At 34.8% G+C, this 72,089-nt stretch overlaps 2 protein-coding genes, 1 long non-coding RNA gene and 1 pseudogene across 3 annotated transcripts; all 4 read left to right on the forward strand.

Moving 5' to 3' along the window:
• Positions 1 to 2,515: 2,515 nt before the first annotated feature.
• LOC131604892 (uncharacterized) lies at positions 2,516 to 4,999 on the forward strand (annotated as a pseudogene).
• Positions 5,000 to 13,901: 8,902 nt separating this feature from the next.
• LOC131606784 (uncharacterized) lies at positions 13,902 to 14,851 on the forward strand. The gene is made up of 2 exons (XR_009285041.1): positions 13,902 to 14,114; positions 14,288 to 14,851. It is a non-coding gene; the product is annotated as an uncharacterized LOC131606784 (long non-coding RNA).
• A 16,435-nt stretch (positions 14,852 to 31,286) lies between these two features.
• On the forward strand, positions 31,287 to 37,925 carry LOC131601781 (outer envelope protein 61). Its single transcript, XM_058873675.1, has 11 exons — positions 31,287 to 31,675; positions 31,869 to 32,099; positions 32,799 to 32,855; positions 32,981 to 33,109; positions 33,348 to 33,425; positions 33,519 to 33,589; positions 33,666 to 33,715; positions 33,840 to 34,038; positions 34,148 to 34,706; positions 35,372 to 35,515; positions 37,386 to 37,925. Exons 1-11 carry the CDS (start codon positions 31,580 to 31,582, stop codon positions 37,530 to 37,532), a joined length of 1,761 nt encoding a protein of 586 aa, XP_058729658.1. The 5' UTR covers positions 31,287 to 31,579; the 3' UTR covers positions 37,533 to 37,925.
• A 5,713-nt stretch (positions 37,926 to 43,638) lies between these two features.
• On the forward strand, positions 43,639 to 44,566 carry LOC131606785 (uncharacterized). The gene has a single exon (XM_058878912.1). The coding sequence runs from the start codon at positions 43,823 to 43,825 to the stop codon at positions 44,258 to 44,260; it is 438 nt and encodes a 145-aa protein (XP_058734895.1). The 5' UTR covers positions 43,639 to 43,822; the 3' UTR covers positions 44,261 to 44,566.
• Positions 44,567 to 72,089: the final 27,523 nt, after the last annotated feature.

Raw genomic sequence — 72,089 nt, forward strand, 5'->3', positions numbered from 1 at the left:
AAGCACCAATTGATAAAAAGCTAATCCTACCAAGACTATCAATTTAGGGTTCAACAATAAAAAGAGGAAGACATTAAAAATAAACTAAAGAAATAGAGATAAAATAAACTTTGATTTCTTTTATACCCTTAATTGTGTCAAAGACACTACATATATAGTACTTATAGTGACACTAAACTAGAAGGCCCAAATGAAAAGTCCAATTCAACAAAACATTTAAATCAAATAACAACTAACATGATTATATTACTAATTAAAATATCTAATTGCACCTCCTATCATGATACTATTTAAGTAATTAAATATTGACATAGTTTATATCCAGTTTGTGCATTTCAACGCCACTATTCCCATAATTTTCTTTTCTCGCTATTGTATTCATTCTCAGGGAGAAATCATTTCCAAATTGTTCTCTCAAACTATAATTGGGTCTCTATAATATACCAATATATCAATTCCAAACACAATCAATTATCACAATTCAAAGATTATTCATCAAAACCTAACAATTTAAAAACCATAAAAATTAGGGTTTTCAACCTAAACATGTTTCTACCCATTGACCCAATTATACTAACCCATAATAATAAGAATTCTCCCCCTTACCTCTTCAATGTGCTTCAAACCCTAACTTTCTCCCTTGTTGTTCTTCCCCTAGCTTTTTCTCCTTTCTCCTCTCTTAGTCTCCTTTCTCCTCTTCTTTTGCAAATGAACAAAGTTATGATACCTCTACTCTTCCAACCCTTACTATAGTATTCATATTGGGCTTAACCCATATAATTCCACTTCCTAACTAATTAGGCCCAATTGATGAAATAGAGTAGTTCAAATAAATAATTATGCTCCAACAAATAATATTATTACCCTTAATATTATTTTCCAATTAATCCAATTAAATCCGACTTTATCTCAATTAAATAAAAATCCAAAAATAATATTATTTCTAATATTATTTCTCTACATATTCCACTTTATTAATTCTTCGATTAACCGAATAAATTCCAACTTCACTTAATAATCCCAACATGTTTCTCAATAACACCGACGATCCAATTAATTATCAAACTTAGTCCAAATTAAGTAAATAAATCCTTATTTAATTTAATTAGTCAGTTAATTAAATTTGGGCTGTTACATATGTTTTTGTGTTTCTTCTTCAATTTTACTCGTACTAAATAGCACCACTCACTAAAATTAAATGCGGTTGGTGTAAAATAATTTTATATTGTCATCCAAAAGAATTTTAACATTCGTCCATATCATACAATCAACTTAAAAATTATGGTATGAATTCTCTCTTAATCAAAAAAAGTAAGATGAGTACTTTGGCAAGTTTGCCACTTGGCACTCTCTCATGCTTTCTTCTATTTTGATTTATGCTATATAAGAAAATTTCTTTTAATGTCATATTAATATTTTTATATCATTTTATAATTACTCTAATGTGGAATACAAACAGTCACTTTTTCTTCCCTCAATAAATTATTAATTTTTTCTCTTCCACTTTATATCATGTTATTTGGGATTTGGAAGATACATTATTTTTTATATAAATAATACATTTTTACTTATTAACCCAATTTTTCTATTTCTTTTTACCATAATTAATTATTGGCAAACTTAAATTGCTAAACTTTCCGTTTTTCAAATATTGAACAAATACATTGTCTTAAATTCAAGAGACACTATGAGAGTTGTAAAGTCATTTTGAAACTATTGGGAAAGCAAAACGCAAATGAGAGTTTAACGAATATGCTCTCATTTCACAACCATTTTTTCCTTATTTCCTCCATCTATATCCTCTCTCTCTTTCCTCCAAAAAACCTACATCTCTCATTCTTCCACACCATCGCCATTCAACATCGATCTTGAGTTTTTTTCTTCTGTAAACTGTTACTTGGTTGTCTCTCCCTACTTCAAATATGCCGAACACCAAGGAACTCTTCAATCATAAAGGAAGCATCTAATTCTACCTCTCAATCAAAAACTCTTCTCTATTGGAAACTAATGGTTCAAACCTATGCTCCCTTCCATTCTTATCTTCTGAAATTCAAATCGTTTTTCAAAAGATCTTCGTTATTTAGTGTTTTGTATCTCAGGCTAAGGAAAAGAAGCAAGAGATTCTACGAGAAGATCTGAAAGAATCTCAAGGTTCATCGCTGATTCACTCTCTTATGTTTTGTATCATTATCAATTAATTGCGATGATGTTATAATAAGAGGTAATTATTATGAACTTGAATTTTTCCTGTTTTATAAAAAAAATCCTATTTTTAAGAGTAAAAATTTCTACTTGATGATTTTTTCAACTTATGTTGATGTTCAATATCCGATTATTACTCTTAGTTACATGCATGCTTTGACCATAACTCTTTTGGTAGGATAAATTGAGAAATAGTATATGGGTTTACTATATCTTTATGTCAAAATTTTTATTTTTATATTTTAGTTGGATCTAAATCAGTCTTATTTTCTAGAGATGGTCGATTTTTGTGATTATTTTACAATGTGTTTGATGCATGAAATTTCAGGTTCTTATAAATGGTATTGAAGTGAATCTGCGGAGGAATGCTCTTAGTGTGATTGAACCACCTACTGGTAATGAGGTAGATGATGATCTTGAATTTGAGAATACTCAGTGGCATGGATCAGATATGGGTGGGTTTCAATATGTGAAATTACTGTTCTTTTTTCAATATCTCCAAGTTTATCTTTTTATTCTCGTTTTTTCTATTACATTTTTTGAAATTATTAGTGTATTTGTAAAGGTTTTATGATTCATAGTTGTCTTAATTGTGAACTGATTATGTTACAAGGGTTATGTTTTATAGCTCTTTGTCATAGTTGTTGCTGGTTTTGTTTGTGTTGTGTTTGATTTCTCAGCATCTGATGAAACCAAAAGTCCCACAAATCAAGGCATATAATGCATAGATCATTAGGATAATCTCACAAGAGCATGAGTGGGTCCTTCTCTGTTGATTCACAATCCAAGGGATCCAATTCTATGCCTCATGGGTGGACGGTATATCAGCCGAACCTTTATCCCCTTTCACTAATTGATTTTACTATTTTGTTATATGTTTGAAAAATATTTTATTGATGATTAAACTATTAAAAATATTATGTAGAAGGTTTATTTGAGCAAATTGGAAATGGCTGCATTGTGGAGATATTTGCAACACTTCAATCTGATAAGCAAATTGTTTTACTCATCTTTTTTTACTACTTTAATGTGGGTTAAAAGCTTACATAATATATGGATATGTAGGTGGATGTTGTTCCAAACCCGTCTAAGGAGCAGCTGGTAGATGTTGTTCTAGGCATTTCATGTCGCAGGTGCATTATTTGTTTCTGTTTCGAGTGATTGTTCAATTTCTATAACATTTTTATTTGGTTGAACATGCTTGTTAGAGCGGTAAAGTGGCAGGCAACAAAAGTTTTGGAAATATTTATCCGGGAATTTATCGTGTCCACAAAGATTAGTGATATCAAACTGCCATTCAACAGCTTCCGCAGTTATGAGTTTAGATTAAATGGGTTTTAAGTAAAAGTGGAAAATATAACATATGAACATAAAATAAATACATTCTTGATAGAGAATAACTTATCTGGTTTGAATCTAAACTAATCCTCACAAATTTAGATTTATCACTCCGTTGAACTCAATCTACAATACTCATTAGAATCACCACATACCTCTCACATCAATGTCCATTTCTGCAACACCGACGAGAGTTCAACTATATTTCTCTTTCGACGATGTCTCAACCGATCGAACAACACAGAAGCATTAAACTCCGATATCATGTGGATATTAACCCCAAATCCTATGTCTAACATCTATAACTAACAGGTATTCTCCTAATCAAGATTCACGAAGCATATTTATAATACAACATAAGTCCAAAGCGATTAAGCAAAAAGATCAGAAAAACACCGATTAAGATTTGTAAAGCAAACTTTATACAACTAGTAGAAAGAGTAACAAACATCCACGTGTTTAGAGTAATTTACATACAAACTCAACAAAAGAGAAATACAAAGAAAAGAAAAGAAGAAAACCAAACATCTCACGGTTTATCATCGTCGATTGATGAGAAATCAACTCACGAATCATCCATTTGCAAGTCCCAAATGTTGTTTCCAAGCTAAATCTACCAAAAATGGAAGGTTGATGAGTTGGGGTTCAAAAATACCCAAAATATAACCTAAAAATTGTGTTTTTGGCCCTTAAAACGTGTTTTTGTCAGCACCGCTTCGCCCGGCGACAAAATGGCTTCGCCCGGCGGCTCAACACAACAACTTTTCACATTTTTTGGTCAGTCAGGCTCGCCCGGCGAGCCCAAAATTCGCCCGGCGGAACACATCAGAAACAGCAAAAATTCTGCACTATTTCGGTCATAACTTGAGAACCGTAACTCCGATTTACTCCCGGTTCGAAGCGTTGGAAAGCTTATTCAATGATCTATCTAACTATGAATAAATATCAATGCTTGAATACCTACCAAAATGAGACTAAAACAATTAAACTCAATGATATTTACACAATAACGCAATATATACACTATAACGTAAACTATACCAAATATTGACTAAAGTGGAGGTTTATTGATGTAAAACAAATGGATTAAGCCGATGAGTGCTAATTATTCACACTCAAATTTACAACAATTTAGCACTCATCAATGTTCCAAACGTATTTGGTTTCTTAGCTGTCACAAATCCCATGTATCCACAGAGTAGGCACATCGGTGACCACTTGATTCAAATAAATCAAAATCTACTTGCTTTTTGCATAGTCTGATCTTGATCAAACAATCACTGATCTTGATCAAACTACTTGAATTCATGAGATTATTATCAAACATCTAGATCCAGATAAAAATCATAATCTACTTGCCTCATGATGTTTGATGTAGTTGATGGAATATCAAAGTAAGTACATGTTCAGTGAAACAGCTGAAGTCGGTGAAGATGATGCCATTGCTATGAACCCCTGAAATTTATGCTCATCAGTTTGAGCCTTTGTAATTATTTGAGCAATTGTTATTAATGTAATTTGCAGCAGGTTATTTATTTCATGAACTTCATTTGTATTTGATTTTGAACATCATTGTAGTATCTACAATGCCCATATGAGAGATTGTGATGTAATTTATTTCTAATGGACGGGTAAAAGTCCCTTTCTCCTGTTAGTTTTAATAAGAATAAGAAAATAAATAAGAATACTTAATTATTTACCAAAGGGACTTAAGTTTGGGTTAGGTAACTCAAGTATGCATTTTTAATGTATTTCTTTCTTACCTTCATTGCTACCAAAGGCTAATTCTCTCTCTCTTTTCTTTCTTTATTATGTATGTGGGAAGGGCTTAAAAATTTCTTAGGAAAAGATAGAGCATCCCTCTACTGTGGAAATAACAAAACAACCAAAAGCTTTTTTAGGTCATACAAAAACCTACAATTCTATTGGATTCTTGGAGCTGGCCATTTTGTAAGTCAACATTTAAACAACTTTCATAAGTTTTCACTCATAAGCTTTCATAAGTGGTTGAATGATAGTCTATATCAATGGCATTCATGATGAGATGATACCTTTTATCGGTGGATAGTTGATGACATAATGATGACTATCTCAACCAAATAATGAGCACAAACGACCACTTTTGACTCTTTAAAATACTTTTTTTTAAAACTACTAATTAGTAGTTTTGGGATGATATCATAGATTAAAGTAATTAAACTCTCTATCAAAAACTTATATTATTAAATTCAAATAATACCTCGGTTGAAAATAAAATAAGTACTTTCTCTGGTCTCATATATGAATAAATTGATGTTAGGAGTAAATTAATGGTAAATTCATGTGTTAATAGAAGTGATTTAGTCTCCAAACCAATGCAAAATGTGATGAATCCATAGGTTTTTATGAAGAATTGAACTGAATAAGTTTAGTTCATGTATAAAGCAAATCGAATCACTTGTGGGTGTTATTGTTGCAGGTTTTGAGCTGAATTGGAACTTAAGAAGAACATGAGGAGGATAGAGAGCTTGAAGTCTCAAAGGCAAAGGAAAAAGTTGGTTTTTGCAAAGGTCGCGCCGCGAGAGTTCTTCCTTGCGCCGCGAAAATATCTCTGTTTGAGGGGCGCGCCGCGCCAGCCCGTTGCCGCGCCGCGGCCTCGGCGTTAAAAGCCCAAAAATTATGTTTAAAAGCCCTAGCTTCCAAGAGAAAAGGGTGGTTAGAGAACTTTGTGAAGAGCGAAATTAGGAGAGCAATCTGAAGGTGCAGCCACAATCATCAATTGAAGACCAATTCTCTATCAAGCGAAGACATTCCTTTGATGAAGATGAATTCTTCCATTAATCTTTGTGTGTTCTTCATGTCTATGGAGAGCTAAACCCCTTTTGTTGAATCTAAGGTAGTAGTTAACCTATGAATATACAATACCATTAATTAATTCTTGTGAACAATTATTTGAATTCATTATCAATAAGTAATCTTGTTTTTACTCTTAAATTATCGTTGAATCTTTGATCGAAAGAAAGGATTTAACTTTTGCCCTAGGTTACTATATTGATTCAATACCAATTTGCAGAGATGGAATTGGGATTGAGTTTTCATAATTATCGTTCTTAATTACTATTATCGTTATTGATATTTGGAGAGATCGAATCTCATACCGGTAAGAGTTATCTAATTTGATTTGCAGACATGGAATCTTATTTGAGGATAAGTGAAGATAATGATTCAAAAGATTGTTCAATTGTGAATTAATTGATAATTGTATAGGAATAGGTTGATGAACCCTAAGGTTCAACATCTTTTTCTATAATCGTTAACAACAGTTCATTACTCGCTTTTAATTTATTGTTTACTTTTGATATTATTAGAATCATAAAACAAACCAACTCAATTTTCCTAACTCAAAATAAACAACTATAGAACGGCAGTGATATTAACCAATCCCTGTGGATACGATATATTACCGAAAATATTTACCCAAAAATACTTTCAACAAATTGGCGCCGTTGCCGGGGATTGGTAAGTATTCCCGCCTGTCACGCGGGTGACCCGGGGATTGGTGTAAATATTGCACGCATTGCAATAGTTTTCTATTTTGAGTTATTTCCTTATTTTTAGTTATTTACTTAAATTTAGATTTTTAGTTATTTACTTATTTTTAGATTTTTTTGTTTAGTTCCTTAATTTTAGATTTTTAGTTTAGTTCCTTAATTTTAGATTTTTAGTTTAGTTCCTTTATTTTAGATTTTTAGTTTAGTTCCTTTATTTTAGATTTTTAGTTAATTACATTATTTTAGATTTTGTTATTGCAATAGTCTTTTAATTTTTATTTTTGTATAATTTTTTTATCTTGTTATTTCACTTGTTTGCTAGTTTTATAGATGTTTGTTTGTCAGAATGTTTGACCCGAATACAAATGACGCGATTCATGCTCAAAACGAGATCCTTTTTCAACAAATGGAGTATCTCTTTCAAAGTGTGTCACAGTTCACACCTCAAGTTAGTGAGTTTCATGATATCGGATGGGGCATACCGGAAGATGCGATGGAGTATCAGATGGCTAACCATGAATACCAACAACAAGGGCTTTCACACTATAATCAAGGTTATCAAAGAGGACCCACTGAGTTAGAGGAAACCATGAATCAATTCATGCAATTCTCTTTAGCCATTCAACAAAATCGGGAAACGCAAGATATTCAACTTACCAAATTCTTCACCGAGCAAAACGTAAGTCAAGTCTCAACTTTTCAAAACCCTATGACTTGTGTAGAAACCTGCAATGCTACTTCTATAAGGAGTGTAAAAGTGATTGATGAGGAAGTTGAAAACAATGATGATGACAAGGAAGATGTTGTTGAAAAGGATAATATAGAGCATGTAAACATCAAGAAAAATATAGAAAGTGAGTATGAGTTCTCAATGAAGCTACCTTATCCAAGACCTCCTAAAAAAGTAGATGATGTGTTAGTCGAAGGAACAAAAAAGGAGGATATAATTAAAGAAGTTGTGCATGAGTTAGAAACTTCAAAAGTTGAAACTTTTTCAAAAGAGAATATGGTGGACTTAGAGTTGAAGGAGAGTAGTAATGCAAATGAGCATAAACCCTCATTGGAATTAATTCCTCCACAAGTTCCTAATAAAGAAGGGAAGGAGAGCCATTGCTTTCGACCAATGGAAATGTTTAGCCGTTTGCAAATCACCATCCCATCTTTAGAAGGTTTAGAGTTTAAGTCAAGATGTGCCAAATTCATCAAGGATAGGTTCTCACCGACGAGGAAATTAACGGATAAGGAGGTTATCTCTCTCGAGGAGAGGAAAAAACAAATGAAGGAAGAGAGATTGCGAGTTGAAGTGATAAGAATTAAGGATGAAGAAACCAAACATGCAAACTTTAAATACTTTTGGGGTTTCACATTGGTAAGAAAAGTACCAAGGAAAAGAGACAATGGTTGATGATTCAACCATGAACCGTCGAGCCATGCGACGTTAAACGAAGCGCTTCGTGGGAGGCAAACCACGCTTCTAATGTTTTATTTTGTTTTGTTTATTTTTATTTCAGGAAATAATAAGGGAACCTTTCTGGTGAAAGCTAGGAAGAGGCAATTGATATTGCAATACCCTCTGTGAGTCAACCCTCTCGGGCTTGTTACGAAACATTGAGGTCAATGTTTAGTTCAAGTTTGGGGGTGGATTTACTCTTTTGCATTTTTCAATTTTATGCGTTTATGTTTGTTATTTGCTCCCAGTTAGAGTAAGTAGTCCCATAACAAAACGAGAATCTCAAGCGAAGTATCAACAATGAAGCAACATGTATGAAAGTGGTAGGAAGTGAATGTTCAAAATTTTTCAGTTTCACTCTCTTTTTCAATAAGTAACAAAGCAGGTATGAATTTTCAAACTCAAACTCTTAATGTGTGCAATGAAACTTAAGGTGTTAGTAAATACTGTCAGAAGTTCGTTATGGTACATTGTTTATTGGATCAGCTTAGCCTTAACCATTGTGAGGAAAGCTTTCCATTGTTTACTATATGCAGGAGACCATCAATTATTTTGACTTGTTCGTATCATGCTAAACCGGTTGTTGCATCGTCTGTGGAAATCTGTGGAAGTGATTTAGGCAATTGTTTGAATTTGAGAGTTCTTTGAGCCGACTCCACCGTAAAAATTATTTTCTTCTGTGAGAGTGTGATCCTTTGCTAACCATTCATTGAGCCTGAGGTCAAGGTAAGTATCATAATATGCACCAAGGAAATAGCTGGTGAGTTTTGATCTCAATAAAAAGTTTTGTTTCGAACCATCAATCATAAAATTTGGTGATGTGTTTTCTCTTTGACCCTTTTTAGAAAGTAGGGGAGCATTCATATAATCTGAATACAGGTTGATCTCCAAGTTGGGGAGAGTCACATTCAAAAGAAGAGTAAGTACTTATGGTAATTGGTGAAAGATAAAAGAAGTCGTAGCTTGAAAAAAAAAGAGAAGTAACAACGTTTGAATATAACGATTGTTGGAAAAAAAAAAGTGAAAAAGAAAAACCAAGCTACGAATGGAAAAAAGATGAACGGATGAGAGAATTAAAGTTATAGAGAAGAAGGAATGAGTTATGATTTGGATGCTTCCCTAGATTAGGAACAACCCTTGATTATCTTCTTTTCTTTGAATCTAAACCGCATTACAACCCTAGAAAGACCTTCTGATTCTCAGATTCCACAGTACTTGATGCTAGCAATTTGGTGAACGTATGATATGGATCTTTGTTGATTTAATTTTTTGGATGAGTGTTTAACCCCTCTTTTATTCATCATACTTTTTGATGAGAGTGATTAGTGCTGATTCAATTACAATTGTGTAGTGTTTTGAACTTCTGGAGGTAATTTGCTTTCAACGTTTGTTTCATGTGGATGTTCTGAGTTTGCAGGTAGAAGAGGAGTATTTGACTTAGTTACTGGATTGAACCACTTGAGAAAAACTTTTTGAAAAACTTGTTGCTTGATTGTCGGTAAACTTTGCTGGAGGTAAGTAATTTTGTTTAGGGACAAACAAAACTCTAAGTTGGGGAGAGTTTGTTAGGAGTAAATTAATGGTAAATTCATGTGTTAATAGAAGTGATTTAGTCTCCAAACCAATGCAAAATGTGATGAATCCATAGGTTTTTATGAAGAATTGAACTGAATAAGTTTAGTTCATGTATAAAGCAAATCGAATCACTTGTGGGTGTTATTGTTGCAGGTTTTGAGCTGAATTGGAACTTAAGAAGAACATGAGGAGGATAGAGAGCTTGAAGTCTCAAAGGCAAAGGAAAAAGTTGGTTTTTGCAAAGGTCGCGCCGCGAGAGTTCTTCCTTGCGCCGCGAAAATATCTCTGTTTGAGGGGCGCGCCGCGCCAGCCCGTTGCCGCGCCGCGGCCTCGGCGTTAAAAGCCCAAAAATTCTGTTTAAAAGCCCTAGCTTCCAAGAGAAAAGGGTGGTTAGAGAACTTTGTGAAGAGCGAAATTAGGAGAGCAATCTGAAGGTGCAGCCACAATCATCAATTGAAGACCAATTCTCTATCAAGCGAAGACATTCCTTTGATGAAGATGAGTTCTTCCATTAATCTTTGTGTGTTCTTCATGTCTATGGAGAGCTAAACCCCTTTTGTTGAATCTAAGGTAGTAGTTAACCTATGAATATACAATACCATTAATTAATTCCTGTGAACAATTATTTGAATTCATTATCAATAAGTAATCTTGTTTTTACTCTTAAATTATCGTTGAATCTTTGATCGAAAGAAAGGATTTAACTTTTGCCCTAGGTTACTATATTGATTCAATACCAATTTGCAGAGATGGAATTGGGATTGAGTTTTCATAATTATCGTTCTTAATTACTATTATCGTTATTGATATTTGGAGAGATCGAATCTCATACCGGTAAGAGTTATCTAATTTGATTTGCAGACATGGAATCTTATTTGAGGATAAGTGAAGATAATGATTCAAAAGATTGTTCAATTGTGAATTAATTGATAATTGTATAGGAATAGGTTGATGAACCCTAAGGTTCAACATCTTTTTCTATAATCGTTAACAACAGTTCATTACTCGCTTTTAATTTATTGTTTACTTTTGATATTATTAGAATCATAAAACAAACCAACTCAATTTTCCTAACTCAAAATAAACAACTATAGAACGGCAGTGATATTAACCAATCCCTGTGGATACGATATATTACCGAAAATATTTACCCAAAAATACTTTCAACAATTGACAACAAAGATCACCCTTTAAGAAGAATGTCTCAATACATTTAATTCTTATATTTTTTTCTAATAATACTAAAATATTATCAAAAGAATAAATATTTATCTTTTTAAGATAATTGTGCCTAAATATTTATTTTTAATAGAATATTCAAATTAAAATGAAATGCAAAATAAATATTTATTTTTGAGTTCTCTCTGAGTAGTATGGCTAGTGGTGGTTTGGACTCTTTGGTTGACTAGAAACAGTATTGTTTTTAACAATGACTCTTGGAACGTTTTGGACATAGTTTGGGAGATAAAATATTTGGCTTGGATATGGGCTCACGTAGGAAAAATTAAGCATCCCAATTGTGACTTTTATGAATTTACCAATAATCCGTTGTAGTTTTTTTTCGTAGAGTGCAATCGGTGTGTAATTTTTCTCTCTTGGTTGTAGCCTAACTCTGTTGTATTTGTGTGTTTTGGAGAACTTGGGTTCTCTCTTTAATATATAATAATTGATTACAGAAAAAAAAGAGTAGAGTGAAAAATTAAATTTTTATTGAACGTTGAAATAGATATATTCAGTTTTGCATGGAAGACTTGAATCGGTTATAATTGATACAACAAATAGAAATGTAAGTAACAGATATTTGACTAGGTAACAATAAAAAATATAATAGTTAAATAACAAATTAAAAAATCAAATATAAATTAAAGATGATTATAGTAATATTAATATTAATAGTATTTTTAAAATAGTAAGCACTCTAATTAATTGACAAATGACAAACTTGCTAAAGAACTATTTTTGTTTTATTATATCCAGGGCCGGTCCCGACTTTTTAGAGGCCCCGGGCTAATAATAAAAATGAACACCTAATAAAAAATTTAAGCAAATTAATAATGAATTTTAGTCAACATAATAATTTTTTAAATATTTAATTTTATGAAAATAAATATTATTTAATATTCTTTTAATTAAAGAAATATATATATATATATATATATATATATATATATATATATATATATATATATATATATATATATATATATATATATATATATATATATATATATATATATATATATATATATATATATCTTTTTGATTCCAAAAGTTTATGGTTAAACATTAATTGCTCGGTGGGAGGGAATCTCATCGATATTCATAATGAGCAATTCTTGCATGGACACGGACCTAAATCCATATATTTAGGAACAACCAATAAGAAGAGAGAGAATTTAAATTTATTTAAAATTTAATTTCGTTTTTAATTGGCAACAGGGAGGGTGGTTGTGATAATGGAGGAGAGAGATAATTTTAGTTTTATTATTTAATTAATAAAAAATGTTATTGGTTGTGTGTAAATCCAGGTGGTATAGCTGTGTCCATCTAAGTATTTTCCATTCATAATATCGGGGGTTTGTTTATTCATGTCCAAATATATGCCCAAATATTTTAAACAAATTACTGTTGACGGTTTTTGAAAAAAAAACTAAAAAAAGTTGCCTCTTACAAGTATTGAACTCAAGATTTGGTTGGAAAGAAAACTCATAATATTGCAATGCTGCCGCTGGTACATAGTCACAAGTCTGTATTAACTTTTCAACAAAGAATATATATAAAATGATTTAATTATAATACTTACAAAGCCCACCACCTAAATGTGAGGCCCTATTTTTCTTTAGGCCCTGGGCTATGGGCCTGCTTGCCCTGGCCCAGGGCCGGCCTTGATTATATCATACAATATAATAAAGTAAGATGAATATTTTGAAAAATTTGCTAAGTTTCACATTTTAAAAACTTTTTCAAGATGAGTATTTTGACAAGTTTTAATTGTTAAATTCTACATCTTAAAAAAATATTTTAACTTTATATATATTAACAGTTAAAACTTTTTCATTTTTAATTATAAATAATAAATAAATCTAAAATATTTTTTCTTATAAATTTAAACATGTGCCTTGCACGGGTATACACACTAGTTTTAAGTAACAGTTTTTAAAATTTTGATCTGAATTTATTTTATTTAAGAGTTTAAATGATATGCATTGATTAAAATTTTTTTTTTGGAAATCTTAGTATCCGGTCTTCCGACCGACTAATCCAATATGCACTGATTTTATAGTGTCATCTAATAAGAAACTAACAATTTATCATGTTATTCAAATAATTTAAAATATTCAGATGAGTTGGCTGAATATAAGTTGTTCATTGATTCATAGTATAAAATTATTTTACATTGTTTGTATATGTATAGATTATATTTTTGTAATTAATAATAAATATTATAATAATTTGATATAATAATAGATTTAATATCATAGGATATAATAAAGCAAGATGAGTTCTTTGACAAGTTTGTCATTTGTCAGCATATTAGAGTCCGTGCTATTTTAGTTTTAACTATTATAGGAAATGTTTCCATTAATAACAATATTATTAAATTATTAATTGTTATAATTATTAATTATTATAATATTGTTTAAGTTTCTATAATATTATTTTTTATAATTTATTAATTTAATGGGTCATTCACGTTCAATTTAATGTTGGGCTTTTGTATTAAATTTATTGTTGTGTCGGTTCAACTTCAAAGAAACATGCATCAATGCCGAAAAATGGATAGACGCGCCTTTGCAACCTTTGTTACTAAAGAATTCAATGAGTAAATCCATCCCTTCCACTTCCAACGAACCTCGGTTCCTGAAAAAATAATGCTTTCTCTTTTCTCCTTCATGATTCATCTCATATTCAATGTATTCGGATGCAACTTTTATCGATTCACTTCACATGTCATCAATGATTTCTCTTTTTCCAAACCCGAGTCAGCACATCATCAATTTCATCCATTGGATTTCTAGGTAAATATTTGACTGTGTTGTTTATTTGTTGTTGATTTGTGTTTATTCCTGATGAAATCGTATATATATATATATATATATATATATATCATATTTCATCTCTAATTTCATATCGCTTTCGATTTCCATAGCAGTGTTATATTCACGAATTCTCCTCCAAATTTTTGTGTCAGGTTACAATAATGGCTTTTATAGGACAAAATTTTGTTAAGAAAATCACTTATGCAAAGGAGTCATGGAACATTATCGTTTGAGTTATTCTGTTATGCATTTGTACCATATATGAATCAGAAGCAGAAGTATGGAAATGGTTCTTGTGGATGAGAAGGTTAGTTGTTGCTTCCTTTAATTTTTCTTGGTCTATTGTATTATATGATTTATTCTTCGGTTTTATTGTTTGTAAATTCATAGGGTGACAAAATCCAAGCTTCTGTTAAAAAGGCTCTGCCAACTCGATTTAAAAATAAGATTCATAAGGGAGCTGCTTATAATTTTTAGTCCTTTGGTGTCGCCGCTAATACTGGAGCGTTTAGGACCACAAAACACCAATTCAAATCAAATTTGTAGAATGACACGGTTGTTAAAGAAATTGGAACTCTTTGCTCATGAAATTTGTTTATATTATAAAATCAACATATCATATTCAACAGGAAAATACATGATTTTAATTTTTACATTTGAAAATAATAACTGGTACAATATTGTATAAAGAAATTATTAAGATTCATTCTTTTTAATTAAGGCATAGGCATTACTATATGTAGCCACAACACTTGACAATTCTGCAATGACTATCATATAAACTAATAGAATCATGTTTGATTTAACTGCTATGTAGTATTTATCCCTTGCAGTAAAGATAAATTGCTTGATGATGACTATATATCTCATGTAAAATTAGGAAAATACATTACCACAACACTACCATTGTATCATGTTATCCTTTCATTTAGCTTATGAGACATCATTTACTTTAAGAACTTTATGGAAAATTGGCATAGCAAAAGTATTTATTTTATATTCTCATTCATGTTAGATTTAGTTTCCTTTTTAGACTATGATCAATTTATAAAAATGCCTTTGTTGCAATTGAAATTTTACATCTCAATGACTGCTTCATTGTTCATATATCAGATTTGTCTTATGTGCGGTGAAAAGTTTAGGAAGGATGTGATAAGGACTGTGCGAAATTTAAGAAGTGCAATTATGCCAAGTTTTCTTTTGCTTATTCTGAGTTTAGTGCAATTCAAAGTTATTTCTTAGTACTTTGCTTATGCATAATTGTGTTGGCACAAAAAATTATTGATTGTGAATACTCCAACAAGGGATTGAATCCATTTTGGTAGTTCAAAAAATATTATATCATTAGTGAAGATTCAATTTAAAGCCAAATATTTTTCTCAACTTAAGTGTATCCTGTTAATGACTTGATAGCAATGTGAAAATATGATGCACATGATTAAAATTTGAAAAATAGGATAGATGAAGTGGAAAATAGATATGATTGATGTGTATTTTATGCCTCATTCTATAAGTTTGAAGGATAATTTTCTCATTATACAATTGTATTTTCTTATTGCCAAACAAAAGCAATTTTTTAACATAAGCAAATACATCTCGTGCCACGTACGGGTATGCACACTAGTTAAATAGTAACATATGATGTATTAAAATTTAATATTTTGGGTTAAAGTTTATAAATTATGTTTAAATAAAATAATTTATAAGAAATTAAAATAAATTAAAAAACATATTAAAACTAAAAACCAACTAATAATATATTAATGTAATATAATGTACTAATATAGAATATAAAATATCAAAATATTAAAATATATTTATGCAGTTTGATTTGGTTTTAAAAATTCTATTTAAAATATATTTATATTTTTGGTTCTCATAAATATTGTCAATTTTGTTTTTAGTTTCTTTAAAATTTTCCTTCAAAGAATTATTCTCCGAAAATTTTTCATCCACACAATTGGTCTCTGACGCTAAATGCCTCTAACGAAGTATGATGGAGTTATACATGTGGATTAAATAATTAATTTTCTTTTGTTTAATTGAATGACAGCATGGAAAATATTGAATAAAATACCTTAACAAGTGAATTAGAGGACATTTTCCCCAACCCTAAACTAATTTTGTCTTCTCTCATTCCCTAGTCACGTTTCCTTCATCTTCCCCAATCACATTTTCTTCATTTTTGCCATCCCCATATTTGCTTCCCTTTACTTTGCTTTGTGTTGCTTATGAATCTTATTGTTAGATCCATGGTTTTATGGTTGACATTAATTTTTCTAAAACATGGTTCTTATATGATGTTGAGCAATATGTTGTAACAACTTGACCAACTGTCATTACAAAATCTGCTGTCATGTGTTTTGACAGATGTTCTGCCAAATGTTGTGACATGTTATACTTGAACATCATGACAGTTCAGCTGGTTTAGTTCCTTGAAGATTTAATTGAAAAATATGATATTCTGGAGGATTCCAGTGCTTATACAGGCGTAACCAATCAAGAATATTTTAGGGACAATGCAGATTTGATTTGGTTTCATAAAAAGATCTTTGAGACTTTTTAGAAAACTTGGATTTGATTTTACTTGATTTGTTCCTGTTTTGTGTGAAGAACTTGCAGCTGATTGAAAAGGAGAAGATTTGATTTGATTCAAGAGTTCAAGCTCATACTACAAGAGTCTAAAAATAAGGACTTGCTAAACCTAGAATAGCAAGCATTCACAACAACAAAGAGTAGGTGCAAAATAAGTGTTTAGGTTTTGAGAGGAGTTCGAGTTCTTTGTGTTTTCTTTGTATGTCACTCATGTATCTTTTGATACATTAAGTTCGACTGATTGTTACTTGATTGTATATCAAGTTATTATTTTCACTCATGAGCTTTTAAGCAAGGAGTTAAGTATTGTTCATAGTTAAGGTTTTTAATTGAGTACTGTTTATTGGAAGTGTACTCTTCTATTTGGTTATTTTGTTTAGTTGTTGGGACTGTGACTGTTTTAATCGCTGAGGTGATTGTGGAAAGTGAGAGGGGGTTCTCATATCTATGAGGTTCCTAGGTAGAAATTGCATAGAAGTAGTGATTATGTGATACGTTATAAATTTGGACTGTTTAGGCTTTGAAATAATACTATTATAATGGATTTCCTTCCCGTCTTGGTAGCCTCCAAAGTAGGTGAGTTGTACCAAACTGGGTTAACAATTGATTGTGTTGTTATTTTTCTGTAATTTACTTTCTACATAATCTCCTGTTTTAGAAAGTATTTTTGTCAGCAGATGATGTTATAACATCTGTCCTAGCATTGTGATTTGTGTTAATAAATTTGTCTTGACATCTGTATTGCTAGTGCCAGAATTTCACTTATCAATGTATTCTTTAAAGACAAACCCAATCAAAGGTGTTTCCATGTCTTCTTCTATAAAATCTTGAGCTGGAAATTTCAGTGGGTGTCATGGTCGGATGGGTGTTTCCATGTTTCCATTGCATATATTTCACCAGTTATAGAGATGGGAAGCAATACTTGAGAATGATATATTCTTCGATGTTCTTCAGAGAACAACCGAGGTACATATTGTTGGTTGCTAACCACTTTTGGTCCCAGGATCTTGTGAGCTAAAGGAAATCTAGTAGATTTCCTGCTTTTCTGAGCCTTCTTTGAGGAATCCTTGCTAATAGTGGTGGAAGGCTCCATTGTTGCAAAGATATTAGAAGAAAAAAAGAGGGTTTTTTGAGGCGAAGAAGATGGAGAAAAAGAGGAAGCTTGTATCTATAAGAGTTCTAACAGGGAAAAGTGTTGAAATATGTTGAGATGACTATTTATAGGCTGAGAATGGGAGACAATTCCATATCACGCATTGATGGATGATTTTGTGAGTGGGAGACTATTTATTAAAAAATTTAATTTAAGATATCACATCATGCATTTTTTAGTAGTGTCGTGTTACGAAGGACATAAATCTAGGTATAAATCCCTTTAATTTGGTGAAATAAACTACCAAGTGAAATGCTAAAATGCAATATCGATAATACATTTAATGGTATTATTGTTGACTTTAGAATGTGTTCACGTGATAATGCGCGTTAGTTTCTTTGAGCAAAAATTTCAAACATAAAACATAATTTCACAATATTCGAGGGTGATATATATGGTTTATGTCTTGTTCAAATTGTTAGAATTAAGGTTATAAATGAAATGAATGACATGACTATGTTTGAAAGAAACACTATGATAATGAAGTGTGGTTGAAAGAAGGAAAAAACCATGACAATATGATATATAGAATTTATTAGTTTGTGTGGTTGTACAAGAAAGAGTTTTTTTTTTATGAAGGGGAATGTTTTAAGTCTTAATTTTCAAAAATTAAAATTTCAATTTTTATGAGGCTTAAAAGAAATTAGATCCCCTATTTTGATAGTTTTAATTTTTTAGCCTCTTATTTTAAAACCTTTTTTTTGTTCTCTCTATTTTATAATTGTTGAAAATATTTTAGTCTCCTCCATTTTTAAAAAGAGAATCTCTAATCTCACCCTTTGGGTCTTTCATGCACCATGTGCGTTACTAAAAATGCCTCATACTTTCGTAGATGTACCTCCAGAAGCACTTTTTTTTGTTTCAAAGTTGTTTTCTTCCGTAGGTGCATCTACGGAAGACTTCCATATATGCATCCACAGAAGAATTTTATGTTAAACTGGCGCCAGATTCTTCTCCTCCCTCTTTCTTCACCTTTCTCATTTCCAAACTCCAACTTTCTCTCAACCTCAAAAATCAAATTTTCACTAAAGTTGTTTTTTTTTCTCTCGAGTTCGCTGGTAAACGTGTGCATTATTTTCCCCTCTTAGTGGTAACAATCTTATATCATTATACTTTTCTCAAAGTTGTTCATTATATATTTGTGATAATGTTTGATCCCCGTGTTTTTTTCCAGGGTTAGATATTACAACACTTTCCCATGATCATTGGTTAGGGAGAGGTGTATGGCTACACTGCGGCTACGTCGCGTGCTAGTGCCTTCATCTCCCTTAGAGGGAACTAGGTGCTGGAGCCTTACAGGCACGCTCTTGACCGCATGGCTGCATAGGACATCTGATACGACTGTTATGCTGCTCACCGTGAGAGGGTTGCGTGGGATGATGTTGCCTTATATTCTGGATAGTTGACTTCCAGTTCGACCATCATTGTTCGTTATCTTTTGGAGCGCGTCATGCGACAGTTCGGGTACTGTCAGACGATACCTTGTGACCCTCTTTTCTCCGCTCCTATCTTGATGACCCGTCGGCAGATAGATGATGTATTTGTAGACTGGGAGCATAACATGGTTCCTGACGAAGCTCGGGCGACCAGATCAGAGAGAGACTGGAGTTCGTAGACATGTGCATCACTTTGAAGGATAGAAAAACACTTAGAAAGGGGGGGATTGAATAAGTGTGACTTTAAATCTTGGACGATAAAAATAAATTGCACAATTATTTTTATCCTGGTTCGCTGTTAACGAAGCTACTCCAGTCCACCCCCGCAGAGATGATTTACCTCAACTGAGGATTTAATCCACTAATCGCACGGATTACAATGGTTTTCCACTTAGTCCGCAACTAAGTCTTCCAGAGTCTTCTGATCACACACTGATCACTCCAGGAACAACTGCTTAGATAACTTCTAAGACTTTTCTAGAGTCTACTGATCAACACGATCACTCTAGGCTTAGTTCACTCCTAAGACTTCCCTAGAGTATTCTGATCAACACGATCACTCTAGTTACAAACTGCTCAGCCAACTGCTAAGACTTCCTAGAGTATACTGATCACACGATCACTCTAGTTCCTTACAACTTAATGTAATCTATTCAAGAGTTTACAAATGCTTCTTAAAAGCTATAATCACAAACTGTGATATTTCTCTTACAGTTTAAGCTTAATCTCACTAAGATATTACAACAGCAATGTAGTGAGTTGATGAAGATTCTGAGCTTTGATTGAATAGCGTTTCAGCAAGTTTATTTTCGTTCAGAGTTGTTAAGAATTGGTAACCTTGCTTCTCATCAGAACTTCATATTTATAGGCGTTGAGAAGATGACCGTTGAGTGCATTTAATGCTTTGCGTGTTCCGTACAGCATTGCATTTAATGTTATACGCTTTTGTCAACTACCTCGAGCCTTGTTCACGCTGTGTCTACTGACGTTGCCTTTAGTAGCTTTAACGTTCCTTTTGTCAGTCAGCGTAGTCTGCCACGTGTACTTCCTTCTGATCTGATGTTTGTGAATACGACGTTTGAATATCATCAGAGTCAAAACAGCTTGGTGCATAGCATCTTCTGATCTTCTGATCTTGAAGTGCTTCTGTTGCGTGATACCATCTTCTGATCTTCAGTGCTTCTGATCTCATGTTCTTCTGATGCTTCCATAGACCCATGTTCTGATTCTGCTTCGACCATCTTCTGATGTCTTGCCAGACCATGTTCTGATGTTGCATGCTGAACCATTTGAGACACAACTTCTGAGCGCTGAATTATGCGTACTCTTTATATATTTCCTGAAAGGGAAATTGCATTGGATTAGAGTACCATATTATCTTAAGCAAAATTCATATTATTGTTATCATCAAAACTAAGATAATTGATAAGAACAAATCTTGTTCTAACAATCTCCCCCTTTTTGATGATGACAAAAACATATATAAATGATATGAATTTGCGATCAGAAAGAGTAGACGGCAAAAGACAAATTACACAGCTATAGCATAAGCATATGAATATGTCTCCCCCTGAGATTAACAATCTCCCCCTGAGATAAATAATCTCCCCCTGAAATAAATACTCGAAGAACTTTAATAAAAGACTTCCCTGATTATTTCGGTAGAGACGATCATATAAGCTTCTGCCTTCAGAGAATTCATAGCTTCTGACTTCTGCTTCCATTGGACAGCTTCAGAACTTGAATTTCTTTAGATCCTTAGAACACTCACAGCTTCTGACTTCTGCTTCCATTCAGGACAGCTTCAGAACTTGAATTTCTTTGATCTTCAGAACATTCACAGCTTCTGACTTCTGCTTCCATTCAGGACAGCTTCAGAACTTGACTTTCTTTGATCTTCAGAACATTCACAGCTTCTGATTTCTGCTTCCATTCAGGACAGCTTCAGAACTTGAGTTTTCTGGATCTTTTAGAACATTCACATCTTCTGATTTCTGCTTCCCTCGGATAGCTTCAGAACTTTGAATGTCTACCAATCATCACTTCATGCTAGATTTGTATCAGAACATTGTTGAATGTACCAGAGCATCATCAGAGCATCTCTACATCCTGAAATGTTACAGAACAAAAACTAAACGACAAAAGTCAGCATGAACGAGTTAGAACATAAAATGTATATTCAAATACATGATATGTATCAGAGCCAAATGTATCAGAGCATTTAGGCTAAAAACGTGTATCAGAGCAAATAATGTATCAGAGCCATAACATTATATGTATCAGAGCAAATAGAATTTTGTCAGAACAGGAAAGACAATGATATTCAAATTCTATTATCAGTGCTTCTGATCGTGCTTCTGATTCCTGAAGCTTGACAGCACTCAGCTTGCTTCAGTTTCCAAGAGCTTATTCCTTTTACAGAATAACGCTTCTTATGGTTTTGCTTCTAGTGTTTGCTTCTGAAGATTCACTTCACTTCTCTGTACCTGCAAAACACTTAAACCATATAGAACTTGCAGTTCTTGTTAGTGAATGCAACTGATTAAGTCAAATCATTTATCACAGTATTTCTCCCCCTTTTTGTCATATCATCAAAAAATAGAAAAGATTCAGATGAATAAAACAGAACACATGGAGGAAGAAGATGATTTCATTAAGGTTCAACCAATGGGTACAAAAGTACAGGACGAAAAGATCAGATGCACAGAAACAAAACAGATGCAAAGAAAAGAAAGAAACAACACAGACTCAATCTAAGATGGCCCTAGTCTTGACAAGATCTTGGCCAGCATCTCTTTAACATCGTTGTTGTGTCCTTCTTGCCTTTCAATGAAAGCATCATACTTGTCATTGAGTGAGCTTTGCTCATCCTGTCTCCTCTGAATCGCTTCTAGAGTCCTTGCAAGACGAGAAGGTTCATCAGAAGAAGCTTCACCGCTTTCAACCACAGGAATGGCATGTTGATCTGCAGCTTCCATAGAAGTATCATTTGCTGGGATATCCTCAACAGGGTCTGATTCAGCAACATGATCTTCAGCATCTGCTTCTTGCATAGAAGCATTTCCATACTCTGCAGCAGGAATTTCAGAGTCTCCATTCTCTAGTGCCTGAAGAATGGCAGCAAGATTCCTGGGAGCAGAAGGACCTTCAACTTCTGGTGGGTCAACAACTTCTGGAATGACCAAGTTTGGATCTTTCTTAGAAGGGTTTTCCCTCAGAAAGTCAAATAAGGTCTTGAAGTCTCCAAGCAGAACAGGATACTCAGGAATCCAGAGAACCATGTCCCTGCATGGGTTTGCTTCCATTGCAGCAGCCAGTCTCAACTGTTCCATCTCATCCACAAAGGGCTTCTCTTCCGCAGCAACACAATTTCTGAGAGGATGGTAGTATATACCATTATCTTCCTCCAGAAGGTAACCAGGGTAACCAGGGGCAGCAGCCACTAGTCTTTTCTGAACTCCCATTGCTTCTACTTGAAAATCCTTGCGAAATCTTCTCCAGAGATTCCTTGTAGAAACATCATCCAGACCATTTAGGAATGCATCCTTCAGAAGGTCTAGACTGCTAATCACCTCATGTCTGAAGAGTTCCAGGTATGTAGAAGGTTCAGGTTCAGGCGGATTGAAGGTGAATTTGTAGTCAGGATAGAGAAGACAGTAGGGTTGGGATTTTCTGGTAGGTAATGGATGGGATATAGAAGGTGGAGGTGCGGTGGTTGAGGAGGAGGGGAGATCTGAGAGAATGATTGATGAGGCTGGAGTGTCAGATGGGATGGATTGAGGAGAGGGTGGAGTATTTGTAAAGGGAATTGGTGAGGGGAAATTATCAGAAGGAGTTGGTGGAAGAATGCTCAATGGTGTGGGGTTTAGAATGGGAGAGGAGAAGGATGATGGAGAAGGATTTTGTAAAGTGAAGTTTACTTTTGGTCCAGAAGGAGGTGATTGGGGAGAAGGTTTAGGGACAGAAGGAGGTGGAGTATAAACCTGCCTTGAAGATCTGGTTCTGTGTAGGGAGTCTCTGATCCTCTTATTTCTGTATTCAGAAGATCCCACCTTGTCAGGATCATAGGTGACCCTTAACTTCTTGGCTCTTTCAGCCTCATCTTCTTCAGCCTTTCTTTTTAACCTCGCCTGTCGTTCCTTCTTATCCTTCTTCAGAATATCCTCTTTAGACGGAAGTACTCTGCCACGAATCCAAGCAGGATCAACATCTGATTGCTTCCTCACGCAATCTTCCAAGTAAAACTTGACAACTTGATCAAGTTCTTTATGAAACAGAGAGATGAACCCTTTAACAGCAATTCTTCTAGACAGAATGTCAGGAAAGCTTGTGCACATAACAGGTACATTCTTAATGACTTCCAGTCCGAACAGATCAACACCATTGAAGATGGGACCTTGAGTTACTCCAAGAAAATGCGAGGCATTACAATTTCTGATGGAGTCCACCACTTTGCTTTCAATCAGAATGTCTGAAATCATCCTTCCGAAAGGAATGGTTGTTCTTGGAATATGAGGGTACTTCGCCCTTTCATCTTCTCTTGAATCAAAGATAGAGGTTTTCAGATTCTCAAATAGAATATGAGAGATGTTGATCTCTATCTTTTTGCCAATGCAGAAAAGAGTATACTTGTGAGTCGGACTGATGTAGGAGGAGCAGCGCATCTTTTTTCTATGATGAAGAGAACCCAGAATAATCTCAGCCCATACTTTATAAAAAGGCCTTAAGTTGCCTGTGAAGTGAGAATCAGTTCCAACAACCGTAGAGATTTGTTTTTCAACTAAAGTCCAGTCAACTGTATGGGGTTGAAACTCAGACCAACCTTCTTTATCATCAAGATTGTACAGCTTTCTGATGAGTTTCTCAGTGATAGTCACTTCATGCCCTAGCACGAATGAAATGATGGCAGTTGGGGTAACTGTTGCATGTACCCAAAACTCCTTTACAAGTTCAGGATAAATTGGACCAACCAATCTATCAAGATATTTAGACCATCCTTGCTCAAAGATTCTTGCATCACACTGAAAGCCATTTGCTTTAAGGTTGTTGACGTCCACAGCCGATTCACATAGAACTTCAAGTTCTTTCGTGGGTATTAAGCATGTTTTCAACGGAGCATCATTTTTGCTTAAACGATTCTGTGTGGAAGTGATACTATCTTTAGAGATTGATGAACGAGAAGATGGATTCATTATGATAATGCTTTGAGATCAAATCAAGAACTAGGGTTTGAAGAGAGATGCAACGAGGTGAATGCACAAAAGAGAGAGAAAGAAAGAAAAAGTGGGAATGAAGATGAAGCGGGTTATTTAAAAGATTTAAAAAGAAATCATTATGCATTTAATGAGAAATGACATTAGGAGAGAGAACGCAGTAAATGAAATGATTTAATACAGTTACCTAGGTCGGCGTCTTTTCAACTGCACGCTTTGTACTAACCGTACAGATACGTGTTCATCATCAGATAATAGATGACAGCTGTAAATATCAGAGAGATTTTACGCCTTCAAATTCTGATTACTGCTTCTGAATTGATCTAATTTCTCTTCTGGAAATACTCCTTCTGAAGTGTGCTGATATAAGTCTGAATGATCTTCTGATCCATTACTTCTGATGTACACAGCTTCTGGAGGTTCACTTCTTTGTTCTGCCGCTTCTGATAAGACAAAACTGTATCTGCAGAAATTCTTAAGCTCTTTGTTTCATCAGAAACAAGTTTATCATCAAAACAGATGTTTAATGATTTGTCCACAATCAATGTTTCAATGTTGTATATTCTGTAGCATTTAGAGCATTCAGAATAATCAAGAAAGAAACATCAAAGCCTTAGAGGCAAACATCATAGATGGTTCCAAGACTAATAAGCTTCTTTTCTGAATTCCTACAAACATAGTTTCTTCAACAGATTTAAGAACCAGAACTTGGAAGACAATCTTTCTTCCCTTCAAGTGTTGAGAGTAACTTGAGTCCAGGTGTCATGTCATGTTGAATGTTGTCTTCTTTGTTGTCAAGAGAATCTGCAAAAGAAATAATCTTTTTCTTTGGTACCCACATCTTCTTGGGTCCTTTCTTGTTAGATTTTCTCAAGTTCTGATTGAACTTGGGTTTGACATTATAAGCAATAGGAGGAACAGCATGATAATTTTTAATGTGAGTTTCATGATATTTCCTAGGTTGTGTCACATGCTTCTTGGTGTGTGTTATATGAAAACTTTGTGCATGTGAAGTGTGCCTAATATCATGAGAGTGGCCATACTTGAACTGATCATACAATGGCTTGTATGTGAGTTTCATTTCATCAACAGGTTCAAGTTTGTATGGGGTTTTACCCTCATAACCAATGCCAACTCTTTTGTTTCCAGATACGGCATATATCATAGAAGCTAGCTGACTTCTGCCAATACTTCTAGATAAGAACTTCCTGAAACTTAAATCATATTCTTTCAGAATATGGTTTAGACTAGGAGTGGATTTTTCTGAATTAGAAGGAGATCCAACATCATTGGATAATTTTAAAAGTTTTTCTTTTAATTCAGAATTTTCCAACTCAAGCTTCTTTGTTTCAAATTCAAATTGCTTTTTCAGCTTTTTGTATTTGAGACTAATCTGAGACTTGAGTTCCAGTAGTTCAGTTAGACCGGAAACTAACTCATCTCTAGTAAGTTCAGAAAATACCTCTTCAGAATCTGATTCTGATGTAGATTCTGATCCGTCATCTTCTGTCGCCATCAGCGCACAGTTAGCCTGCTCATCTTCTGAATCATCTTCTGACTCATCCCAGGTTGCCATAAGACCTTTCTTCTTATGAAACTTTTTCTTGGGACTTTCCTTCTGAAGATTTGGACATTCATTCTTGTAGTGTCCAGGCTCATTGCATTCATAGCACATGACCTTCTTCTTGTCAAATCTTCTGTCATCAGAAGATTCTCCTCGTTCAAATCTCTTTGAACTTCTGAAGCCTCTGAACTTCCTTTGCTTGGTCTTCCAGAGTTGATTTAGCCTTCTGGAGATTAAGGACAGTTCATCTTCTTCTTCAGATTCTGATTCTTCAGGATCTTCTTCTCTAGCCTGAAAAGCGTTAGTGCATTTCTTGATATTGGATTTTAATGCAATAGACTTACCTTTCTTTTGAGGCTCATTTGCGTCCAGCTCTATTTCATGACTCCTCAAGGCACTGATAAGCTCTTCCAGAGAAACTTCATTCAGATTCTTTGCAATCTTGAATGCAGTCACCATAGGACCCCATCTTCTGGGTAAGCTTCTGATGATCTTCTTCACATGATCAGCCTTGGTGTATCCTTTGTCAAGAACTCTCAATCCAGCTGTCAGAGTTTGAAATCTCGAAAACATCTTTTCAATGTCTTCATCATCCTCCATCTTGAAGGCTTCATACTTCTGGATTAAAGCAAGAGCTTTTGTCTCCTTGACTTGAGCGTTTCCTTCATGAGTCATTTTCAAGGACTCATATATGTCATAGGCCGTTTCCCTGTTAGATATCTTCTCATACTCAGCATGAGAGATAGCATTCAGCAAAACAGTTCTGCATTTATGATGATTCCTGAAAAGCTTTTTTTGATCATCATCCATTTCTTGCCTAGACAGCTTTACGCCACTAGCATTTACTGGATGTTTGTAACCATCCATCAGAAGATCCCATAGATCACCATCTAGACCCAGAAAGTAACTTTCCAGTTTATCTTTCCAGTATTCAAAGTTTTCACCATCAAATACCGGCGGTCTAGTATAACCATTGTTACCGTTGTATTGCTCAGCAGAGCCAGATGTAGATGCAGGTGTAGGTGTAGACTTCTCACTTTCATCAACCATTTTTTACTGAAGCGTTTTTCTCTTCCTGAATCTTTTCTAAACACGGTTAAGTGCTTGCACCTTAGAACCGGCGCTCTGATGCCAATTGAAGGATAGAAAAACACTTAGAAAGGGGGGGATTGAATAAGTGTGACTTTAAATCTTGGACGATAAAAATAAATTGCACAATTATTTTTATCCTGGTTCGCTGTTAACGAAGCTACTCCAGTCCACCCCCGCAGAGATGATTTACCTCAACTGAGGATTTAATCCACTAATCGCACGGATTACAATGGTTTTCCACTTAGTCCGCAACTAAGTCTTCCAGAGTCTTCTGATCACACACTGATCACTCCAGGAACAACTGCTTAGATAACTTCTAAGACTTTTCTAGAGTCTACTGATCAACACGATCACTCTAGGCTTAGTTCACTCCTAAGACTTCCCTAGAGTATTCTGATCAACACGATCACTCTAGTTACAAACTGCTCAGCCAACTGCTAAGACTTCCTAGAGTATACTGATCACACGATCACTCTAGTTCCTTACAACTTAATGTAATCTATTCAAGAGTTTACAAATGCTTCTTAAAAGCTATAATCACAAACTGTGATATTTCTCTTACAGTTTAAGCTTAATCTCACTAAGATATTACAACAGCAATGTAGTGAGTTGATGAAGATTCTGAGCTTTGATTGAATAGCGTTTCAGCAAGTTTATTTTCGTTCAGAGTTGTTAAGAATTGGTAACCTTGCTTCTCATCAGAACTTCATATTTATAGGCGTTGAGAAGATGACCGTTGAGTGCATTTAATGCTTTGCGTGTTCCGTACAGCATTGCATTTAATGTTATACGCTTTTGTCAACTACCTCGAGCCTTGTTCACGCTGTGTCTACTGACGTTGCCTTTAGTAGCTTTAACGTTCCTTTTGTCAGTCAGCGTAGTCTGCCACGTGTACTTCCTTCTGATCTGATGTTTGTGAATACGACGTTTGAATATCATCAGAGTCAAAACAGCTTGGTGCATAGCATCTTCTGATCTTCTGATCTTGAAGTGCTTCTGTTGCGTGATACCATCTTCTGATCTTCAGTGCTTCTGATCTCATGTTCTTATGATGCTTCCATAGACCCATGTTCTGATTCTGCTTCGACCATCTTCTGATGTCTTGCCAGACCATGTTCTGATGTTGCATGCTGAACCATTTGAGACACAACTTCTGAGCGCTGAATTATGCGTACTCTTTATATATTTCCTGAAAGGGAAATTGCATTGGATTAGAGTACCATATTATCTTAAGCAAAATTCATATTATTGTTATCATCAAAACTAAGATAATTGATAAGAACAAATCTTGTTCTAACACACTTGATACTTCACGGAGTCACATCCATACATGATCCCCACTGCACTGGGATCACCACCCAAACCAGCCCACGAGGAGATCTTGCAGACTCATCTGTCTCAGTTGGACCACACTGACGATGTTCTCCCTCGTTGTCGTGAGATACTTGACATGGCGCATGCATACATTGCCGCTGGTTTCTTCCTTGAGAGGTCTGATCACACGCGTGTACTGGATGATATCATTAGGGTGGCAGATAAGGCATTATTGTATCGTCGACATCATGCTAGGACAAGTGGGACACTTGACGGTAGAGACAGAGTAGCCAGCAGAGGACGTGGACGCAGAGGCGGGGCCAGATGTAGGGTAGAGGGGAGGATGTTGTCCAGCACACACAATCGTGATGCTTGTGATTTTATTGATGTCTGTATTTTGATTACATGTATTTTTTTTAAATTATATATGACACTAATTGGATGATTTATTTGACATATTCTTATTGTGTACTATATACCATTACCTTTACATTACACTATTTTGATGTACAATATTTTGATGTTAAAAATATTAGAGTTTTGTAGTGAAATAACACTGGTTTAAAATATAGCAGAAGGTTCCGTAGGTATATCTACGGAACACTATTTTTTAAATGTTCCGTAGATACATCTACAGAAGATTTACTGAACTGAAACATTTTGAATATTCCCAACGTTCACTATGTTTTTAACACTTCCGTATATGTACTTACGGAAAAAACCATTTTTTAAAAAAGTACTTCTGAATGTGTATCTACGAAATCAAAAAACATAATTTAAATTTCGCTAAATGACTAAGAGTATCAAAGGTGTATGTAGATATTCTATTTAAAAATGTGATAGTAATGATTATCATAAAAATTCATGAATGCTGGTTACGATAAATTAAAAAATTCATGTTTTCTGAAGTTATAATAATGATTAGAATAAAAAACTATAAAATATCATAAAGATGGAGGAAGAGTAAAAAAATTAATTAATAATTTTTTTTAAATTTATAAACGAAAGAAGGTTAAAAAAGTTATGAACTAAAGGATACAAAATTGATTTTCAAATTAGAATGTTTAAAAGGTTTTTTTTTTTTACTAAAAAAATATTGATTCATTGGAATTGAAAAATACATTCATCATTACCAATTCAAAATCGTTAAAAACTGAAAAAAAGTGAATCTGCAAACAATCTTGCAGCATCTAGGTTAATAGCATACAACGACATGAAAGTGCCTACAAATATGACAAAATAAAACTCACCAGAATAATCATACTTTTGGATTTGCAACATTGACGTCCAAGTCTTCCTCAGATCTGCAATGATTTGAAGTAAATGTGTCAATCGGAACCAACAAACACTACACAAGACGATAAAAACTTAAAAGCACACAAAAGAAGAAGCAAATCTATATGGATAACCACTTATTTTAATAAATAGAATTTTTTTTAATAAAAACACACAAAAAATTTAATAAAACACATAAAAGTATATTTAAACTTCTTTAAAACAATAGAAAACACACATATTTTTTTAGACATTTCATTTTCACAAAACCGACTACTCTATTCTTTAGCTTAAACAATTTATGACGGTTCAATTTGACTTTTTCATTTTTACTCATCAACAATTTTCTAAGATTGATGAGATAGGATTCAACTCAGATTCTCAAATCAATCGGTCCAATTTTTAAAATGTTGTCCACTAAATTATTCACGATGCTATTGTTAATAACCAGTAAGACAAGTCATATGAAACATTTTGTTGAATTAATTTTTTATTAATTTAAAAAATATTTTATTAATCAAAATTTAAATTTCTTTTAATTAATAATCAAATATTGAGTATGCAAATCCTAGGTAGCTCAACCAAAAAAAAAGTTAATATCGTTAAATTAGATTTTGGCTCTGTTTGGTAAGACATATTTTCGAGCTTATAGCTTATGTCTTATGTCTTATAAGCTCATATGATAATTTAGACCCGTTTGGTAACGGTCTTTTTATCACGAGCTTATAGGTTATTATACTAGCTTATAGCTTATTTTCCATACGCTATTTCAAATAGCGTTTTAGCTTATGTCTTATAGCTTATTAATTTTTCTTCCTTTTTTATCCTTATTATTTTAATTAAAATCCATTTTTAACCCTCATAATTTATTTTAATTTAAAATAAAATAATTATATATTAAATATCTTTTATATCATTTTACATTTATAAGTTAATTGAACCGCTAATTTTACCAAACACTTCAAAAGCAATCAGTCTCAACCATCCGCTATAAGCTATAAGTCATCCGTCATCAGTCATCAGTCATCAGTCATCAGTCATAAGCTATAAGCTATTAGCTAGCTTATCAGTCAACCGCTATTTTTACTAAACAAACCCTTTATATCCTAATATTATGTATTTAAATTTAATGATTGTTAGATTTCGTCTAAAAAATCAAAATTTTAAATATTTTTTAAAAATATAATCAATCAAAACAACTCATTTATATTCAAATATTTTAACAAACAAACAACCTAAACCTTATTCGAATTTAAAAGATCACAAAAATTTTAAAAACAATATTTAAAACAAACTTTATCATTTGAAAAAGAAAAAAACTAACTCTATCATACAAAAAATATATATAAATTTACGATAATCATGCCACTAATACTTCTTCATTTTAAAATCCACGTAAATATATAATAGGCGTGGAGGGCGAGAGAGTAATTTTGATAGAGACACCCAACGCATATCCAACTCTTATATTTGGTTTTGGATTTATACTTTCTCTTCATGTTTGGTAGGCGGCACCTACAAATCGGACTCTTCCTTCGTTTCTCTTCATAACAATAAATTAATAATTAATAATCACATTCATATATATTCTCTTTCTACTTTCCCCTTTTCTCAATCCAACACTTTCTTCCCCTCTACTTTCTCAAATACAAAAACTTCAACCTTCTTTTACTTTTCCAACTTTCAATTCAGTTAGAAAAAAAAAAAAACACCTCAATTTCTCTCTCATCGTTTCAATCTCGATTTTCGATTCTGATCCACCGTGATTCCATTGGTTTCAATTCTATTGCGAATTTTCGAAAATGTTTAACGGTATGATGGATCCTGATTTGATCAGAATCGCTCAGGAACAGATGAGTCGCATGTCTCCCGCTGATATGGCTCGGATCCAACAACAGGTTTGTGATTTTGCATGTCGATTCGTTGAATCATGTTAATAGAAACGCAATTTCATTGTGAATTCAATATCTTTTTGTTATTTTGATTTGGAATTTGAATTTGAATTTGAATTTGAAGCTGAATACGTTTATGTTTATAATGATATAATGTGGAGAGTTAATTGTTGCTGTTGTTGTTGTTGTGGGAATGTAGATGATGTCGAATCCAGATTTGATGAGGATGGCTTCGGAGAGTATGAAGAATATGAATCCGGAAGATTTTAAACTTGCTGCGGAACAGTTGAAGCATACTCGGCCGGAAGAGATGGCGGAGATTGGTCAGAAGATGGCTAATGCGTCGCCGGATGAAGTAGCGGCTATGCGTGCTCATGCGGATGCGCAGATTAAGTATCAGTTGAGTGCGGCGGAGATGTTGAAGAAGCAGGTGAGTGGTAGTATATTAGGTTTTTATGTAAAATATGAATTTTTAGATGCAGAGTTTTTTATTCTTTTTGTATTGATATGTGTGACATGAGATGAGATGAACCCAAAGGAAAAGAGAAGTTTGGAGTAAGTTCCACCTATGTATCCGAAATTGAGTTTTAACTAAGAAAAAAAATACTCTACCTAGAATTGAGTTTGACGACATTGAGTTTGACAGCATCGAGTACCGCTATTCTTGCAGTACGGCCATTTGTTGTTTCGGATTGTCATTGAGAATCAATCACATTATTATTTTTTTCGCGCAAAGGAAGCGTATTATGTGCTTATGTTGGTCCTTATTTCTCAAAACCCAAAATTTCCACTGAAAAACCAATTTATGATGCCTTGAGGGTAATTTGTTTCCTTAGTCTTTAAGGATCCATAAATAGAATTGATTTCAATAATACCTCCATAGAATGAAGGGTCTGATCCGAAAATATACTTGGTGTCATTGCATAAAGATATGATATGCTACTTCTTGTACTACTCTGATAACTGATTAGGATTTTCATTTACTATTAAACCAGTTGAGGTCTAGTCTAGTGTTTATCTTGATGAATTGAAATTGTTGAGGTCTAGTCTAGGGTTTGTCTTGATGAATTGAAATTGTTGAGGTCTAGTCTAGTGTTTGTCTTGATGAATTGAAATTGATTTTTTGCAGGGAAATGAACTTCACAACCAAGGAAAGTTTGATGATGCTTTGCAGAAGTATAAGTTGGTAGGTCGAATTTTTAGATTGCTTAACTATCCCCTCCACGCCTTTTGTTGTTGTTTATCTCTATTTTGAACTAAAGGAAATTATCACTATAGGTCTATCACCTTGTTTGAATTTTTACATTGTAGGCCAAGGAAAACATCAGAGAGATTCCATCTTTTCAAAGTAGAAAACTTCTTTTGGCGTGCTCACTTAACTTGATGGCCTGCTACTTGAAGACAAGGCAGTATGATGAATGCATACAAGAAGGTTCTGAGGTATTCATAATTCCTTTCATTTACCATTGCTGAGGGATGTTAGTTGTAAATTTTAATAGCCATGTGCAACATGTTAGTGTGTTACTACTATGGGGAAATTTATCAGCCTAGGAAATTATAAAGAAATTTATATTGTAATTGTAATACGCAATAACATGATTGCTATGAATTTACTCTCTGTTTTGAAAATTGGCTGTTTCATCACAGCAACGTGTTAATACGCTTTTAACTATGGTAGGTTTTGGCGTATGACGCAAAGAACCTTAAGGCTCTTTATCGAAGAGGTCAGGCATATAAGGAGCGAGGCCTGCTACAGGTGACCTTCAAGTGACTCAATAACTTCTTATATTAGAGTTGTCGGTGTATTTTCATTTATATCTATATTTAATGGCATTCATGGTTTGTTTAGGATGCCGTCACTGATTTGAGCAATGCACTTGAAGTGTCTCCTGATGATGATATAATTGGAGAGCTTCTACGGTGCGATCTTGCTCCCTTCCACATACTTACACCTCTCTTTGGACTTTTGTTTAATGTAACCAACTGTTTATTTCAGGGACACCAAGGAACAGTTGATAAAGGAAGGCGGTCATTGTGCTCCTGGAAGTATGTGCTCCCATCCCTTTTCCTTTTACCACCTTCCACTTGGTCCAGGCCCTACTAAGCTTTATGGCTCTAAATTTCTTATCGATGTCATATCTAACTTTTTTTTTTGGCATCACGTGTGTAGGATTAGTAATTGAAGAAATAACTGAAGAAGTTGATAATGTGCCTTCTGGAAACAACAGAAACACTTCTTCCGAACAAACGTTTGATCAACCAAAAAAGTCTGTTGACTCTTCTAAGAGTTACAATATAGCTAACAATGGAAATCTAAAATCAAATTCAGACAGTATAGATACACTGAAGAAAGATCCTGAAGCCATCAGGTAGTTAGATATTGTGTAAATGTATTCAGAACATTATGTTTCTTTGTTATTAATTCAATCATTTTTATAAAAAAATAGATCCATAATCTTGTTTTTTATTCCACTACAGATCATTCCAAAATTTTATTTCCAAAGCTGATCCTGCCACTCTGGCTTCTTTGAACATTGGACAATCCAATGACGTGTCTCCAGATATGATTAAAGCGTCCTCGGATATGATCGGCAAGATGTCACCTGAGGATCTTCAAAAAATGCTCGACATGACGTCTTCATTTCAAGGAAACAACCCATTTCTCAGAGGAGGTTCCTCTGAATCTCCTTTCAACTCTGGATCAATTCCTCCCAATGTGACACCTGATATGTTAAAAACAGCAACTGATATGATAAGTAAAATGCCACCAGATGACCTTAAGAAGATGTTTGAAATGGCATCCTTAATGAAAGGGAAAGAATCTATTCCATCAGCAGCAGCTGTAGACAAGAAAGAAAGAAATTTTTCACAGTCAAACTTCCCATCCTCAAGCACCAGTCGTGCTTTTGGAGAATCCAGTTCTTCTGACAATGCATTTTCAAATATTATAAATGGTTCAGAGCCAAACTTCCCATCCTCAAGTACTGATTTACAAGAACAGATGAGAAACCAGATGAAAGATCCAGCTATGCGGCAGGTATGTTCATAAAGGAGATGAAATGATCAGGGTTCTTCTTCTACATACATGGCTAGAATAAATGCAACCAAATTTTATCTTTCACTTCTCATATGTTACTAGTTAGTATTAGTACTCCCTCTGGTCTTGCATACAAGTAATAAACTATTTAAAAGGTCTTAAATATAAGCAAAATTCTACTATCATCACTCTGTTTAAGGCTTATATTCCAAAATTCCATCGAACTGAATTTAGATTCACCTTTCTAATTTTTTTATACTCCAAAAATGGGAGGTGTGCTGAAGTTGCAGTATTTTTAGAATGAGAAGGTGAACAAACTCGTGTTCATCGATTTTGCAATAGATGTCATTGAAGACATATTTGGTCAAAATAGGAAATGTGATTATTTTTTCATCACTTATATGCAACTAACCAACTATTTTAAGGGGTGGGCATCATTTTTTGCAACTTAAATATATGACCTGATGTATTAATTTGTAATTTCTGATTAAGTATACCCTTTAATTATGTACTTCTGTGGTTTTTTTAATCCTGGTCAATATTATGCACTTGTGTTTTCGTTTTGAAAAGTACTATACGGATTTTATATCTTGGACACATTCTGATGTGTTCAGTAATATCATGTTTGCTTCCTTCTTTTAACTTTAGTTTATGCTGTTTTGCAGATGTTCACATCAATGGTTAAAAATATGAGCCCAGAAATGATGGCAAACATGGGAAAACAATTTGGTTTCGATCTTTCACCAGAAGACGCTGAAAAAGCTCAGCAAGCCATGTCATCCATATCACCAGAGAAATTGGAGAAAATGGTACCTTCTTTTCCAAACTCAAATATATATATTTTTTAAATTGGTACTCATCAGTAAAAGTTTGTGCTTAAGATTTAGATGGTAAGATGAAGGTGCAACCATACTAGGACATGTAACAAAATTTGAGAGTATACGAGCTTGTAAAACATTCGAATACAATTAACATGATAATTCAGTGGCTAACTTTATAATCAATCGCTGCTCTGTTAATGGGTGATATTATGATAGAAACCAACTGATATAATAATAATAATAATAATATAATTATTGCTACTTAAAAATATAACTGTTAATTAATGAAAAATCTAGCAATACTCCCCCTAAAGTTTCATCTTGTTTTCGAGGTGAAAGAAATTCCTAGAGAAAGTATATCCTCCTGGATCCCATAATCTGAAGCAGAAAGATTAAGTTGTACATGAAATAGGAAAAATTCCTTTCGGATCAAATTTGATCGCTGCTGTCGGTCCTCTCGTGAACGGTTGTTGAGGAGACGGCAATACCGGTAATGGAACTTTCTCGTTCCTAGACTTTATCTTAGGAATAGCAGCAAGCACCGTGTAAGACCCGATGTCATGTGGTTTCGATAATGGTGACTGTTGGTCTTACTATTCTGGTTCTTGGTCTTACTATTCTGGTTCTTGATTCTCTACTGAATCAGTTTCTGGCCCAAATTTCTTCAAAATTGCCTTTGTAAAACTTCCTTAAGTGACAATTGGATTGACTGAAACTTTTGGTATTTGATATTTTTCTTTACATACACCTCTTGAATCAAAATATTTCTCAACCCTAGTCATCCACCCATAAACATCAGTTCCTTCAAAGATTGGTATTACAAGTCATAACTCTTCGAGTTCTCTTTTCCAATCTAATAGTTCTTTCAACACTTCATCAAAAATACTTATCATTCCTTCCATTCTTGATGACAACTCCATTTTATTCTTCCTGTTTCTGTCCCGGAACAGTAATGCTCTGAAATCCGTTGATAGAAACCAATTGATATAGAATAAAAAATAAGGAAAAATCCCTTGGATTTGAGGATCTGCAACTGCCTAATGCCAAAATGGCCCTTTTCCTATTAAATTCAACTATAAAAGACACAACATTAAAACACATAACTGCTCCTAATCTTCCCCTATTTATTCTAAACATAAAACACACAGCATTAATAAAAACATAACTGCTCCTAATACTATAATAATTTCCCACTAATCACTCCTAATAATATAATAATTGCCACTTAAAAATATAACTTAAATTAATGAAAAGTCTAACCTATTACTTAAGGATATGAACCTGTCAGAGTAAAAAACACATCTTTATGTCGGGTTCAAACTGGCAATCCCAGTGTTATCAGTCGTGGATAGCGGATTACGGCAACCAGTAAAAAATCTGCCTTATAAAAATGGTGTTGTGGCTTCTGGTGTAAGCATGGCGGACTTAACCGGTGTTGCATCTTATGGTGCATGGCACAAATCTGCTATGCTATAATGCCCCAGCCAAAACTTGACAACACTAGTCCCAGTATGTCATTGGGAGCTTCCCATAGTATTAGGATACATAATAAAAGAGTTAGAATAGTTAAGATTAGTTATAGAGAAATATCTTGTACATGGGTAGAGAGGAACTGTTCACATATGTAAACATTTAGTGAGTAAGCCGTGAATCGGCTGTTGAAGGGGGAATTGTTAGAGGAGGGATCTCTCTCTCTTTTCTCTTCTTTCTTATTCCTTCAATTCAAATTTTTTGCTCCCTAACACAAAGTAACCACTTTTTAGAATAAAATAACATGTGTTCTATTCCTTGAAATAGTATAGTTTGTGATTTTTTGGTCATACTAGTACTAAGACAAACCTTTTCACTGTCTTTGCAGATGCTTTGGGCGGACAGGCTTCAAAGAGGAGCTGAATGTGCAAAAAAGACAAAGAACTGGGTTCTAGGGAAATCCGGCCTTGTCTTTGCAATATGCATGCTCATTTTGGCTTTCATTCTTCACCGGTTAGGTTACATTGGTAGCTAGAATAAGGGTCGCACATTATGGGTTCCTTAAGAATCTAAACTCAGGCACAGCTTTTTGAGGTGACATGATTGAATATGCTGTGTCTGCCGAAGTAACATAGGAGAGAAGAGGTTGAAACCTAGTTTATACCCCATTGGTTATTTATTTGGAAATCAATGCCATAATGTTATCTCATCAGATATGTTTAGATTGAGAATGTGATTGCAATTTTTTTTTTGTTTCTCTGTAATATATTAGATTTTGAATTTGAATTATTTATCATTTAGAACTGAGAAGAATCCTACAATTCTGTAACTTTAGTCATTACCATACCCTAATTTTAATGCTTGTAGTTGTATTCCGAACCATTATCTACTAATTTAAGTAACTTATTCTGATCTAAGTTGATTCTAAGGTAATGAGTTTGATCAAATCATTCGTCATCATATTAGCCACATAATTCCCTTTTAACACTATTTTAAATTTCAACCTTTTATTGGAAGAAATGTACGTGGTTTCATCCTTTTGAAACCAATTTAAATAAAAATGGCAAAAAAGTTTCTGTTGGAAAGAGAATGTCTAGTGAGTATTGCAAGCACTACTGAAAGAAAATTTTCATTTTGTAAGTCAATGTTTTTGAGAAAAGAATGCTTATAATATTTATTTATGCAATGCAATGCATCTTTACTTGTCTTTTTGATTTTAACAAAGGGATAAATATATTTTTAGAGAGGAGTAGGGTATACTCTCTATTTAATTCAAATGGAGTCTAAGTACTCCAAACCTATGTACCACCCTTTTAGATATGTGTTTTTATCATTAAAAAGGGGAAGAATGTAAAACTTTGTTTTTCAAGGTGATATGTTTTTAACAAGGACATCAACTTTTGATACTAACAACGAATGTCTTTTGACAAGTCAAGTCTAAACAGTTAAGCAGATAAAAATGCAAACCTTAGTATTAAGGTTTGACGGACTTGACTATCTGATGATGTCACTAAACTCCCATCCAAGCTATTTAAATAAGTGTTTACAAAAGAGAAAGCATCTCTGATGATGTCACTAAACTCCCATCCAAGCTATTTAATTAAGTGTTTACAAAAGAGAAAGCATCTGGCAAAGTCTTGAAATGCTAAGGACCTTGCCAAATTAAAAGTGAGTGACCCAATTGTAAAGCATAAGGGCTTTATCGTAAAAGTGCACGGCTAAAGCTCACACATGCTAAAATATATTTTCAAATTATGTTTACCAAAGAAAATATCTTCAAAAACATTTTGAAGTTGTGCCAAATGAAATGAGAGATGTCAAAATAGCTATGGACAATTTTAACTTATCTAATTGATTGGCACTTTTGTTTAATTAATTAGCTCAGTTATCGAATGAGTTTCAAGCGATTAGGACATCACCTTAATGATGTGCGACAACTAAATATATTTTCATCCTTTTTTGAATTTACAATTGATTATATTTTAAACCTCTAATCGATTAAGAACACGTGTTAATCAATTAGATTATCATAAAATGCATTTATTTGAAATTCATTTTTGAGCCAACATCTAGCCTATAAATAAAGGCCACTACCCTCATTTCATATCATCCATAATTGTATTTTATTACTACTCACTTCCCCCTCTCTCTAAACTTCATTTTTACTTTCTCTCACTAATACTTTAGCCATAGTGCTTTTGTGAGAAAAGTCCTTTTGTAAGTGGAAATTAAAGTGTAATTAAGGAAGGTAGAATTGTGAAGTTCTCTGAGAAACCTTTGTTTATATCTTGGTTGAACATAATATCCACTTAGGAATTTTTTGTTTGGGTTAAAAGCTAAGCCCGTAAAAGCTTTGGTTTAGGGATTGTGTGATCAAGCATGTGTTTAGGTTCGATATTAACCCGTGGTAAAATCTCTTTAGGTTCTTGGTCAGCCCATGTAAAACTAAAATTAGGTTAAAGCTTAGCTCTTGGTAAGAGCTAAGTTTAGATTTGAGATTAGTCCGATACTAAAATTTCACAAGTTATTTGGTCATCCTGTATAAAACCAAGCTTTAAGGTTCATGAGCCTAATCCGTGATAAAAGTTTGCAAGATTTAAGAACTTGAATACTATGTTCTCTAAGGTTATTGTTTGTGGAAATAAGACTAACCGCTTCAATCTATTGTATGGAAAGGAGACTAACTACTTCGTTCTTTCGTTTGGATAAGAGGACTCAAACTACCATATTCCGAAGTCTTGTTTGGTTGAAGGTCAACCATATTTCCTTGTATAAGGGGGTTCGTGAGTACAACCTATTAAAAGCTTTCAAGTTTATTAGAAACTCTCAAGACGAGCTTTTGGGGAGATGAGTAGGTCCTTTTATTTATGACTAAACTTCTATAACTATCAGTGTCTTCTCTTTCCCTTAACTCTATACTTTTCCGTTATTTATTTTCTGTAAATTATTTTTCAGCCGCTAATTATTTAAAATGTTTTTAAACACTAATTTATTCCGTAAAACTTTTTAAAACCACATTTTTCTGAATCACTCAATTCACCAAAATCACATTTTAAAACTCTTGCGTGTGGAGTCCCAAGTCCAACAAAACCTTTCTAACTACACAACTTTTTAGGGTTAAAACATGAACCTTAATATCCAATATTTCACCAATTTCAATAGATGTAAGCTTAGTAAGTTTTCCTTTAATATATGAGCACAAGAATTTTCCTTGTAAAGTAAAAGGTCCTTACTAAGTACACAGGTCCAAATAAAGCATACAAAGTTCTTTAATTTTTGAAATTCCAAAAATTCAACAAAAAGAGAAATTAGAGAAAGTATCAAGTGTACCATATCCTATGTTGTTAAAAGTAGGGGTGTTCAAAACCAAAACAACCCAATAAAAAACCGCAAACCAAACTAAATCAAATCGAAACCGCAAAACATCTCATTTAGTTCGGATTTGTTTGGGCCATCTTTTAACAAAATCGTACGGTTCAGTTTGGTTTATGATTTGTATTTTTTAAACCGAACCAAACCGAATCAAACCGCATTATGTTATAACTCAACTTTTACTTAACTCACATCCAACCCAAACTTAAACCTATTATACCTTAGCCTTATGATTACAAACAATTTTCTCATCCTTACACATATGATTTCAGTCCCGATCTTCTCAAATCTCTAATAGCATTATCGTGTCTTCTTTGCCACATACATTTTCCCTCTTCTTCTTTAATATCAACTCTCTTATATTCTTTCTTTTTCACCTTCTCATTTTTATGCAAATGTTTTCTATTTCAGTTTCATTTTTATCGCATATCTTCTTCTCTAACCTCTCAACTCTTTTGTTTTTTCTTTTTCATCTTCACTAATCTCCCGTCTCTTCTATTTTCTTTCATTATAATAATTTTATATTATTTTATGTTTATTATTCCACTTTTGTCTAATTTAATTTTTACATATTAAATGGAAAGTTATTGTCAAAATATGACGAGTTTTGTTGTTATTTGATAGTGTATGAATGTCTAAATACAAAGTTATGTTGTAATCTATATGTGTATGTATGGCTCAATAAAAATATTTGTAAGAAACCGAACCAAACTGCATTGGTTTGGTTTGGTTTGATTTTTTTCTAAAAGCCAACCAAACTAAACCGCATGATTTTTTCTCTTGCGGTTCGGGTGATATTTTTGTCAAAATCGCCCAAACCGCGTTGCGAACACCCCTAGTTAAGATGCGGGAAATCTGGCATGGCCGCTTCCGGTTGTATCGGTTCGGCGCAAAATGTTGAAGCGGCCCAAAGCGGTCGTGATCACGAATCCAAGAGCAGGTCGGATGCGGCCTAAGCAGTCCTTTTTTTTTGGTGTCGCAATTCTAACAGTAAGAAAGCAAAAAGTTATATTTTAGCGGCTCAGGAACGAGTGAAGTGGGAAGAGAGAAGAAGAAGAGATGAAGTGGGAAGTGGAAGAAGAAAAGATGACGTGAGGAGTCGGAAAATATTTAATTACTAGCAAGGTGAGAAAGAGAGTTGAAAAGTTAAAGGAAACTATTTCCAATGTGACAACTATATATCACCATATACATCACCTATGATTATAAAAAATAAAATAATATGTGCAAAAAAGTAATAGTTTATTTTTTTGAAATAATAGTTAATCCTCTTAATAGTTGTTTTAAATACATAGTTAATCCTCATAAAAAATATAAAAAATAATATATAAGTGTTATTAAACTAATTATTTTTTTAGTGTCAGCGTCGCTAAAATAACGCACGCGTCGCTTCCATTTTGGGATTGACTGTGCCGCACCGCTATTCGAGATTAAAAATAATGTGCTTCTTGTTAGAGTACATGATTCTAAATCTTTCTATTTTTCCAAGAATACGCATGCGACGAGAAAGGTTAGTCCGTTGGATTTGACTCTTGATTTCTTCTGTAAGGAAGGCCCTCTGAAGTGAAGATTTTCTCTGGATCGTTATATATTTTCTTATCCATTTCGCATTTACATACCTTATGTTTGAAAGACCGTATACCATATAGAGTCCGTTTGTTTTAACTTTAAAAAGAAACTTTTATTAGTAATTCCAAAAATAATTTTTATAAAAAATAATTTTTAAAATATTAAAATTTATTTTTAACTCATTTTTATAAATTAAAAACAATTTTGAGTATTATTTTATAAAACATGTTTAAAATATATCTTTTTTTTAAAAAATATACAATTTCGACTATGTTTAATTTTAAATAATATATATTTATATTACTTAATGTTAAAATTAGTTTTTTAATTTATAAAACTAAGTTAAAATAACTTTATTATTTTAAAATTCTTTCCCTAAAAATTACTCCCTCCGTTCCTTTTTAAGTGTCGTTTTAGAAAAAAAATTTGTTCCTATTTAAGTGTCGTTTTATAATTTAAAGTTATAATCTGTCATTTATACCCTTGTTTTCTCAATAACTCCACCTCAAATTTTTCAATTAGTTATTGGAAAAAGAGAGTATATGATTGAATTTATTTGGAAAGAGAAAAATAAATAAGGGTATAATAGAAAAAGTAACTCCAATAATCCACTATCTTGGTTGAAGAGCTTTTTGCTAAAACGACACTTTAAAAGAAACGGAGGGAGTATGTTTTTAAAAAATATATTGATAAAACAAACAGACTTTCAAGTTTCCATGGTAAAATTTTAGTAAAAAAAAGAGTTTGTACTCCCTCTGTTTCAAAATTACTCTATTAAATTTTTTGTATATATATACAATAATATAATAATATTATGATAAGATATTAGACTTTTATTAAAATAAATTTATTAATATATTAAAAATAATAATAAAAAAATACAATTAAAAAATAATCCTCATTCTACATTAAAAATTAAAAATGAGAATTATTTGTAATTATTTTTATTTATTTAAACGATAGTTATTTTGAAATAAACAAATTAATTTTGAATTTCTTATATTTCAAAATTTAAAACTAGTGTTACTAATTGACTTATTAATGAATTAAAGGATATATTAATTAATTTCTTTTATTCCTACATTAAAGATTACAAACACCACTTTGAATTTCTTTTATTTCAAAATTCAAAACAAGTATCATATATAAATTTCATCAAATTTTTGTTATTAATAATATTCTTATGTTATTTTATATTTATTTTATATTTTTCACTTTATTTATTTTTTAAATAAAGATATTGACAAGTAAAATATATTATATATTTAATAAATTAATTTTATTAAATTTTTATCATTAATAATAGTTCATAACACATTCCTGTTAAATGACTAGTTTTTTTTTTTTGAACAAATTAAATGATTAGTTTAAAAACCACAAAATACCTCAATTTTTTTCATAGATTACTTGCATGAATATCATCTTGATAAATTACAAGATTTACCGTATCTTTTAATATCGATGATTTGTATCACTTCAAGTGATGATAAGAATCTTTTAGTAGTGATATTTTCTTTTTTTCAAAACTGATTGATTTGGTAAGCACTAATTTAAGAAAAGAAAAAAAAAATATTAATGGAGCCGATTGAAGTTAAATCGAAAGATTCTTTTTACACCAATTACGGTTATTTCTAAATAAAATCCCCATTATCATTAATCTTATCATTACGAAACGCGTCGACCACTCATCCACACAAAAAATCTTCTCTATCCCTCTCAATTGCCAGCACGTTACGATATTTCCCTAAACACTCGCTCCCACTAATAATCATTATTCTCAATATAAATTCTCTTTTTCTTTTTCCATTTCCTCATTTCTCTTCATTTTTCATCAAAAAAAATATTATCCATCATCATGAACAAATTTTCATCCTATAACCTCAAATGACTAAACAAATTTTCATCCGTCAACAGCCGTCGCAGCGCCGTAATCGGCGCGGCGCTGGTGAAGTGGCAGGAGGCACGGCGGCGGAATGCACTGCCGTCTGTTGCTGTTGTCCCTGCGCGATTATCGACCTCGTCGTATTGGCGGTTTACAAAGTACCGGCTGCACTTTTCCGGAAGGCGTTGAATCGGAGACGGCGTCGTATAATGAAGAAAGGCGTTAGTGTTAAGAAGAACGACGCCGTTTTGTTGCAGCCGCAGAGATCGAGCAGCGTCGTCGGGAACGGTTTTAGGATTGATTCGATTTCGTTGGAGGAGCGAATCGAGAAGGATCGTTCGGCGGATGAGAAATCTGAGGAGGTTACGTTAGAGAAGGAGATGTGGGCCCGGTTCGCGGGAACCGGGTTTTGGAGAAGTGATTCTCAACGTCAACCATGATTGAGCCGTTGAACCGGTGTAACGATGTCGTCTTGTAGATAGTGAATGATTCGGCAGAAGATGCGTTCAAGATAAATGAAATGAGATAGCGTGTTCATGGTTGCGGATATTTCTAGAGTTTGTTTGTGTTTGAAAAAATTATTGTTAGTAGTTAAAAGTTTTTGAAAAAAAGAATGTATATATTTATGTGAAAGTAAATGTCAGCATTATTAGGAAAAAGCAAAATATGTATTTGGATTTTGTCGCTGTTTTGATGTGTCAAAGTTGTGTGTTATTATTTCACTACTTGCTGAGTAGATTCTCCAATGCTGGTTTTTTATGGGTCTTTTATATATTATGTGTTTTATTCTCTTTTATACATTATGTGCCTTTTGGATATTTCACTTGTTGAATTGAATGTAAGGAAAACAATTTGAATAACATATAGGAGTATATGGACTCGTTTGTTTTGGTTTTTTTTAAAAACGATTTTTATAGTGTTACATAATTTTGTGATTTTTTTTTTTACAAAAAGACTTTTCATAAAAGCTTCAAATGAAAATTTTGTTTAAATAATTATTATTAAAATGTAATTTTAGGTATTTCATCTATTTATAGAGAAAAAATTTGGATATCAAAATTTCAAAAAATCACTTAATTTTGAAGCTATTTCAAATAGATTTTCATAAAAATCATTTTTGAAATACAACTTTTTGAAAAAATAGCGATTTTGACTAAGTTTTGGTCTTTATAATGTATGTTTATGTTATAGGATGTCAAAATTAGTGTTTTATTTTAGAAAAAACGAATATAAAAAAACTTGTAATATTTTGAAAAACGATTTTGAAAAATCTATTTTTAAAAATACAAAGAAAAAATCTATTTTTTTAAAGCTGAAACAAATTGACCCTATATTTTAAGAAAATTTTCTATTTATAAAGCTCTAAGTTATTGAAAAGATTTTCTTTGCAACAATGTTGGTAGAACGTAACGCAGACAGATACGGGACACGGCAGGCACAACCCAGATACTTTGTCATTGATAAAGTTAAAAATATAGTATATAATAGGGTGGAAATAAGTTAGGTTGGAATTACGTTATTGAAAACAGTTGAATTTGTTTATTGAAAACAGAAGAAGTGAAGATGGACACTAGGTCACATAGGTATATGAAGAATTTTACTGGAAATAATGTCCTTCAATACCAGAAAAAAGTTTTGAAAACAGATGAGGAGTTGTTTACTGCTTATTTGAGAAGAACAATTTAAAAGATAATAAAAAAAGGAAAAAGGGATGAGACTTACACTCTATTAAAAGTCCAAAAGATTTGAATTGATTACTGTTATGAAAATAATTGATTGATTTTGTTTTAAAGGATGCAAGGTTTAGTTGTTTTGAAAACCCTGATCATCTGTTTAATCGAAGATTGAAAATGTAACACCCCATAATTTCAGTTTATTAATTTGATTTGGATTTAAATTAAATAAGTGGAATTTTAGTATTTTAATTGGAAAATGATGGAGTAAAGCTATTGGGCTTATGGTGTGATGTTAGTAAAAGAGGGGTGCTAATTAGTTAGGCCTTTTACTAAGTTGTGGTTACTTTATTTTATTTTATTTTTCATAAAATAAGAAAAAGGAACCATTTGGGGAAAAAGGAAGAACACGTGAAAAGGGAAAGAGAAGAGAAAGAGGCAAGAACATGGAACTGGAAGGAGAACATTCAAGAGATTCATCGAGGTAAGGGGGGACTCTTCCTTTTAGTATCTCTTATGTGGTCTTAGGTAATAGGTAGATTGATGTATGGTTTGATTCAATTAGACATTGGGGTTGTTAGGTTAGGTTGTTATAATTGGATTGAATTGATGATAACTGTGTGAACTAATTGGTTAATAATGCGTTTAAATGATGTTTTGTGGTGTATAATTGAATATATGATGATTGTATGCCTGTATGTGATGTCTGGAATCGTTTTTGGGTGAAAAGGGTGTGAAATCGCAGGGTCTGTCGCATACTTGGGGTTTGCTGAAATCGCAGGTCCGCTGAGCGGAGGGGGGTCCGCTGAGCGGAGGTCCCAACGTAGTTCGCTTCTGTTGGACCTCGCTAGTGGTCCGCTGAGCGGAGGTCTGAAGGATTCGCTTCTGTCTTGCTTCGCTGAGCGAACCTTGCTGTGTGTGAATATTTCTAAAACTTTAAAATAACGTATCTTTTGATCCGTGTATCATTTCTTAGTGCCGTTTTGAGCATTGTGCAAGTAATTAAATGTTTTATATGACGAATGATGAATGTGGGCGGTGGCCGACTTTATTTCTTTAAAACTCGATTTAATTACTTGATGAGAATTGAACATTGTGTGCATATGAGATAAGTGTGACAATGTGTTTGATGTGATGATGAATTGGTTGTGATTATTATTATGATTGTGATGAATGCATGACGGTTTGAATGATGTTGAAAACATGTACATACTATTTCGGTGATGTGGTGTTGAGATGAATTGTTCATCGCGATTCGGTGATGTTTTAAGTATGTTATGTGTGTTTCATTCATTCATATGCATTTGATGTTGGATCCCGGTGATGTTTTGGATTGTTGGTGGACATATTTCCCATTGTGCGGAAATTGTGTCGGTGGGCCGTATCTCGATGAGGCGTAGATCGGTTAGGTGGATTGATTTCACGGTTTATTGGTACCACATGCATAATGTCGGTTGTGTCATTGCATTTCGTCATAACATGATTGTATGGATTTCTTTGTTATGTATTGCAATCCATTATTGTGTGAATCTGAATATGTATAATTGGGTGAACGGTATATTATGATGCTTGTTATTTATGAATTGCATAATATTTACTAATTGAGAATGAGACTCACCCTTACATGTTGTCATTTTCAGATTGAGGAGTAGCGGCATTAGTGTTTGGTGAGGATGACTCGTAGAGTTTATCCGTTTATGTTGGGTCGTGTCAGTCATGCTCTGGTCTTGTAACACTGGGGAACGAGAGTTTTAGAGTTTTATGAGATTATTCCATTTTATTGGTGCTGGATTATATTTCTGTTTGGTTGTCATTGATGATGTTTCGTATTCCGCTGTAATAAACATGATTACGTTTTGGTGAAACGTTTCCTAATGAAGCATGACTTTGACCATGATTGTGAAGGATAGAAAAACACTTAGAAAGGGGGGGTTTGAATAAGTGTAGCTTTAAAAACTTGACAGATAAAAATAAATTGCACAGTTATTTTTATCCTGGTTCGTTGTTAACTAAACTACTCCAGTCCACCCCCGCAGAGATGATTTACCTCAACTGAGGATTTAATCCACTAATCGCACGGATTACAATGGTTCTCCACTTAGTCAGCAACTAAGTCTTCCAGAGTCTTCTGATCACACACTGATCACTCCAGGAACAACTGCTTAGATACCCTCTAAGACTTTCTAGAGTATACTGATCCACACGATCACTCTAGTTACAACCTGCTTAGATAACCTCTAAGACTTCCTAGAGTATTCTGATCCACACGATCACTCTAGTTCCTTACAACTTAATGTAATCAATTCTAAGAGTATTACAATTGCTTCTTAAAAGCTATAATCACAAACTGTGATATTTCTCTTAACGTTTAAGCTTAATCTCACTAATATATTACAACAGCAATGTAGTGAGCTTTGATGAAGATGAAGATTCTGAGCTTTGAATAGAACAGAGTTTCAGCAAGTTAATATGAGTTGTTTTGTTCAGAATCGTTAACCTTGCTTCTCATCAGAACTTCATATTTATAGGCGTTGGAGAAGATGACCGTTGAGTGCATTTAATGCTTTGCGTGTTCCGTACAGCATCGCATTTAATGTTATACGCTTTTGTCAACTACCTCGAGCCTTGTTCACGCTGTGTCTACTGACGTTGCCTATAATAGCTTTTAACGTTCCTTTTGCCAGTCAGCGTAGCTTGCCACTTGTACTTCCTTCTGATCTGATGTTTGTGAATACAACGTTTGAATATCATCAGAGTCAAACAACTTGGTGCAAAGCATCTTCTGATCTTCTGACCTTGAAGTGCTTCTGAGCGCGATACCATCAGAACTTCAGTGCTTCTGATCTCATGTTCTTCTGATGCTTCCATAGACCCATGTTCTGATTCTGCTTCGACCATCTTCTGATGTCTTGCCAGACCATGTTCTGATGTTGCATGCTGAACCCTTTGAGACAAAGCTTCTGAGCGCTGAATTATGCATACTCTTTATATATTTCCTGAAAAGGAAATTGCATTGGATTAGAGTACCATATTATCTTAAGCAAAATTCATATTATTGTTATCATCAAAACTAAGATAATTCATCAGAACAAATCTTGTTCTAACAATCTCCCCCTTTTTGATGATGACAAAAACATATATAAATGATATGAATTTGCGATCAGAAAGAGCAGACGGCAAAAGACAAATTACACAGCTATAGCATAAGCATATGAATATGTCTCCCCCTGAGATTAACAATCTCCCCCTGAGATAAATAATCTCCCCCTGAAATAAATACTCGAAGAACTTTAATAAAAGACTTCCCTGATTATTTCGGTAGAGACGATCACATAAGCTTCTGTCTTTAGAGAATTCATAGCTTCTGACTTCTGCTTCCATTGGACAGCTTCAGAACTAGAATTTCTTTAGATCCCTAGAACACTCACAGCTTCTGATTCCTGCTTCCATCTAGGACAGCTTCAGAACTTGAATTTCTTTGATCTTCAGAACATTCACAGCTTCTGATTTCTGCTTCCATTTAGGACAGCTTCAGAACTTGAATTTCTTTGATCTTCAGAACATTCACAGCTTCTGATTTCTGCTTCCATTTAGGACAGCTTCAGAACTTGAGTTTTCTGGATCTTTAGAACATTCACAGCTTCTGATTTCTGCTTCCCTCGGATAGCTTCAGAGCTTTGAATTTCTACCAATCATCACTTCATGCTAGATTTGTATCAGAACATTGTTGAATGTACCAGAGCATCATCAGAGCATCTCTACATCCTGAAATGTTACAGAACAAAAAACTAAACGACAAAAGTCAGCATGAACGAGTCAGAACATAAAGTGTATATTCGAACACATGATATGTATCAGAGCCATATAGGCTAAAATGATGTATCAGAGCAAATAGAATTTTGTCATAGCAAATAGACAAATATGGATCAAATTCTATTATCAGTGCTTCTGATTTATTCTTCTTTCTTGCTTCTGATCTCTGAAGCTTGACAGCACTTAGCTTGCTTCAGTTTCCATGAGCTTATTCTTTTTACAGAATAACACTTCTTATGGTTTTGCTTCTTGTGTTTGCTTTGAAGATTCTCTTCACTTCTTTATACCTGCAAAACACTTAAACCATATAGAACTTGCAGTTCTTGTTAGTAAATGTGTGGGAGCTTTACCCAGCAACTGATAGATTAATCAAATCATTTATCATTTATCTTCTCCCCCTTTTTGTCATAACATCAAAAAGAATACTTCAAAAGATTCAGATGACTAAAACGACAAATAAAATCTCTGGAATGTAAAAACAAAGAAACTTTTCATTGATAATCAAAAGATATTACATGAGAAGATGTTTAACAAGCAGATGCAACAAGGAAAGAAAACTACTAAGACCAAAGACTAAGACCCTAGCTAAGACAAAATCTGTGCCAGCATGTCTTGAACCCTGTCATTAGTTGCAGTTTTCCTTGCCATGAATTCTTGGGCTTCCAGGCGAGGGGTCAGGGAGACTTGATTCTGATGCAGATCTTCCACAATCAGAGACAACATTCTCAGCAGGTGAAAATGAAGAGATTTCTTTGGAATGGGTTGAGGGAGAGGAAAGGTTAGATGAGGAGGAAGTTGAGTCTAGTAGGTAAAAAGATGAGGAAGAGGATGGAGATGATGGAAGGCTTTCACCAGGTGGTTGAAACACACGTCTAGAATAGTTTCCAGATAACTTTGCTTCGAATGGATTCACCTTGAGAGGGTCATAGGTGATCTTTATCTTTTTGGGTTTGGAAGACGATGTTTCAACAGCTTTTCTCTTTTTGTTTTGATCATTTTCATGGTTTCCTGGGCTTGATGAAGAATTCATGATGGATTTGCAGATAATGAACAGCTAGGGTTTGATATGAATGCAAAAAGATAGAGAAGGAAAACAGAGACAGAGTGTAATAAAGAAAATATAGGAGGGAAGGAGAAGCGTTTGAAGAGTATTTAAAAGAAAATAAAATGAAACAAATGATGGATAGCATTTAATGTTACGTGACATGAGGAGAGATAATAAAGACAAATGAGGTGACTAGCACAGTTACCTATGGTCGGCGTCCCTTCAACTGCACGCGCGCTTATCCATGAACAGTAACGACAGGTTTACCATCCCGAGATAAAACGTTACAGCTGTTTTGCTTTAAAAGAGGTTCTGAATCAACTTAGACAATGAAACGTTAGTAATAACCGAATCATAATTTCTAAAAGATTTCAATCAGAACTTCTGATTTAAAAAGAAATCCACATTCATTTCAGAAGATACTCATACGTAAGAACTTCTCATCTTCTCATTCTGGGCATAAATCCATACTGATGTTCTTCAGAATGAACTTAAACCTATCTTCAGCCAGGGGTTTTGTAAAGATATCAGCCCATTGATGGTCTGTATCAACAAAGTTTAAAGATATAACACCCTTCTGAACATAGTCCCTTATGAAATGATGTTTAATCTCAATATGTTTAGCCTTTGAATGAAGAATAGGATTCTTAGATAAACATATAGCAGAAGTATTATCACAGAATATAGGAATGTTACTCTCATATATCTGATAATCTTCTAACTGACTCTTCATCCAGAGCATCTGTGTACTGCAACCAGCAGCAGCGACATATTCTGCTTCTGTTGTTGATAGAGCAATAGTTGCTTGCTTCTTGCTATACCAGGAGATCAAATGACTTCCAAGAAATTGGCAACTTCCTGAAGTACTCTTTCTTTCAATTCTGTCTCCAGCATAGTCAGCATCGCAGAATCCTACTAAGTTGTATTCTTTAGATTTTCTGTAAACTAAGCCAACATTAGTAGTACCTTTCAGATACCTTAGAATTCTCTTAACAGTAGTTAAATGAGATTCTCTAGGATCTGATTGGAATCTAGAACACAAACAAACACTGAACAGAATGTCAGGTCTAGAAGCAGTCAAATATAGAAGAGATCCAATCATACCTCTGTATAACTTCTGATCTACCTTCTTACTTACCTCATCCTTACCTAGGATGCATGTTGGATGCATAGGAGTTTTGGCTTCTTTGCAGTCTAGAAGATTAAACTTCTTCAGAAGTTCCTTTACATACTTGGTTTGGTGAACATACGTTCTTTCTGATGTTTGATTTATTTGTATTCCAAGGAAATACTTGAGTTCTCCCATCATGCTCATTTCAAACTCAGCCTGCATAGACTCAGCAAACTCCTTTCCAAGTGTAGCATTAGAAGTTCCAAAAATAATATCATCTACATATATTTGACAAATTAAAATATCCCTTTTAAAGGTTTTACAGAAGAGAGTAGTGTCCACTTTTCCTCTAGTGAAACCATTATCCAGAAGGAAAGAACTTAAGCGTTCATACCAAGCTCTGGGAGCTTGTTTCAATCCATACAACGATTTCTTTAGTTTAAAAACATGATTAGGAGACATAGAGTCTTCAAAACCAGGAGGTTGATGGACATAAACTTCTTCATCTATATAACCATTTAAGAAGGCACTCTTAACATCCATCTGATAGAGAGTGATGTTATGTTGAGTGGCAAATGAAATTAATAGACGAATAGATTCTAACCTGGCCACTGGTGCAAAGGTTTCTGTATAGTCAATCCCTTCTTGCTGACTATAACCCTGAGCCACCAGTCTGGCTTTGTTCCTTACCACTTCACCTTTCTCACTGAGCTTGTTTCTGAAGACCCATTTTGTACCGATTATATTGAATCCATCTGGTCTAGGAACAAGATCCCAAACATCATTCCTTGTAAACTGATTCAGTTCTTCTTGCATAGCAATTATCCAGTCTGGATCTTCTAGAGCATGATCAACAGAAGTTGGCTCGATCAAAGATACAAGACCTAATTGACAGTCTGCATTGTTCTTAAGGAATGCTCTTGTTCTGATTGGATCATCCTTCTTTCCAAGAATGACATCTTCTGAATGATCAGAGATGAGTCTGGATGATCTTCTGACAGATGGTTCTTCAGAAATGCTTAGATTCTCCAGAGAAGCTGATACTTGATCTTCAGATTCTTTGCTTCTGAGAAGCTCTGCTTCTGATGCGTTGCTTCTTGGCTCAACAACTTCTGATATATCAATATCCCAATCTGCAAAATTATCAAACTGCTTTGGTTTTTCAGAACCAAGCTTATCATCAAACCTGACATTGATTGATTCTTCTACAATCAATGTTTCAGTATTGTATACTCTGTAGCCTTTTGAGCGTTCAGAATATCCAAGAAGGAAACATTTTTGTGCTTTGGAATCAAACTTACCAAGATGATCTTTAGTGTTCAGAATAAAGCATACACATCCAAAAGGATGGAAATATGAAATGTTGGGCTTTTTATTCTTCCACAATTCATAAGGAGTCTTATTTAGAATAGGTCTGATAGAGATTCTATTTTGAATATAGCATGCAGTGTTTATTGCTTCTGCCCAGAAATGCTTAGCCATATTGGTTTCATTGATCATGGTTCTGGCCATTTCTTGCAGAGTCCTATTCTTTCGTTCTACAACTCCATTTTGCTGTGGAGTTCTAGGACAAGAGAAATCATGGGCAATACCATTTTCTTTGAAGAATTCTTCAAAGGATCTGTTCTCAAATTCACCACCATGATCACTTCTGACCTTTATGATTTTACACTCTTTTTCAGATTGAATCTGAATGCAGAAATCAAAGAACACTGAATGAGACTCATCCTTGTGTTTCAAGAATTTTACCCACGTCCAGCGGCTATAATCATCTACGATGACTAATCCATATTTCTTCCCTCTGACAGATGCTGTTTTGACTGGGCCAAACAGATCAATGTGCAAGAGTTCTAATGGCCTTGAGGTAGAAACAACATTCTTGGACTTGAATGCAGGTTTGGAGAACTTGCCCTTCTGACATGCTCCACAAAGAGCATCTGATTTGAATTTCAGATTAGGGAGTCCTCTGACAAGATCCAGTTTGTTAATCTGAGAAATCTTTCTCAAACTAGCATGACCTAATCTTCTGTGCCAGACCCACTGCTCTTCAGAAACAGACATAAGACAAGTCACCTTCTGACTCATAAGATCTTGCAGATCTGTCTTATAAATGTTGTTCTTCCTCTTGCCTGTAAATAGGATTGAGCCATCCTTCTGATTTACAGCCTTGCAAGACTTTTGATTAAAGATTATATCATAACCATTGTCACTCAATTGACTGATAGATAAGAGGTTATGTGTTAATCCTTCTACAAGAAGTACATTAGAAATGGAAGGAGAGTTACCAGACTTTATAGTTCCAGAGCCAATTATCTTGCCCTTCTGATCTCCTCCAAACTTGACTTCTCCTCCAGACTTAAGCACCAGGTCTTGGAACATAGACCTTCTTCCTGTCATGTGTCGTGAGCATCCAGAGTCCAGGTACCACGACATGTTGTGCTTTGTCCTTTTTGCAGCCAAGGATATCTGCAATAGGAATAATCTTATCCTTAGGTACCCACATTTTCTTGGGTCCTTTCTTGTTAGATTTTCTCAAGTTCTGATTGAACTTGGGTTTAACATTGTAAGCAATAGGAGGAACAGCATGATAATTTTTAATGTGAGTTTCATGATATTTCCTAGGTTGTGTCACATGCTTTTTGGTGTGTGTTATGTGAAAACTTTGAGCATGTGAAGTGTGCCTAATATCATGGGAGTGGCCATACTTGACCTGATCATACAATGGCTTGTATGTGAATTTCATTTCATCAACAGGTTCAAGTTTGTATGAGGTTTCACCCTCAAAACCAATGCCGACTCTTTTGTTTCCAGACACAGCATATATCATAGAAGCTAGCTGACTTCTGCCGATACTTCTAGATAAGAACTTCCTGAAACTTAAATCATATTCTTTCAGAATATGGTTTAGACTAGGAGTGGATTTTTCTGAATCAGAAGGAGATCCAACATTATTGGATAATTTTAAAAGTTTTTCTTTTAATTCAGAATTCTCCAACTCAAGCTTCTTTGTTTCAAATTCAAATAGCTTTTTCAGCTCTTTGTATTTGAGACTAATCTGAGACTTGAATTCCAGAAGTTCAGTTAGACCGGAAACTAACTCATCTCTAGTAAGTTCAGAAAATACCTCTTCAGAATCTGATTCTGATGTAGATTCTGATCCGTCATCTTCTGTCGCCATCAGCGCACAGTTAGCCTGCTCATCTTCAGAGTCTGAATCATCTTCTGACTCATCCCAGGTTGCCATAAGACCTTTCTTCTTATGAAACTTCTTCTTGGGATTTTCCTTCTGAAGTTTTGGACATTCATTCTTGAAGTGTCCAGGCTCATTGCATTCATAGCACATGACCTTCTTCTTGTCAAATCTTCTGTCATCAGAAGATTCTCTACGTTCAAATTTCTTTGAACTTCTGACGCCTCTGAACTTCCTTTGCTTGTTCTTCCAGAGTTGATTTAGCCTTCTGGAGATCAAGGACAGTTCATCTTCTTCTTCAGATTCTGATTCTTCAGGATCTTCTTCTCTAGCCTGAAAAGCGTTAGTGCATTTCATGATATTGGATTTTAATGCAATAGATTTACCTTTCTTTTGAGGCTCGTTTGCGTCCAGCTCTATTTCATGGCTTCTCAAGGCACTGATAAGCTCTTCCAGAGAAACTTCATTCAGATTCTTTGCAATCTTGAATGCAGTCACCATAGGACCCCATCTTCTGGGTAAGCTTCTGATGATCTTCTTTACGTGATCAGCCTTGGTGTATCCCTTGTCAAGAACTCTCAATCCAGCAGTAAGAGTTTGAAATCTTGAAAACATCTTTTCAATGTCTTCATCATCCTCCATCTTGAAGGCTTCATACTTCTGGATTAAAGCGAGAGCTTTAGTCTCCTTGACTTGAGCATTTCCTTCATGAGTCATTTTCAAGGACTCATATATGTCATAGGCCGTTTCCCTGTTAGATATCTTCTCATACTCAGCATGAGAGATAGCATTTAGCAAAACAGTTCTGCATTTATGATGATTCCTGAAAAGCTTCTTCTGATCATCACTCATTTCTTGCCTTGTCAGCTTTACGCCACTGGCATTTACTGGATGTTTGTAACCATCCATCAGAAGATCCCATAGATCACCATCTAGACCAAGAAAGTAACTTTCCAGTTTATCTTTCCAGTATTCAAAGTTTTCACCATCAAATACCGGCGGTCTAGTATAACCATTGTTACCGTTGTGTTGCTCAGCAGAGCCAGATGTAGATGCAGGTGTAGACTTTGCAGTTTCATCATCTATCTTTTACTGAAGCGTTTTTCTCTTCCTGAATCTTTTCTAAACACGGTTAAGTGCTTGCACCTTAGAACCGGCGCTCTGATGCCAATTGAAGGATAGAAAAACACTTAGAAAGGGGGGGTTTGAATAAGTGTAGCTTTAAAAACTTGACAGATAAAAATAAATTGCACAGTTATTTTTATCCTGGTTCGTTGTTAACTAAACTACTCCAGTCCACCCCCGCAGAGATGATTTACCTCAACTGAGGGTTTAATCCACTAATCGCACGGATTACAATGGTTCTCCACTTAGTCAGCAACTAAGTCTTCCAGAGTCTTCTGATCACACACTGATCACTCCAGGAACAGCTGTTTAGATACCCTCTAAGACTTTCTAGAGTATACTGATCCACACGATCACTCTAGTTACAACCTGCTTAGATAACCTCTAAGACTTCCTAGAGTATTCTGATCCACACGATCACTCTAGTTCCTTACAACTTAATGTAATCAATTCTAAGAGTATTACAATTGCTTCTTAAAAGCTATAATCACAAACTGTGATATTTCTCTTAACGTTTAAGCTTAATCTCACTAATATATTACAACAGCAATGTAGTGAGCTTTGATGAAGATGAAGATTCTGAGCTTTGAATAGAACAGAGTTTCAGCAAGTTAATATGAGTTGTTTTGTTCAGAATCGTTAACCTTGCTTCTCATCAGAACTTCATATTTATAGGCGTTGGAGAAGATGACCGTTGAGTGCATTTAATGCTTTGCGTGTTCCGTACAGCATCGCATTTAATGTTATACGCTTTTGTCAACTACCTCGAGCCTTGTTCACGCTGTGTCTACTGACGTTGCCTATAATAGCTTTTAACGTTCCTTTTGTCAGTCAGCGTAGCTTGCCACTTGTACTTCCTTCTGATCTGATGTTTGTGAATACAACGTTTGAATATCATCAGAGTCAAACAGCTTGGTGCAAAGCATCTTCTGATCTTCTGACCTTGAAGTGCTTCTGAGCATGATACCATCAGAACTTCAGTGCTTCTGATCTCATGTTCTTCTGATGCTTCCATAGACCCATGTTCTGATTCTGCTTCGACCATCTTCTGATGTCTTGCCAGACCATGTTCTGATGTTGCATGCTGAACCCTTTGAGACAAAGCTTCTGAGCGCTGAATTATGCATACTCTTTATATATTTCCTGAAAAGGAAATTGCATTGGATTAGAGTACCATATTATCTTAAGCAAAATTCATATTATTGTTATCATCAAAACTAAGATAATTGATCAGAACAAATCTTGTTCTAACAGATTGGTTTATTTATTTTAAATAATTGTGATACCCTTGTGTGTATGTTTTTACTCTGATTATTTTTTTAAATTGCCGCGGGGTTAGAAGGGTGTTACAATAGTGGTATCAGAGCATAGTCGGTCGTTGTGACCAGAGTCTTAGTGTTAGTCTTTCCCTTTTGTATGCGACGAGTGCGAGTTATCACTGTCGATACTTTGATTCTAATGGAATTATTTTGTGGATTAGCAGAACAATGGCTGGAAGAGGTGGAAGAAACGACGATGCTATCGCTGAGGCTTTGGGCATGATTGCTGGTGTGCTGGGAGGGAATGTCAATGGAGCTGTGATTGGTGCTGACAGGCAGCTGAACAGTTTTCAGAGGAACAATCCTCCGTTGTTCAAGGGAACGCATGATCTTGAAGGTGATCAGAAGTGGCTTAACGAGATCGAGAGGATTTTCAGAGTCATCGATTATGCTGAGAACCTGAAAGTGAGGTATGGTACTCATATGTTTTCCGAAGAGGCTGATGACTGGTGGATGGCTACTAGAGCTGAACTGGATGCTGACGGTGTAGCTATTTCCTGGGCTGTGTTCAAAAGAGAGTTTCTGAGGAGGTATTTTCCTGAAGACGTTCGAGGCAGGAAAGAAATTGAATTTTTGGAGCTGACTCAGGGTAATATGACGGTACCAGAGTATGCTTCGAAATTTGTTGAGTTGGCGAAGTACTACGTTCACTACAACAATGACGAAGCTAGTGAATTCTCAAAGTGCATCAAGTTTGAGAATGGTCTTCGCGATGAGATCAAGCAAGGAATCCGGTATCAGAGGATTCAGCGATTTGTCGATTTGGTGGATTGTAGTAGGATCTTCGAAGAGGATAACCTTAAGCTGAAGTCATCTCACTCTCGCGAGTTGGTTGACAAGAAAGGTAAGAAGCCTATGGATAGAGGTAAGCCATATGGTAGAGGAAATCCTAGAGCTGGGGATTGGAAGAGGCCTAGTGGGGGAGATTCTGGTGCTCCCGTTAGGTGCTATAACTGTGGTGAGACTGGGCATAGAAGGAATGAGTGCAAGAGTGGAGAAAAGAAATGCTTCAAGTGTGGTAAGACGGGTCATATTGCTTCTGATTGTAGGGTGAAGATCGTGACTTGCTACAATTGCGGCGAAGAGGGTCACATCAGTCCACACTGCACTAAACCGAAGAAGGATCAGGTTGGTGGAAAAGTCTTTGCCTTGTCTGGGTCAGAGACTACTCCGGAAGATCGTCTGATTAAAGGTACGTGTTTTATCCATGACACACCTTTAGTTGCCATTATTGATACTGGAGCGACTCATTCGTTCATTTCATTGGATTGTACTAAACGATTGGGATTAGAAATATCTGTTATTCATGGGAGTATGGTTATTGACACTCCTGTGTCGGGTTCAGTAACTACTTCTTCTGCTTGTTTATACTGTCCTATTGACATATTTGGTAGAAAGTTTGGAATGGACTTAGTGTGCCTTCCTCTTGAACAACTTGACGTCATTTTGGGGATGAACTGGTTGCAATTTAATCGAGTTCATATAAATTGTTTTACGAAGACGGTTATCTTTCCTGAAGAGGTTAGTGTTGAGGATTTGACTATGTCGGCCAAACAGATGAATTTAGTTGTCAATGATGGAGCAGTGGTATTTATGTTGTGCTCTTCGATGGAAGCAAAAGGGGGCGATAATACTGGTGAACTACGAGTAGTGAATGAGTATCCGGAAGTATTTCCAGGAGATGTTAATGAGATGCCACCTGAAAGAGAAGTGGAGTTCGCTATAGAATTGATTCCTGGAACTAGTCCTGTGTCGATGGCACCGTATCGCATGTCGGCATCAGAATTGACTGAACTGAAGAAACAATTAGAGGAATTGTTGGAAAAGAAGTTTATTCGTCCTAGTGTGTCACCGTGGGATGCACCGGTACTGTTGGTTAAGAAGAAAGAAGGTTCAATGAGACTATGTGTTGATTATAGACAACTGAACAAGGTGACAATCAAGAATCGATACCCGTTGCCGAGGATTGATGATTTGATGGATCAGCTGGTTGGAGCTTATGTGTTTAGCAAAATTGATCTGAGGTCTGGATATCACCAAATTCGTGTGAAGGCGGAAGATATTAAGAAAACGGCATTCCGAACGAGGTATGGACACTATGAATATTCTGTTATGCCATTTGGTGTTACTAATGCACCTGGTGTTTTCATGGAGTATATGAATAGGATATTTCACCCGTATCTTGACAAGTTTGTGGTAGTGTTCATTGATGACATTCTAATTTACTCGAAGAGTGATGAAGAATATGCAGAGCATTTGAGAGTGGTATTGGAGCTATTGAAGGAGAAGAAGTTGTATGTGAAATTGTCTAAATGTGAATTCTGGTTGAAGAAAGTAAGTTTTCTTGGCCATGTAATTTCGAAGAATGGTATCGCGGTGGATCCTATGAAGGTAGAAGCAGTATCTCAGTGGGAAACGCCGAAGAATGCTTCAGAGATTCGTAGTTTTCTTGGTCTGGCAGGTTACTATAGAAATTTCATTGAAGGATTTTCAAAGTTGGCGTTACCAATGACTAAGTTAACAAGAAAAGAACAGGTATTTGTATGGGATTCAGAATGTGAAAAAGGTTTTCAAGAATTGAAGAAAAGATTGACAAGTGCTCCGATCTTAATCTTGCCTAATCCAGCGAAGTCTTTCAATGTGTACTGTGATGCTTCACTGATGGGTTTAGGTGGTGTTTTGATGCAAGATAAGCAGGTAGTAGCTTATGCTTCAAGACAGTTGAAAATTCATGAAAGGAATTATCCGACTCATGATTTGGAATTGGCGGCTGTGGTGTTTGTGTTGAAATTGTGGAGACATTATCTTTATGGTTCTCGATTTGAAGTATTCAGCGATCATAAGAGTTTGAAGTATCTCTGCGATCAGAAGGAACTTAATATGAGGCAGAGGAGATGGTTAGAATTTCTGAAAGATTATGATTTCGGTTTGAATTACCATCCTGGTAAAGCAAATGTGGTTGCTGATGCATTAAGCAGGAAGTCATTGCATATGTCTATGTTAATGGTGCGAGAATTGGAGTTAATCGAGCAATTTCGAGATTTGAGTTTAGTATGCGAAAGTACTTCCAATAGTGTTAAGTTGGGAATGTTGAAGTTGACTAATAGCATCCTTGAGGAGATTAGAAATGGGCAGAAATCTGACGTTGGCTTGGTAGATAAGTTGACATCGATTAACCAAGGTCGAGGAGGTGAATTTCGAGTCGATGAGAATGGTGTTATAAGGTTTGGAGACCGAGTGTGTGTACCCGATGTTGCTGAGATCAGAAAGAGTATTCTGGAAAAAGGACACCGAAGTGGATTGAGTATTCATCCTGGTGCTACCAAGATGTATCATGACTTGAAGAAGTTGTTTTGGTGGCCTGGAATGAAGAAGGAAATTGCTGAGTTTGTTTATGCTTGCTTAATTTGTCAGAAGTCGAAAATTGAGCATCAGAAACCGTCTGGATTGATGGAACCGTTGTTTTTTCCGGATTAGAAGTGGGATGGAATTTCTATGGACTTTGTATCTGGTTTACCTAGAACGAGCAAGAATTGTGATTCTATCTGGGTTATTGTGGACAGGTTGACGAAATCTGCTCACTTTATTCCAATAAGAATGGATTATCCGATGGAGAAGTTGGCTCAGTTGTATGTTGAGAAGATAGTGAGTTTGCATGGTGTTCCGGCTAGTATTGTGTCAGATAGAGACCCGAGGTTTACTTCTAAGTTCTGGACAGGATTGCAAGAATCCTTAGGTACTAAGTTGAGACTGAGTTCTGCTTATCATCCGCAGACAGATGGTCAGACGGAGAGAACGATTCAATCGTTAGAGGATTTGTTGCGAGCATGTGTATTGGAAAAAAGTGGTGCTTGGGATAGTTACTTACCTTTGATTGAGTTTACCTACAACAATAGTTATCATTCGAGTATTGGTATGACTCCGTTTGAAGCATTGTATGGTAGGAGATGTAGAACGCCGTTGTGTTGGTACGAATATGGAGAGAATGTGGTGGTTGGACCGGAGATTGTGCAACAAACTACAGAAAAGATCAAGATGATTCAGGAGAAGATGAGAGCTTCTCAGAGTCGTCAGAAAAGTTACCATGACAAAAGAAGGAAGGATATTGAATTCAAGGAGGGGGATCATGTGTTCATGCGAGTTACTCCGATGACTGGCATTGGGAGAGCCTTGAAGTCGAAGAAGTTAACTCCGCATTTCATTGGTCCATTTCAGATTACTAAGAAGATTGGAAAGGTTGCTTATCAGATTGCTTTACCGCCTGCACTCGCTAATTTGCATGATGTGTTCCATGTATCTCAGTTGAGGAAATACATTGCAGATTCGTCTCATGAGATTCAGGTAGATGATGTACAGGTGCGAGATAATCTGACTGTAGAGACATTACCTATGAGGATTGAGGATCGTAAAGTGAAGCAGTTGCGGGGTAAAGAGATAACAACGGTGAAAGTGGTTTGGGGAGGACCAGCCGGTGGAAATGTTACATGGGAGTTAGAGAGCCAGATGAAGGACTCTTACCCGGAATTTTTCGTCTAAGGAATATTTTCGAGGACGAAAACTCTTTTAGTGGGGGAGAGTTGTAACACCCCATAATTTCAGTTTATTAATTTGATTTGGATTTAAATTAAATAAGTGGAATTTTAGTATTTTAATTGGAAAATGATGGAGTAAAGCTATTGGGCTTATGGTGTGATGTTAGTAAAAGAGGGGTGCTAATTAGTTAGGCCTTTTACTAAGTTGTGGTTAATTTATTTTATTTTATTTTTCATAAAATAAGAAAAAGGAACCATTTGGGGAAAAAGGAAGAACACGTGAAAAGGGCAAGAGAAGAGAAAGAGGCAAGAACGTGGATCCGGAAGGAGAACATTCAAGAGATTCATCGAGGTAAGGGGGAACTTTTCCTTTTAGTATCTCTTATGTGGTCTTAGGTAATAGGTAGATTGATGTATGGTTTGATTCAATTAGACATTGGGGTTGTTAGGTTAGGTTGTTATAATTGGATTGAATTGATGATAACTGTGTGAACTAATTGGTTAATAATGCGTTTAAATGATGTTTTATGGTGTATAATTGAATATATGATGATTGTATGCCTGTATGTGATGTCTGGAATCGTTTTTGGGTGAAAAGGGTGTGAAATCGCAGGGTCTGTCGCAGACTTGGGGTTTGCTGAAATCGCAGGTCCGCCGAGCAGAGGGGGGTCCGCTGAGCGGAGGTCCCAACATAGTTCGCTTCTGTTGGATGTCGCTAGTGGTCCGCTGAGCGGAGGTCTGAAGGATTCGCTTCTGTCTTGCTTCGCTGAGCGAACCTTGCTGTGTGTGAATATTTCTAAAACTTTAAAATAACGTATCTTTTGATCCGTGTATCATTTCTTAGTGCCGTTTTGAGCGTTGTACAAGTAATTAAATGTTTTATATGACGAATGATGAATGTGGGCGGTGGCCGACTTTATTTCTTTAAAACTCAATTTAATTACTTGATGAGAATTGAACATTGTGTGCATATGAGATAGGTGTGACAATGTGTTTGATGTGATGATGAATTGGTTGTGATTATTATTATGATTGTGATGAATGCATGACGGTTTGAATGATGTTGAAAACATGTACATACTATTTCGGTGATGTGGTGTTGAGATGAATTGTTCATCGCGATTCGGTGATGTTTTAAGTATGTTATGTGTGTTTCATTCATTCATATGCATTTGATGTTGGATCCCGGTGATGTTTTGGATCGTTGGTGGACATATTTCCCATTGTGCGGAAATTGTGTCGGTGGGCCGTATCTCGATGAGGCGTAGATCGGTTAGGTGGATTGATTTCACGGTTTATTGGTACCACATGCATAGTGTCGGTTGTGTCATTGCATTTCGTCATAACATGATTGTATGGATTTCTGTGTTATGTATTGCAATCCATTATTGTGTGAATCTGAATATGTATAATTGGGTGAACGGTATATTATGATGCTTGTTATTTATGAATTGCATAATATTTACTAATTTAGAATGAGACTCACCCTTACATGTTGTCATTTTCAGATTGAGGAGTAGCGGCATTAGTGTTTGGTGAGGATGACTCGTAGAGTTTATCCGTTTATGTTGGGTCGTGTCAGTCATGCTCTGGTCTTGTAACACTGGGGAACGAGAGTTTTAGAGTTTTATGAGATTATTCCATTTTATTGGTGCTGGATTATATTTCTGTTTGGTTGTAGTTGATGATGTTTCGTATTCCGCTGTAATAAACATGATTACGTTTTGGTGAACCGTTTCCTAATGAAGCATGACTTTGACCATGATTGGTTTATTTATTTTAAATAATTGTGACACCCTTGTGTGTATGTTTTTACTCTGATTATTTGTTTAAATTGCCGCGGGGTTAGTAGAGTGTTACAGAAAACAGTTGGAAAATTGACAACAATCAACTTAATTGAGGTAAGAATAATTTCTATGCCTAATTAAGACCTAATGGATTAAGGTTTTATCACAAAATTATTTACACGAATGATTAAGTTTAAAAATCCAAATGAAATTATATTTTAAAGTATTTTAAAATACCTAAAAACACACCACTTTAAACCTAATAAAAATATGTCAAATAAATAATATTTTTGTGATTTTTTTGGATATTCATAAAATAGGTATGATAAATGAGTAGTGTGTGAAAAATCAAGTGAAAATGATTTAATTTGATAGGTGAAATGATTAGTTAAAGTTGTGAAAAAAATGGAGAACAATAGCATAAGTGGTTGGTTTTGTTTGGAGCAAGATTCGAACCCCTCTCCTAAGGGGGGACTGACACAAATCAAGCCAACTGAGCTGAGTGCTCAGTACGTCAAATGGATGAAACCCATTGAAAATACATCAAAGGGATGAAAACCATTGAAAATATTATGAAAACAAACCATTTGAAAATGTTTGGAAAAATATGAAAACAAAAGGTCTGAGGGGGGATCGAACCCCAGACCTTGGGCAAGTGAGTCTTTGGACGCGGGTTGTGGCCACTAGGGCGTACAATGAATTCAAATAAAACACGCACATCATTAAAAATATATTAAACTTGGGCCTGAGAATTTGAAAATGGCGCACCACCACCATCTTCATCTTCAACCTCTCATCACTCAATTTTGAAAATTCCATCTCCCTCATTTCTCAATCATTTGCAAAGATGTAAACATCAAACTTGCTATAAATTCACTCACGATTCTAGATATGTAACCAATATAGATTAAAATTAACTATATCTACTGAATTAACTAAAATACGTGAAGAACCCTAAAAACTAAAAGTGAAATTAAATGATGATGCTGATGAATAAATGAAAGATGATAGAGGGGTTTTGACCCTCTAACGATATAGAATGAACTGGTATTGAACTATATTGAAAAGAGTTCTTGAATGAAAGAGTGGAAGTTTGAAAACTTACCTCTGAAAATGAAGGTTGACGACTATGGTAGAGGACTCCCAGCAATGAATGGACAATTGCAAAAACTTCCTTGAACCTCAGGGATGCTAGAGGGACCTTAATTTCTTCTTAAATCACCCTGAATTGCCCAGCTCGATCTCTCCCGTATGAGCTCCAAGTGAGAATGGAAGATGATGATCTCGTACTTACAGACGAGTTGCAGGCATCTGGACAACTTCCTTACACCCCAAGGAACATGTTGATATGCTTAGACTTGATTGACACCCTCTGAATTGCTATGCACGACTCCACTTGCTTAAGCTCCAAGTTGAAAGTGGATATGGTGATCCTCCACTTCAAGAAGTGTTCCAGGTGCTTGGATCACTTCTAATGAACCCTATGATGAGTTAGAAAGCTTACTTTCAAGGGAAGAGCTCAGGTTTGAAGAATTCGATTCTTCTTGCCAAAGAACCTATGAAAACCATAAGCAAGAGGGAGAGAAGGAGAAAGCAAGAATTGGAGTTGCTTTGGTGTCTAAGACTGAGGAGAGCACTTCTATTTATAAGCAAAATGATCTGAGTACTGAGGGAGTGAAGTAAGCTTAGTAAGGTCATAACTTTTGAAACTTAGTAGTGAAGAAATGTGAAATATCCAAGTGCAATGATGGATTCTTTGATACCACTCCCTAGCCCTCGGTTTTGCTTGATCTTAGGGGACAATTCTGATGCATAGATGTGTTCCAATTGGTTGGGAAGAGATTCCTTTGGTGATTCACCACTTGGCCATAAATTTCCCAAAAGTAATCATTACATAATCACTTGTTCTTGTTTTTGGGAATATACTTTAATCTTTATGCAATGATGAAAAAAAATACATGACATCTCTACTGATGTATTATGTGTCACGTAGCATCAATTGGTAGAGGCATTTGCACAAAATTAGCAATAGGTAAAAATTTGGTCATGGCTTAAACAACTTCAAATGCCCAACTTTGAACATGCATAACATTTTGCTCAAAATGAATTTGGAGATGGTTGAGCACAATTTGGAGAGCCCTTGGTATACACTTCAATCCATATGTTTTGTGTTTTTCTCAAAATCATTAGGGAAGTTTGTGAAAATTGGCCCTGAAGTTGGAAGAAAACTAGGGTTCTTCACCATTTTTTAACTTTGCAGCAACTTTGAAGCTCCATATCTCTCCAATGGTTGATCTTTTGCAAAATCAAGAGATGTGATAAAGTTGTTCATTGGACCAAAATCTACAACTTTGATTTTGGAAGTTTTCTTCAGTTTGTACTTGAAATTTTGAGATATTCCCTCTCAAAGTTTGAAGAAAATCCTTGAAAAACACTTAGAAATTAGTATAAAAAGTCAAACTTTGACTTTTTGATCCCTAATTGATTTTCTTGATTTTTCTTGGTAAAATGAATTTAATAATCATATATTTATGATTTTGATCCTTAAAAGTCCATGGTTGACCAAAAATCCAAAAAGTCAAAGGTAATCTTGTACAATTGACTTTTTCCTAATGAAGTGCAATCTTGGATTTTTGTGATGAATCAAGCCCTCCTCTTCAAATGAATGAAATGGATGGATTATATTTAATTATTATAGGTATTTGAATCATGGTTTGAGTTGTGGAGCCATGTCTTGATTAAAAGTCAACTTACTAGAAGAATTAGGTTAAAAACCCTAATTGTGGACCAAATGAAATTGATGACTGTGGATCTTGAATTGAAGTACAAATTCCATTGGATATTTATATATGGCTTATTTGAAGATGATGGGGCATTTGGGATCATGCCTTAAAGTTTTGCAAGTATTCCCAAATGTGAGCCCTGACTTCAGTCCCTGATAGGCTCAAAACCCTAGTTTGGTGACCTAGGTAGGTCTGAGGCCTGATGCCTGGGGATTGAAGATCATAGGTGGATGGATGAAACATCTTGGGCCCTATGATTGTGTTGAGGATCATGTTGACCATTGATTGATCCTTTGCCTGAATCTCATAGATTGGAAACCCTAATAGAATACCTAGTGAATAGGTGATTGCTCTGGCTATCTGTATTGATCTGACTGGGAGATGTGAAATTCCAGATGATGTGGCATCTTAGGGGGGTCAAAATTAGGGTATGATAGGTGTAGCCCAGGGTTTTGCCACTTTAGCTTCTCTTTCTTCCCTAAATTTTTGCTCGACAGTTGTTTGGAACTTTGCCGTTGTTCTCCGCCTTCAAGCACTTCCGAGAAGCCCCTTTTTTCCAATCCAAACACGTAAGTTTATCAGATTTCATTGCTTTTTATACTTTATTCGAGTTATTATGTAGAATGTATGCAGTTTATGATAGGAGGAACATAGTTTTAGGATTTTTCTATCAGAGTGTTGGTGGTAGACGGTGGTTTTGAAGTTTTTGGAACTCTGGCACCGTTGTTCAGGTAAGGGACGTTCGTCGCCTCGTTTTTACTACGCTATTCATGCCATTTTTGAGAGGGCGATGTGAGCGTAAGAGGGAGTCCCCGCCGGTACCTGGGTTTAATGAGTGGTGCTCTTAATCTGTTCGCTATTGAGGGGTTCCCCGAAACCCTCGTTCGTCGTCGAGGGGGCGTCCTCGACGCCTTCATTCTCTGTTTTGAGTCAAGGGCTCTGGCCGAGGACGTTGTCCTTGTCGCCTTAGCGCACGCCTTTTCACTTGATCAGTGGTGGAAGGGTGGATTTGATTTTTTTGAAGTCGAATTCACTGTTCTCTGCTGCTTTTCAGGTACACATGTCTGACCGTTCAGATGACGATACCACGAGCGATGGTAGCACTGAGAGTGCGGGTAGCTCGATCAATTCCCTATTTTCGCAAAGGCCTTCCTCTGACCGGATGTCTGCTGAACAAGAGGAGAACTCCACCACGCCGGAAGAGGCTACTACTTATGGGGTTGCTTGGGTGGCCGACGAGCCAAAGTTTAGTCCTTCAAAATTTCTTCTCCGTTCCGAGGAGGCCTTTACTATAGTAACCGGGGAGGCAGACCCGTATGTGGCCGCAAAATAATGGAGGGTGATGTTCCCTTTAGCGGACAACAGGATATCCTCGACATATGCCGAGGACATGTTCACTATGTATGAGGTATGCTTCCGAGCTTCAAATCGGGGTGTTCCACCATCTGCACCTGGGGCCCTCCCATCTGCATCCTAACTCAATCACCTTTTTGAGGGCCTTCGAGGTGGTGTGCGAGTTGTAACATCCCAATTTTTATTAATTATTTATTTTAATTAATTATTATGTGGTATAATGATTATTTGAAATATTTAATTATATGTGTATTTGTGCTATTTGGGTTAATAGAGCTATTAATGAGATAATATGTTATTGGACCTAATTAGTGAAATAAGAATGTTGGGAAATATTTAAGTTAAGCCCAAATTAGAGAAAAGAGATAGTAAGAGGAATTGGGTTTAGTCCCTCATAACTTTCATTTTGGGGAAAGAGAAAGAGGAAGAGAATAAAAGAGAAAAGAGAAGATGATTGTGAGATTCTTGAAGATAGAAGGATATTAACTTGAGGTAAGGGTTAGAATCCAAATTAATATAGGTTTATATGATTGGGTAATGTTGTGTGTATGATTTGTGTATAGTCTCTATTCTTTTTAATTTCATAGATTTGGAAATATTAGGGTTTATGTTGAAATTATGAGATTTGTGCTATTAAACATGTTTTTATTATAGATTGTTGGTAATATATACTAAATACTAGTTGTAAGTGCTATTTCTAGTAGTATGAAAGTGGTTTAGAGAGGTAGAGGCAACCATTTGCAGAACTGAGTTCTCTACAATTTTTCTGCATTATCGCAAGTCTGCTAAGCGAGCTCAGGCCGCTAAGCGAAGTCTGGGAGCAAATTTGAAAAATCGCGAGTCCGCTAAGCGAACTTGGCCCGCTAAGCGAGATTTCGAAAACTGAACCTTTCTGGATTTAGTCTGGGGAAGCGCGTTGGAAGGCCGCTGAGCGAACATTATTGTGCAGAATTTTATGAAACTTCTAAATGACATAACTTTTGATCCGTAAACCCGTTTTGTATGCTGTTCGAAGCATTAGGAATATAATTTGATGTTCTATATGATATGATAGGATTGATTAGAACTTTGTGAATTAATTATGGTGTTGTTGTAAGAATATCATGTACGTATCTTTATGAATGCTACGAATTGGTAAATGGTGAATGACAATTGTTGGCGTGATATATGGTATGATATTCATGATGAGTGTGATTGAATTTATGCTAGTTGTTGTAGATTGTTATGATTTTTATTTGACATGTGTGCTGTGTACAATTGGTGGATAATTTATTGTGTGAATTATTATGGTATGCAGTATGTTAAGATTGTATGATAATTTTAATTGCATATGTTTTGTTGATGATTGTACATGCATGCATGGTTGGCTTTGAAACATAGGCGGTGAAACTTTGGGTTCACAATGGTGACTTTGGTCTTGTCCAGATCGGAAGTGTGGCTTGGATTCTAGATATGGAATCGGAAAGCAGTGAAACTTCAGATGCAAATATGGTACCACATGCATTGAATCACATTTATTACATTCGAGTCACATTGTGTGCTATGTGATTGTTTTGAATCAATGTGGTTTTCTTTGCGTGAAACTTGATATACGGTATATGAATGCATATTTTGAGAAGAGTGATGAATTGTGAAATGTATTCTTGTTGTGTTTTGCATATCTATAATAATTTGAATTCTCACCCTTCTGTATGAATGATGTTCATTGTGACATCGTGCAGGTTCCGACGAGTAGTGAGCTTGTCCGAGGATTCAGCCGAGGAGCTTCTGAGTTGTTGTTTGATTAGGTAGCGAGTCATATGCTCTGATCATGTAACACTTGGGGGGAATTTTATTTGAACTCATGCTTATGTTTGAATATTGTTATCTTGCTTGTATTTTGACATGTTAATTTGGATATGTTGATGGAGGCCATGTTGCCTAGATTTTGGATTTTGTATAGCATAATTGAATATGTTATTTTGAGTTTGGTAGATGAATATAGTATGGGATATATTCATTGAAATTGTTTGATAGAAATTCTATTTTCTGCGTGTGATATGCATAATATGATGGAAGCATGAAGTATTCAACTGTGTTACAACATGTTTAGTGCATGTTATGTATGTTTGTTCTAGGTTTTCATTGCGGTGAAAACAACATGTGACGCCCTTTTTACTTTATGCATGCTAATACTCTGTGAATGTTTATTATATTTTGGGGTTAGAAAAAGGGTGTTACACGAGTACCTCGGGATCGGGGCGTCTCTTGATCTATTTTTCAGTTGCTTCCATCTTCAGAGGGGCGTTGCCGATGGTCGGTATTCTTGGGTTTCCCTGAAGCAACCGTGGAAACTTTTGCAGAGATCCTCTGTTGCCGACTGGTTTCTCGTTGATACTCTTGGCTTCTTGGGCCTCTGGCCGCCCGTCGTCTTTTTTCTTGGTATACTGTTTCGGGTGGCCATCCCTGATTAGTATCTCTATGCAGTATTTTGTCTTATCCATATTAGGCTTGGCCGGGTCTGTCGGGGAAAGTGAACCTTTTCCTGCTTGAACTCGGCGTTGACACAGTCGAACAAGATTTTTTCCCTAGAGACGAGCAGAGGGGTATAGTCGTGGAAATGACCGGGTGGCCTCTTGTTGTCTCGGGGGTCGCGGTTTGTAACACCCCATTTCTACCCGGCGGATAATATTAAAATTAGAGTACGACATACAAATGAGATGCCACATTTTCAACTTTTAAAATAGCAACATATAACAATCATATGTAATACAGATACATAACAAATTAAAACTCGGATTAACTTATAACAACAACTTTTATTAAATACTACGCAACGGATTCACAAACTTCACCTTAATTACATAACATCTTTTGTTCAACTAAAAACAACTTCATAACAACAAGTATTTCATATAATCAACTTAATATTCTACAACTGAAGTAAATTCAACAATAATACAACATGCGTTTATTCCCCCAAGTGTTACGTATCAGAGCGACCAACACCAGACTCGAACTACTGAAGGTAAACATCCTTCACTTTGAATTACCTGCGTGTTACCAACATTGGGGTAACATTCAAATAGAAGGGATGAGATATCAAACCATATAATATAGTGTATGATAAATAATATATATTAGAATCAGATTATACAAAAATCATCGCTTCACAACTTGACAAGTAACGTCAACCACAACATAAACCTCAACAAAAATACGACAAATAATTTATCAATATGATAAATCAAATATGCAACACGGAATGCGACTCATTACGATGCACATGCATGTGGTACCAATGGAGCAAAACTCCCAACTTAATAACGGAGCAAAACTCCCAGCTTAATGATTTGCCAACTAATAGAGACATCAACAAGGCATAAGCCTTCAACGTAAAATTTTCCAATCCAGACCAACATATTTGTCAATCCAGGCCATCGCAAATATGCAGGTATGTGACTCGATGAAATGCGACATCACAAAATGCAACTTCAATAATAAAAACAACTTAACATCAACGAGGCAAAACCTCTAACTTATATACTGCAAATATATAGAGTTAAATCTTCAACATCACATCGTCGCAGGTTTATTATTATAAACGGTTTTATCTTCGTCATAGCATCATTATAACACAACAAAATAATATAATTGCATCTCAACAATCAAACCAACATCGTCACAACAATGGCAATAACTATCAACAACCACGTAACAACAACAGCATATTAGCAATAATTATCCATAACCACAACATAACACCCACGACAACGGTTATAAAAACAAGTCGACAACAACAATTATACCAACAGTAACAACTACGTGCATCCATTTTATACAACCTACCGTCTCAACCAAAATATACTACAATGTTCTATGTATTTATTCGGAAAATTTCAACTAATTCTGGTTAATTAACCGTCGGCTAAAATTACTAATATTTCTACTTTGTACTACTATTTCAATTCATACTACTACCAATGTCTCACCGTCAAATTAGTCATTATCTATTCTCTGTTATTTACTTACAGAAAATATAGCTACTAGTCACTACACCATTCTCGGTCTACCCTGCTACTAATTATTTCTACTGTTTTTGTTACAACCAGTTCTGTTATCCAATATGCTACTCTGCTTAAATTATGCTACTGATACTACTATTAATAAAGTATCTTTGTTATTTTACTATCTTACTCTTTAATTATTATTACCAATTCTGCTACCAAAATTATCTCAGCTAAATATACATATACAGCCTGTAATTACATTGGCCTACTTAATTCAATTGAACTCTATTATGTATATTGATACTACTCTTAATTTAATGTAATAACATTATAATAACATTTACTATTACTATAATCACTATTATAATATACTATTAATATACTAAGTATCATCATTGTTATATTTAATATTATAACTAATAATCATGCTAATGGAGTTTCTATGCATCGAAAACCGGGACAGTGACATCTAAGCCATAACAGAGTGCCCCACGACACAAAAAGTGATTATAATAGTCTTTACAGGTGTGCCACTCATCACACTAAAAG

The sequence above is a fragment of the Vicia villosa genome, linkage group LG5 (genome assembly GCF_029867415.1).
Source record: "Vicia villosa cultivar HV-30 ecotype Madison, WI linkage group LG5, Vvil1.0, whole genome shotgun sequence".
Lineage (NCBI taxonomy): Eukaryota > Viridiplantae > Streptophyta > Magnoliopsida > Fabales > Fabaceae > Vicia > Vicia villosa.

Coding starts and splice junctions, on each gene's coding strand:
- LOC131601781 (XM_058873675.1), top strand. CDS start 31,580: ATGTTTAACGGTATGATGGATCCTGATTTGATCAGAATCGCTCAGGAA. Junction 32,100..32,798: donor CGGAGATGTTGAAGAAGCAG/GTGAGTGGTAGT, acceptor GATTTTTTGCAG/GGAAATGAACTTCACAACCA. Junction 34,707..35,371: donor AAGATCCAGCTATGCGGCAG/GTATGTTCATAA, acceptor GCTGTTTTGCAG/ATGTTCACATCAATGGTTAA.
- LOC131606785 (XM_058878912.1), top strand. CDS start 43,823: ATGACTAAACAAATTTTCATCCGTCAACAGCCGTCGCAGCGCCGTAAT.